The sequence below is a fragment of the Phascolarctos cinereus genome, unplaced genomic scaffold (genome assembly GCF_003287225.1).
Source record: "Phascolarctos cinereus isolate Bilbo 61053 unplaced genomic scaffold, phaCin_HiC Scaffold_7;HRSCAF=346, whole genome shotgun sequence".
Classification (NCBI taxonomy): domain Eukaryota; kingdom Metazoa; phylum Chordata; class Mammalia; order Diprotodontia; family Phascolarctidae; genus Phascolarctos; species Phascolarctos cinereus.
Genome location: NW_027556180.1, coordinates 130,605,770 through 130,677,858, shown reverse-complemented (window position 1 = coordinate 130,677,858; position 72,089 = coordinate 130,605,770).

The window sequence follows — 72,089 nt, the reverse complement described above, 5'->3', positions numbered from 1 at the left end:
TTTTTTTTTTTTGCTTTCTTCAGCTCCTTTCAGATGGATATTGCAGGATGTTTCTCCACCTGGGACCCCCTGGAGTGCTTCCTAGAGTTTTGCTGAGGAACTAGGAGACTTGGTTACAGTAGAATGCCAAGGCATGTGGTAGTTTTTTTAGCTGGTTTCCAATGATTCCCTTGCCCTTACTGAGGCATTTGGGGGTCCTGGTGCTTGTGTTTGCCTGCTGTACTGCCTGGGTTTCAGAAACTCCTCCTCATATGCTGGGGTGGGGCTTTCCATTATCTTACTTGGATGCCTTCCATTGTGTACTGTTCCCCTTCCACCAGGTCAAAAGGGGCATTTCCTGTTAATCCGTAAACCTACCTGGGCTCCCAGATTTCTTCTTGTTCAGCTATTCCAGGGTTTTTCCTGGGGTGAAATTGTCTGGGCTTTCAAAGGTTAATAAAGGACAGTAATAACAACTTACTTTTTTAAAATATTTTTCAAATTTGTTTTTAGTTTTCAACATTCACTTCCACAATATTTTGAGCTCCAAATTTTCTCCCCATCTCATACCTGTCCCCACCCCAAGAAGGCACGTGTTCTGTATACCCCTTCCCTTAATCTGCCCTCCCTTCTATCTCACCTCCCCCCATCTCTTATTCCCTTTCCCCTTTAATTTTCTTGTAAGGCAGGATAGATTTCTATACCCCATTTCCTATATACCTTATTTCCCAGTTGCATGTGAAAACAATTTTTTTAACATGTGTTTTTAAAATTTTGGGTTCCAAATGTTCTCCCTTCCTCCCTCCCCATTCACCCTTATTAAAAAAGCAATGAACTCGATACAGGTGATACATGTGTAGTCATGCAAAACACTTCAATAGTAGTCATATTGTGAAAAACTAAGTATTTTTCCCTCTATCCTACCCTGCCCCCCTATTTATTCTATTCTCTCTTGACCCTGTCCCTCCTCAAAAGTGTTTGCTTCTGATAACCCCCTACCCCAAACTTCCCCCTCCTCTATCACTGCTCTGCTCTCTTTTCCCCTTTCTGCTTATTTTCCTGTACGTTAAGATAGATTTCCATACCCAACTGAGTGTATATGTTATTCCCTCCTTAAGCCAAATCCTATGACAATAAGATTCACTCATTCCCTCTTATCTTCTCTGATTTTTCCTCCCCTGTAAGAGCCCTTTCTTGTCTGTTCTATGTGAGATAATTTACCCCATTCTACCTCTCCCTTTTTTCCTCTCCAAGCATAATCCCCTCTCACACTTTAATTTTATTCTCCGGATATCACCCCTTCATCTAAAATTCACCCTGTGCCCTCTCTCTCTCTCTATGTATATGCATACATATAATTTTTACCCTCCAACTACCCAAATACTGACAAAGGTGTCATGAGTTACAAATATCATCTTTCCATGCAGGAAGGTAAACAGTTCAACCTTAATAAGTCTGTTATGATTTCTCTTTCCTGTTTACCTCTTCATGTTTCACTTCAGTCTTATATTTGAAAGTCAAATTTTCTATTCAGCTCTAGTCTTTTCATCAAGAATGGTTGAAAGTGTCCTATTTCACTGAATGAGAATTTTTTTTCCCCCTGAGGGATTATACTCAGTTTCACTGGGTAGGTGATTCTTTTTTTTCCCAATTATAATATATATTCATTTATTTTTAGTTTTCAACATTCACTTCCACAAGTTTTTGAGTTCCAAACTTTACACCCATATCCTCCCTCCCCCCACCCCAAGATGGCATGCATTCTGAATATCCCTTCCCCTAGTCTGTTCTCTCTTCTATCTCTCTCCCCTTCTCTTATCCCCTTCCCCTTCTATTTTCCTGTAGGGTAGGATACACTTCTGTACCCCATTTCCTGTATTTCTTATTTCCCAGTAGCATGTGAAAACATTTTTTTTAAACACATGTTTTTAAAACTTTAGGTTTCAAATTTCCTCTCTTCCTCCCTCCCCATCCACACTCATTGAAAAGGCAAGCAACTCAATATAGGTTATACATGTGCAGTTATGCAAAACACTTCCATAGTACACATGTTGTAAAAAACTAACTCTATTTCCCTTAATCCTATCCTGCCCTCCCATTTATTCTATTCTTTCTTTTGACCCTGTCCCTCCTCAGAAGTATTTACTTCTGATTACCCCTTTCCCAATCTGCCCTCCTCTCTATCATCCCCCTTCTCTTGTCCCCTTCTCCCCCTATTTTCCTGTAGGGTAAGACAGATTTCCATACCCAATTGAATGTGTATGTTATTCCCTCCTTAAGCCAAATCCTATGAGAATAAGATTCACTCATTCCCTCTCACCTTCCCCTTTCCCCTCCACTGTAAGAGACTTTTCTTTTCTGTTTTTTTTTTGTGAGATAATTTACCCCATTCTACCTCTCCCTTTCTTCTTCTCCTAGTATAATCCTCTCTCATCCCTTAATTTTATTCTCCAGATATGACCCCTTAATCTTCAACTCACCCTGTGCCCTCTATCTATCTATCTACATATACATACATATAATTTTTTTCCTCCAACTACCCTAATACTGACAAAGGTCTCATGAGTTATAAATATCATCTTTCCATGCAGGAATGTAAACAGTTCAATCTTAATAAGTCTCTTATGATTGCTTTTCCTGTTTACCTCTTCATGTTCCACTTGAGTCCTGTATTTGAAAGTCAAATTTTCTATTCAGCTCTGGTCTTTTCATCAAGAATGCTTGAAAGTCCTCTATTTCACTGAATGACCATTTTTTCCCTGAAGGATTATACTCAGTTTTTGGGTAGGTGATTCTTGGTTGTAATCCTATCTCCTTTGCCCTCTGGAATATTATATTCCATGCCCTGTGGTCCTTTAATGTAGAAGCTGCTAAATCTTGTGTTATCCTGATTGTGTTTCCACAGTACTTGAATGTTTCCTTCTGGCAGCTTGTAATATTTTCTCCTTGACCTGGGAACTCTGGAATTTGGCTACAATATTCCTAGGAGTTTTCCTTTGGGGATCTCTTTCAGGAGGAGATCTGTGGATTCTTTCAATTTCTATTTTGCCCTCTGGTTCTAATATTCAGGGCAGTTTTCCTTGATAATTTCTTGAAAGATGATGTCTAGGCTCTTTTTTTGATCATGGCTTTCAGATAGTCCAATAATTTTTAAATTCTCTCCTGGATCTATTTTCCAGGTCAGTTGTTTTTCCAATGAGATATTTCACATTGTTTTCTAATTTTTCATTCTTTTGGATTTGTTTACTGTGTCTTGATTTCTCATAAAGTCACTATCTTCCAATTGCTCTATTCTAATTTTTAAGGAAGTATTTTCTTCAGTAATCTTTTGGACTTCCTTTTCCATTTGGCCAATTTTTCTTTTTGGGCATTTTCTCCTCATTGGCTTTTTGGACCTCTTTTGCCATTTGGGTTAGGCTATTTTTTAAGGTGTTATTTTCTTCAGTATTTTTTTGGGTCTCCTTTAGCAAGCTGTTGACTTGTTTTTCATGATTTTCTTGCATCACTCTCATTTCTCTTCCCAGTTTTTCCTCTACTTCCTTTTACTTGCTTCTCAAAATCCCTTTTGAGCTCTTCCAAGGCCTGGGACTGATTCATATTTTTCTTGGAGGCTTTGGATGTAGGAGCTTTGACTTTGTTGTCTTCTTCTGGTTGTATATTTTGATCTTCTTTTTCACCAAAGTAAGATAATATAGTCTGACTCTTTTTGCGCTGCTTGCTCATGATCCCAGCCAACTACTTGATTTTTAAACTCTTTGTTAAGGTAAGAGTCTGCTTCCAATGTGGAGAATGTACTGTCCCAAGCTTCAGGGGTTTGTACAGCTGTTTTCAGAGATACTTGTAGGGACCTGTAAATTTTCAGTTCTTCCAAGGTGGTATGATAAGGGGTGAGGTGTTTACTCCTTTCCTGGCCTGTGACTACAAGTACTCCTTTCTGTCCTGTAACTGTGAGGAGGGATTCCTTTTCACACACCCCTGCAACCTCCACCACGCCAGCATTCCTCCTCACCTCAGCACTGCCACCCAGAACTGTGACCCAGATCCAAACACCGACAAAGCAGGAGATTCCTGCCTCAGCACTGGCAAAGAGATCCCTGCAATCTCTCTCTCATCAGCCACTGGATTCCCCCTCAGTCTGTGGGCTGGAAGCTCAGGAAACATCTCCCCCCCCCCCGCCATGCTCTTGGGGAATGGAGCTGAGACCCCGCCGTTCTTTCTCAGCACCGATAGAAACAGACTTTTCCCACTGACCTTCTAAGTTGTCTTTGGCATTGGTGGACTGAGGAGTCTGGAAACCTCCACAGTTGCCCAAGATTCAGTCCTCTGAGGCCTGCTCCAGGTTCACTGTGTCCTGGGCGCCCACGCTGCACTGTGCTCCACTCCCAGCCCAGTGTGATATACCTTTCTTATCAATCATCCAGGTTGTCTGGGGCTGGAAATTTGTTTCACTCTGTCTTTTTGTGGGTTCTGCTGCTTCAGAATTTGTTTAGAGCCATTTTTTTATGAGTATTTGGAGGGGTTTGGAGGAGAGCTCAAGCTGCTTTCCCTCCACCATCTTGGCTCTGCCCCTGGGAAGGTGATTCTTGGTTGTAATCCTATCTCCTTTGCCCTCTAGAATATTATATATATTGTTCCTTTCAGTTGCATCTATAGATTAATGCATTAATGTTTGTTCCTATTGGTAAGATAATGATATTCAATGGGCCAAAATATAATATAAACTGAAAAGTGTACTGGCAAACACAAAAATCACAATAATTTCATGAGATGCTTAATAAACATGTATTTTAATCACATGTGGCATATACAAATTTGACTAGCTTATATACAATACCATATTGATATCAGTTTTTACATAATAACAACCTATATCCTTATATTCTCTTCCCTGGTAACAATGCATAACAATGTCATGAAGCAATAGTGGATACTAAAAAGAAAATAACAGTTTAAAAGTAGATCCTATGGGGGCAGCTAGGTAGCATAGTGGATAGAGGACTATCCCTGAAGTCAGGAGGACCTGAGTTCAAATCCAGCCTCAGACCAACATGTGACACTTACTACCTGTGTGACCCTGGGCAAGTCACTTAACTCCAATTGCCTAACCAAAAAAACAAAAAGTAGGTCCTATGAATTAATCTGAATTTCTTTCTTTAAAAACCTCTACTCTTAACAATAGATGAAATATGTTGAAATGAACAGAAAATATGTACACTCTTTTCAAGTTCCATATCTACAATTCAGAAAAAAAAAGTGTTATGAACCATTTTAAAATTAATTTAAAGTAAAACTATACATGTGATTCTCTATTGAATGAAAAGATTTCTAAATCTCATCTAAAAGCAAAGAGTAAATGGCATTCCCTGTAGGCTTTATTAGCTGAATTCATTCATGTATCTCCTTCATTGCTGTATATCTCTCTGTATAGCTTCACAGAGTATAGTGTTGCCATTCACATAATCAAAGAATTATATAGTAATTTTCCTTATTCATAGAAGCTCTATGGGGATTTTGGGGGGAAAGTACAGAGTAGATTAACACAGAATTTCCTAAAAAGTGAAAAAAGTAAAAACTTATTTTGAAATTCCTGTAAAAAACATGAATTAGAAAAGAAAATAAATACAGAAGTAATTAGATACCTCCCACTGTCCTCACACCTCTTTGTCCCTTGCTTTTTGCAGCCTGTGGAAAATCTTTACTTACCTGCAGTGGATATAGGCTAATTGGTGGCAACTTTCCACAACAACTCATTTGCCTTCCATCAATTAGCTTAAGCATATTTCTTCAAACTACCTTTCCCTACACAGAGTGAAAGGTTTCTGCTTAACAAAGATGAAAATATCCTAATTTGTACTCAATTTCACAAATCTGGAAGAAAGGATTTTCTGCTTTTCATTAACTTTTGCTTGTCAGATATCATAGATGTGTAATGATAGATAATGTTATAATACTTCAATATGTACTGCCTTTTTACTTTAGAGTTGAAAGTAGGCCATATTCTGTAAGGAAATTTTAAAACTTCTTGCAATAATGGATCATTTATGTAACTCTTTCCCTGAAATGAGATGGTCTGAGGGATTTCTCTTATCATCCTACAGACACAGCTGCTATGGAAACAACTGCACTGCCCAATGCTAAAGTATGGAACCCTTAAAGGAGGCTGAAAAACGAATAGTATCAAAAAGAAAAAAAAATAACAGCCATGAAACCAATGTTCATGCTACAACTTGCTGATCACAAATCCTAAAATTAGTGTATCAACCCTCAATTTTAAGATTATATACCCTTACTTATTTGTATACAGTTTGTCTCCCTTTTAAAAGGTTTTGTCCTTGAAGGCATTGACTTTCTTATTTTTTTGTCTTTTATTATATCCTTAGCACAGCACAATGTGTGGCACATAGCAAAAACTAATGAATTCTTATTGATATGTTTATTATTTGATGTGTGTATTTATATGAAGAAAAAAATATGACAAAGGGAAAATATTATAACTAGGGTTATTAATAGATGGCACCATTCTTGTATCATTGGAAAGTGTGACTTTTTAAATATTATTTTTATATATCATGTCCTAGTAGAATAAATTATCAAATATTAGAGAATATACATCAGTCAGTAAGTATTTATTAAGACCATATTCTGGGTGCAGCTAGGTGGTGCAGTGGAGTGGCAGCTAGGCGGCACAGTGGATAAAGCACTGGCTCTGAAGTCAGGACTGGCCTCAGACCAAACACTTGGCACTTACTAGCTGTGTGACCCTGGGCAAGTCACTTAATCCTAATTGCCTAAAAAAAAAATAATAAATTCAAAAATTTAAGAGCGTATTCTGTACTGGGACTACGTTAAGTGTTGGAGACGAAAAGAAAGGCGAAAAGAGACCCTGCCTTCAAGGACATTATGATGTAGTGGGAAAAACCATATGCAAACAGCTTTGTAAAAACAATATGCATGTATATACATAAACACATTTTTGTGGGTATGGATATAATTATGTATATGTATGCAGGATAAATCAAAGTTTATTTCAGAAAGAAGTTCCAAGTATTAAGGCTTCATACAGAAGGTGAGATTTTAGCTAAGCCTTAAATGAAGCCAAGGAAGAATTAGGACACAGAATGAGTGTATTATGCAAGGAAGACTAAGAAATAGTATGGAACTGACATTTATTAAGTGCTTACTCTGGGGTGTATGGGAAGTTTAGGAGTGACTAGCACCTCCACTTTTGGTGACCACCTTTCACCCAACTCTCCCTTGTGTCTTGAAGAAGTTATAGTATGCACAGCAGCCACACCCTGGTAAAACTATCTGCAGATGGGTTAAACCAGATTGATGGTAACCAACTGAACTCAAACCTGTTGGTAAGTTATGGAGGTATCTATCAAAGATGTGAAGACTTTATCTGGCATAATGGAATGATGAGAATAATTTGCTCCAATGACCACTGGCTTAAACAGGTGCTGTGGAGCTCTTAGAGCTTGGTCAGACATGAAAGACACCAATATCATTCATTGCATCCCAGCACTCTGATTAATTCCAGTTCACAATGGCTCTCCTGTAAGAGGCTGCACACCAGAAATTCAGATTTCTAATGTTTAGCAAACACACAGCAGAAGTCAGAGACAGAGACTACCTATGTCTGACCCTTTTTAAGTTCCCATTAAAATACAACTTCAGACAACTTTGTTCTTTTTAACATTTGCACTTTCACAGCTTGCACTTCCATTACTCTTTTTAAAAGATTCATTAATTTATTTGTTTTTAGTTTTCAACATTCACTCCCACAAGATTTTGAGTTCCAAATTTTCTCCCTATCTGCTCTCTCCCCCAAACTCAAGACAGCATACATTCTGAATAACCTTTCCTTTAATCTGCCCTCCCTTCTATCTCACCTCATTCTCTTATCCCCTTATTCTTCTATTTTCCTACAGGGCAGGATAGATTTCTATACCCCATTTCCTGTATTTCTTATTACCCAGTTGCATGTGAAAACAATATTTTACATTTGTTTTTAAAACTTTGGGTTCCTGATTTTCTCCCTTCCTCCCTCTCTACCCACCCTCATTGAGAAGGCAAGCAACTCGATACAGGTTATACTTATACAGTCATGCAAAACACTTCCATCATAGTCATGCTGTGGAAAACTAACTATATTTCCTTTCATCGCATCTCACCCTCCCGTTTATTCTATTCTCTCTTTTGACCCTGTCCCTCCTCAGAAGTGTTTGCTAATCTGCCCTAATCTGCCTTCCCCTCTATCATCCACCGCCCCCCCTTATCCCCTTCCCTTCTATTTTCCTGCGGGGTAAGATAGCTTTCCATACCCAATTGAGTGTGTATGTTCTTCCCTCCTTAAGCCAAATCTGATGAGCCTAAGAGACACTCATTCACTCTCACCTTCCCCCACTTCCCCTCCACTGTAAAAGCCTTTTCTTGTCTGTTTTAGGTGAGATAATTTACCCCATTTTACCTCTCCCTTTCTCCTTCTCACAGTATAATCCTTTTTCACCCCTTAATTTTATTCTCCAGACATCACCCATTCTTCTTCAACTCATTCTGTGTCTTCTATCTATCATTTTATCTATACATACAATTTTTTTCCCTCCAACTACCCTAATACTGACAAAGGACTCATGAGTTATAAATATCATCTTTTCATGCAGGAATGTAAACATTTTCAACCTTAATAAGTCTCTTATGATTTCTCTTTCCTATTTACCTCTTCATGTTCCACTTGAGTCTGTATTTGAAAGTCAAATTTTCTATTTAGCTCTGGTCTTTTCCTCAAGAATGCTTGAAAGTTCTCTATTTCACTGAATGACCATTTTTTTCCCCTGAAGGATTATACTCAGTTTTTCTGGGTAGGTGATTTTGGGTTGTAATCCTATCTCCTTTACCCTCTGGGATATTATATTCCATTCCCTTTGGTCCCTTAATGTAGAAGCTGCTAAATCTTGTGTTATCCTGTTTGTGTTTCCACAATACTTGAATTATTTCTTTCTGGCTGCTTGCAATATTTTGTCCTTGACCTGGGAACTCTGGAATTTGGCTATAATATTCCTAAGAGTTTTCCTTTGGGGATCTCTTTCAGGAGGAGATTAGTGGATTCTTTCAATTTCTATTTTGTGCTCTGGTTCTAAAATATCAGGGCAGTTTTCCTTGATAATTTCTTGAAAGATGATATCTAGGCTCTTTTTTTGATCGTGGCTTTCAGATAGTCCAATAACTTTTAAATTCTCTCTCCTGGATCTATTGTCCAGTTCAGCTGTTTTTCCAATGAGATATTTCACATTGTTTTCTAATTTTTCATTCTTTTGGATTTGTTTTGCAGTGTTTTGATTTTTCATAAAGTCACTAGCTTCCAATTGCTCTATTCTAATATTTAAGGACATATTTTCTTTAGTAAGCTTTTGAATTTCCTTTTCCATTTGGCCAATTTTTCTTTTGGGGGCATTCTTCTCCTCATTGGCCTTTTGGACCTCTTTTGCCATTTGGGTTAGGCTATTTTTTAAGGTGTTATTTTCTTCAGCATTTTTGTGGATCTCCTTTAGCAAGCTGTTGACTTGTTTTTCATGATTTTCTTGCATCACTCTCATTTCTCTTCCCAGTTTTTCCTCTACTTCTCTAACTTCTCAAAATCCCTTTTCAGCTCTTCCAAGACCTGAGACTGATTCCTATTTTTCTTGGAGGCTTTGGATGTAGGAGCTTTGACTTTGTTTTCTTCTTCTGGTATATGTTTTGATCTTCTTTGTCACCAAAGTAAGATAACATAGTCTGACTCTTTTTGTGAGGTTTGCTCATTATCCCAGCCAATTACTTGAGTTTTAAACTCTCTGTTAAGGTGAGAGTCTGCTTCCAATGTGGAGAGTGTACTGTCCCAAGCTTTTGGGGTTTGTGCAGCTGTTTTCATAGATACTTTTAGGGACCTGTAAATTTTCAGTTCTTCCAAGGTGGTATGATAAAAGGTGAGGTGTTTACTCATTTTCTGGCCTGTACTCTAGTCTATGAGTGACCACAAGCAGTCTTTTCTGTCTTTTAACTGTGAAAAAGCTTTCACTTCCACCGCCACTACAAGCTCCACCATGACACAGCACTCCTCCTTGCTAGAGGACTGCCCCTCAGAACTGTGATCCAGATCCAAGCAAGGGCAAAGCAAGAGATTCCTGCCTCAGCACTGGCAAAGAGATCCTTGCAATCCTCCTCTGATCAGCCACATGATTCCCCAGATGTCTGTGGGATGGAAGCTCAGGAGGCAAGCTCCACTTGGGAACTGGGGCTGAGACCTAACTTCTTTCTCACCTTAGAAAGAAACTTTTCCCACTGACCTTACCTTCTAAGTTGTGTTTGGTGTTTGTGGGTTGAGGATTCAGGAAACTGCCACAGCTACCTAGGATTCAGTCATCTGAGGCCTCCTCCAGGTTCACTGAGGCCTGCACGTCCATACAGAACTGCGCTTCTCTCCCAGCCTCGTGCAATATACATTTCTTATCAACCATCCATGTTTCCTTGTGCTGGAAATTTGTTTCACCCTGCCTTTTTGTGGGTTCTGCTGCTTTAGAATTTGTTTAGAGCCATTTTTAATAGGTATTTGGAGGGGTTTGGGGGAGAGCTCAAGCAAGTCACTGCTTTCACTCTTACATCTTGGCTCTGCTTCCAGGTCAGTTATTTTTCCAATAACATATTTCACATTGTCTTCTATTCTTTCATTGTTTTAGTTTTGTCTTACAACATCTTGTTTTCTCATGAAGTCACTAGTTTCAAATTGCTCCATTTTAATTTTTAAAGAAGTATTTTCTTCAGTGAACTTTTGGACTTCCTTTTCCATTTGGCCAATTCTGCTTTTTAAGGCATTCTTCTCCTCATTGGCTTTTTGGACCTCTTTTGCCATTTGGGTCAGGCTATTTTTTTAAGGTATTATTTTCTTCAGTATTTTTGTGGATCTCCTTCAGCAAGCTGTTGACTTGATTTTCATGATTTTCTTGCACCACTCTCATTTCTCTTCCCAATTTTTCCTCTATTAATCTTACTTCCTTCTCAAAATCCTATTTGAGCTGTTACATGATGTGAGACTGATTCCTATTTTTCTCAGAGGCTTTGGATGTAGGAGCTTTGACTTTGTTGTCTTCTTCTCATCATATGTTTTGATCTTCTTTGTCACCAAAGAAAGATTCTATAGTCTGATTTTTTTTTCACTCAGTTTACTAATAATGATCCCAACCAATTACTTGAGTTATGAACTCTTTGTTAAGGTAGGAGTCTGTTTCCACTGTGGAGAATATACTGTCCCATGCTTCAGGAGTTTTGTTGAGTTGTTTTCAGAGACACTTCCAGGGACTTGTTTGTTTTCAGTACTTCTAAGGTGGTATGATCAAAAGTGAGGTATTTACTACTTTCCTGGCCTGTGCTCTTGTTTATGAGTGATCACAAACACTCTTTTCTGCCTTGGAACTGTGAGGAGTATTTTCACTTCACCATGACTACAAGCTCTACCATGCCAGGGCTCCTCCTCACCCCAGGACTGCCACCCAGATCCCCATCTGATCAGCCACTCAATTCCCTCCCAGTCTGTGGGCTGGAAGCTCTGGAAGCAGCTGCCATGGCAGGGTGCACTGACACTGGGGCTAGGACCCACCTCCTCTCTCACTGTGATCACAGACTTTTCCTGATGGCCTTTTAAATTGTCTTTGGCATTTGTGGATTTAGAAGTGTGGAAACCCCCATGCCTGTCTGTGATTCAGTCCTCTGGGGCCTGCTCCAGGTTTGCTAAGGCCTGGTTTTTGCCTTCATGCCCACACTGAACTTCATTTCTCTTCCAGCCTGGTGAGATAGTCCTTTCTAATCAACCATCCAGGTAGTCTTGGGCTGGAAATTTGTTTCACTTTGTCTTCATGTAGGTTCTGCTGCTCTAGAATTTTTTTAGAGCCATTTTTCACAAGAATTTGAAGGGGTTTAGAGGAGAGCTCAAGTAAGTCACTACTTTTACTCAGCCATCTTGGCTCTGCCCACTTCCTTACTCTTAAGCACCTATCAATCACAGATAAGCAAGGGTCTAGACAGGTTAACACTGTATATATAATGTTTCATCAGGGTTGATAAAGTAATAATATGCATCCAGTCACTAAGATATAAAGAATGAACTTCAAGTTCTCTCCATATGAACTAATTCTTCCATGTAACTTCCATGTAAGCAGTTTTTTTTCTTAATTTTATATCAGCAACTATCAATATACTGAAAGATTGTGTTCTTTATATGATGATTATGTCAGTCAAAAGATGTGTTTCTGTTAAGTTCCCTGAATTGTAATTTTGAAAATGGAACCAATTTCTCCATTAAGACTACTGTAAAAGATTGAAAGATTTGCTGAATAACCAGAAAAAATCCAGTTACCTCAAAAATACCATTAATTTTGTTTTCGGCTACCCTCTTTTTTTATTTCAGGCATATACTATTTCAAGCGCAGGATGGCTGAATGTACTTTTGTGAGGTAACCTTAGAATCTAAACTATGTGTGTGTGTGTGTGTGTGTGTGTGTGTGTGTGTGTGTTTGAATAGTGGACTCAATTAAAAACATAAGTTCTATTTTCTAGCAACTGATGTACAAATCAGCTTTTCAAAACCCAACTCATTAAAACTGAGAAATTATAAAAATAAATAATAATTAAGGTGAAAATACATTCTGACAAAAATGTTTTTTTAATAACATAGCTATGAGTATTTATTATTTGAATGTGTAGTAAATATTTATTCACCTCACCCTTCACTTTAGCAGTTATTTTCTAAAATATATCAGAATCTCTCTATGTTTGATGTCAAAAGCATGTTCTGGATCATTCTGAGGAGATAGCACATTACAGGGACACAGTTCCGGTCCTCTCAGGCTGTGTTTCATAGGACCAATAATTTAATCATGTCCCTACAGAGTATGTGTAACATTAGGAACTAAACTGGGGGCATAAATATAGTGAAAACAAATAGGAATCTGGGCTTTGCATCAGGTTCCCCATCTCCTCATAGACTCGAGAACCCTAGACCAAGTCCTTCCCCATCGTTCATCTTCTCATTTGCCACAGCTTCCTACTAACACAAGAGGCATTCTGAAACAGTACAATAGCTGTGGGATTTAGAGTCAAAACACTGGTCTCAGTCACTTTCTATTGGTGTGACTTTGGCAAATTCACTTAACTTCTTAGTATCTCAGTTTCCTCATTCAAAAAAAGGAGGGAAACGTATTAGAAGACCTCTAAGTTCCTTTCCCATTCTACATCTATGACCCTATAAACGACATGTGAGAAGTTCAGAAGTGGTCCTATTTCTCTATTAAAATATACTTACAGGAAATAGTAATGTTGTACTCTATTTTGAATCATGGCAATTTGAATAAATGAAAGTGGATTCTTGTTTTGCTCGATTCCAATACACTGAATGCACACAAAGTTTTATCCTGTGCATGTTATGTTAAAAGTACTATTCTAGGTACTGAGAATACAGAGTCAAAAATGATAGTACTTGTTTTCAAGGCTCTTAAATTCTAATGAATATGGCATGTGAACAAATAACTGCAAAGTATAAACCAAGTACTACAAAGTAATTTCAAGGAGAGCCCACTAGTGGGTATATCTTGTGGCCTAGAATTTAGGAGGGGTGATGCTATTCAGCAGAGATCCACATAGGCAGTGGCAAATGAACGGTGCTTTGAATATAGCTAGGGATTAGAAGTAAGATAAAGGTGAAGAAGGGACACATTCCACACATTCAAAATCATTTCATATGAAGTATAGAAGACAAACAAACAAAGAATGGCACCTGTTAGAATATGATAAAAGCAAGTATGTTCCTGTTCTCAACCTTTTCAGTAGCAAAAGAAAAAAATGATAGAAGGGAGAAGGCAATTAGCTTTAATCTATTGCAAACTTTACTTATGAATATGCTTCCTTATCTCAAAGGGTATTTATATGGGGATATTGAATCCTGGATTCAGAGCACCATAAAATGGACTTGTTGCCACTGCTGGGGTACTGAATGTTCAATGGATGATAGCAAGGCTTTCGTTGTTTTTATAGTTGTTTCTGGTGACTTAATGCAAACCTAGTGGTAGAAGAGAAAGAAATTGTCTTATTGTAAGGTAGTGCTAAAATGGTTTTCTTCATCTTTTAGAGCTATTTATAAAATGTAGCCCTCTGTATATTTCTTACATTGAAATCTTTTAGTCCAGGTTCTATGATGAACATCATTTCTTCAATTATAGATAGGACTTTTCCTGGAAGCTGAGAAATAACATATATCAAAAGAATCTATAGTACTAAGGTTCTGCCATTCTGCCAGCTTCTTCCTCTATATTTTTCAAAGCTGATTTTGAACCTTTTCTAAACTTCGCTTCTATGAACAAAATTAGAGCATATCAAGACAACAGCGACATTTAACAAACTAACAGCCAGGTACTCTGAGTTAAGAAGTGCATTAATTTCACTAATAAATATGACTGAAATTTACATGTATACTACAATTAAAGAAGCTTTTTTTGGATTTGTTTTTAATTTGTATGCTATTTTATTTGAAATACAGAAGAAGCTAAGATTAAGATCTGACATGACACTGCATGTATATTTAGTACTAGAACCTGGGCAATTGATAATGAATATTTTTAAGTCTTCCTAACATCTCCAAAAAGCAGCAATACAATTTTCAAAAGAAATCAGAATCAGAAATTTCATGGAGTAAAAAAGGAGAGAATATTTATTATAAAGAATTTCTATATTAATGGAAAAAACAAAACTGTTATATAATTGGCCAGTTTTTGTCTTTTACATAAACAGTAATGCTTAGTATACTGCTCATATAAAACAACAAGTCCAAAATAGGGATATCATCTTTTCCCCTCTCAACATGTTCATTACAATGAGACTTCACATTTTTTTATCTTTTATATCTCTCTGATTCTAGAAGGAACACCACATGGACTTTTTACAGTAGAGGTCAGGTTAATTGCTAAGAAAAATAGTTGTATAAATTGTTTAATAATCACATATAATGCCCACCAAAGAAACCTTTCTGGACAAGAAACTATCAACATGATTGACTTCTGTAATTAGCCAGAATTATTTTTGGTTTTATGGAGTATTTTTCATTTTCTTATGCTTTTATAGATCATATTTCCTTTAATTAAATCTCCTGCGACTTTCAAGGGACTTTTAATAAGTAATGTATAGTTCTCAAATTAAATGAATACATGTATGATCTTCAAAATGAAAAAAAAAAATCCATCATAAAAGCTTAACTTCTGTGCCTCAATGCTTTAGACTGATGAAGTAATTAAGGGCAACTTATAGTTTATTACTTTAGGTAGCAGGGGCAGTTACTTAATAGACATCTTAGCTACATCTCCAAAGATAGTATATCAGATAAGAGCACATCAGTACTGCATTTTCAAAGTCTTAAGCAAACCAGATAGATTGCATGTATGGAGGTTTTCTTTAGAATCAGGCTTCTTACCAAAGATATTTGTCATTTCAATGCTTGCTTCATTTATATTTTGCCAGCAATTTATTTGATGGATGCTATCAAAAGCGGATAAAATATATGAATATCCTAAGCTGAATCTCTATTATATTTAATTTTTTCTCTTAAGAAAGAGACAAAGTATCATAATTTAAAAATAGAAAACACCACAACTAATAACAACAATATTGGACTGAAACTCTGGGGTCGTGAGTTTTGATCCTGATTGTACCACTAAGGATCTATGTGTCCTTGGCCGAGACAATTTTAAATCTGTAAGTATTAGTTTATTCTTTTCTGTAAAATGAGGAAATGGGGCTAGATGGTATCTAAGGTCTTTTCCAACTCCAAATGTCTTTGATTCTATGAATTGGCATCCAAGTGCTTGGTGGAAGAATGGCATAGTAGTTACAATGATGGGCTTAAATTGAGGAAGGCCTGTGTTCAAATACTACTTTAGGTAATTACACTGTGTAACACTGGAAAAGTGACAACACATTTCTGTAATTCAGTTTCATCATATGTAAAATAGACTCAATTAGCCCCTTCATGGGCCTACTAGCTCCAGATATGAGATCTTATGATATTTATGCTAGAATGGTTATATGACATCCCTGATTCTGTGAATATTCCACATGGACATTTTTTCCTTTTATCTCCTTAAAATATAAATTTGAAGGCACTTAAATGCCCATAAGTAAAGTGAATGAAAATGCAGAGAATCACAAGGAAAAGGGCACAAGAAGTACAAAAAGAGTAGATTATATTTGTGGTTCTATGATCAGTTTCCACTGATCTTACAAAAAATGTAAGGGTACAGAAGGGTACAGAAAATTTCTTTCCACTGTATAAAATGCCAACACTGTGGAGATTTAAGTTGAAAAAGAAACCCAGGAAAGCAAATAAATTCTAAGGAAGAATATCTTGAATGTTGTTTAGAAAGCTCCTCATGCCCCTTGTTCATCTCAGCACCTACATTTACTACCAATTTTTAATGTGGCCATTATACCAAAACAAATTACTATTCACAAATCGAGGTAGTTAACAAAAATTTCACTACATTGAGGAAATAAAATATTCTTCTTTTAAGCAAAAGCTTAAAGAGAAACTTTTTTTAAAAAAAGGCTAATTTACAGCAGTGTCCTGGTAATGTTGGAAATGAAAAAAATATATATTGAGTTATTAAACTAATAATAACAAAAATATTTGATTCTGTGGATGACTTTCTCTCTCTCTCTCTCTCTCTCTCTCTCTCTCTCTCTCTCTCTCTCTCTCTCTCTCTCTCTCTCTCCCTCTCTCTCTCTCTGTCACTCTTTCAATATCCCTCCTACACACACTTACCAGTCCTGGTTATCTGATGCAGCTGTTACTATGTACACTCTGGTTGAATACAGATGGCAACAGCACCTCCAGCTCTTTCTGGACCACTGGTGCAGAATCTGTTTGTCTGGCATCATCAATTTGCTTTCATACTAGTATAGAAACTATTCTATAATTAGAGTGATCAAATTATTCCATTTATGCACAGATCTTTTTTCACAAGTTATTCTGTAGTGTTGTTTTCCCCCTCACGTCACTCATAAAGGAAATGGGAAAAAGTCCTTCAAATGATACTACCTAAAACTTCTCTCCTTCAATGGCACATTCAGTAAGTTAGGAATTCTTAATTTCTCTACATAGTTCAGAATTTTCAGTAAAGTAAGCTTCCAAAACCACAAAAAAAAAATAACCAATGCAAATTATAAAATAATAGCATTTATGTAGCATTTTAAGTTTGCAAAGCACTTAACATATGTTATCTCATTATAGCCTCACAACATATCTGTTTGGTAGGTTTTAACATTACCTGTATTTTATAGATGAGAAAACTGAGTCTGGAAAATGATATTAAATTAATATTTGTAGCTAGTAGAGGTCAGCTAGGGAGGATGTAATATAAGTTGTCTATCATTTGTCTCACACTTTCTTCTCTTGACTATGATATTTATAATAAAAATAGATAGCATTTACACAATGCTTAAAGATTTTCAAAATGTATTATTCCAGGTTATCCTTGAAACAATATTGGAATTAGATACTATTTATTATCCCTAATTTACAGAAAAGGAAATTGAAGCACATGATCCAGGGTCAATCACACAGCTAGTAAATACCTAAGGTGGGGTTTGAATTAAGATCATTCTGACTTTATATTCAGCACTCCATCCCTCATTGTATCATTCAGCTGCCTATAACTTTTATGGAAATGGCATACTAACCAAACTCCTTATGTCTTATTTGTATGTAGGTGTTCCTACCCATTTGGCTTCTGAAGAACATAGCAGTTTAATTCTTAACTTCTTGTTCAGGCACATGCCAAACACTGTGACAAGTTTTCCCCATTGGCAGAAAGAAGACCAGGGACTCTAGTCCAAGGCAATTAAAACTATCAGTGAGCTAATATTCATGATGGTCCTACTAAAATTTTATTATCTCACCTTATGAGTTGGTGTATGTCTTACTCTGTTCCAGAATTTCTGAGTTATTGGGTTCCTTCTTTCCCCCCGACCTCTTCTAGTTATTTGTCTTTTGTATATCCCAGACTAAGTACTTCCATGACTTATCTATAGAATATATTTTGACACAATGAATTTTTAGATGACATTTATATAAACTTTTACTTTATATTTACTTTACATGTACTTTATATCGCATTATCTTATTTGATTCTCATAACCAATCTTTAAGTTAGAGAATACAGGTAGAGTATCATCATCATTTTATAAATGAAGAAATTAAGGCACCAAAAGTTTAAATGTACCTTAGTTCACATAACTAGGAAGAAGAAAAGGGGGCATTTTACTTGTGATATACCAGGCACTGCTGGAGGGACCAAGGCAACGGTAATAACTGATCCTTGTTCTCAAAGAACTTACATTCTATAGGGCATGCAACATGCAAACCAATCAATAAGCACAAGTTAATTGGATGATGCAGAAAACATTAATCATTAAGGGGGCCAGGAAAAATATTTCTGCATGAAGTAGAATATTCTTTGAGCCTTGAAGGAAGCCAAGAATTCTAGTGAGTAGAGGTAATGAAAGAATGAATTCTGGGCATCGGGTTTGGGAGATGGGCTGCTGAGTTTAGGGAATAGTAAATAGGCTGTCTTGGTTGCAATATAAGTACCAGAAGAGACAGTGTGACATAATTCTGGAAAAGTATATTGCAACCTTGTTGAGAAAGGTATTAATATCTTCTGACTCCAAATTAGATGATCCTTCTACTTCATCACAGCTTCAATTCCATCTTGTTGAACAGAAACTTTTTTTCAGTGATTTATGCTTGATATCAGGAGCTGTTTATTATACTACATTCATATCATTTATAGTATTTTTTACATTGTGAGGTAAAATGTAAGTGTCCAAAAATACTTATTGATTGAATGAAAGAAAAATTAATTTAGTACTGCGTGCATATGCAGAAACATACACACATATATCACTTTAAATTCACTATAATGTACATTCTTGTCCTCGTATCAGTATAACAATGATAATAAATTAATAAATTTAATGAAAAGAACATTAAAAGGTATTCTTCTGTACCAGTGTTTGCCCTGCATCTTCTCTCTCTTCACTAGCCACCTCTCTTGGGGGAAGAAGAGGAAACAGCTGAATGAAAGTATACTTAGTTGGTTGACACAATATGATTTAAAAGTCATGTTGGTTTTTTAGAGCAAAGAATATATATAAATAGAAAATCACAAGAACTACTAGTGTAAGTATCAAGACAGAATAGCATGATTATAGGCAATAAATGTTATTAATATAGTTACAATAATTGGAAATGAAAAAATCTTTATTTAGGCATGTTGTTACACTGCAAAGATTCCAGTTCAATAGCATTTTTACCTAATGTTTTTTGTTGGAGTTAAGGAAAATATTTTCTACCATGTTAAATAGAAAGAGTTGTTAAAACTATACAATTATTTATTTATTTATTTTTGGTGGTATTACTTGTTTGCTCCTCTTTTTGACCTCAATTTTCACAAAAGGAACTAGTCAGAAAATTTTCCTGCTGAAGAATATCTCTGGAGTGAAAATCAGAAGACCCAAGTTTTAGTTCTAGCTGAGGTTCTACTTAGGTATAGTATTTGGCTAATACTTTCTGGGTCTCAGTTTCTTTATTAGTAAATTATAGAATTAAAATGTAAGCTCCCTTAGAGCAGAGATTGATTTGTTTTTGCCTTTCTATCCACAGTTAGCCAAGTGAAAAGCTTGGATTCTAAATGAAATAAGGATATATTGATCTAGTTTTACATAATAATTTATTTTAATCTCCAGGGAAAAAAATGGACTATTTCATTACACATGAGCCACCTAACTATTATCCTATATGGGATTATCTTTTTAAAAAGTGGAAACAAATCACTGTATTTTCATGTGTGTATGTCTATGTGTATGATTTATACACACAAAATGTGGATACATACTTTTTTTAAAATTTGAAAGCATTCAGGTGGTAATTTTCAATGTAAGAATATTGTTTGCATTATTATATGGATAGATGACAAAATAGTATTATTTACAAGAACATAACTACATATGTGCTCTAGACCAATGGAAGAAAAACTCAATTTTACTTTCTCAAACATTGTTTGTACAGAGGTTTATTTAATTTTGGAAACCTCAAAGGATTTGAATCTTATCTTGTCTTTTCTTCCCCTGTATCCTATAGGTACCTACTTTCTCTATATGATTTGTAAACTGTTCAATTTACTTCCACTTCAAAGTTGAGTATATTACACTGCAAAAATGAAAGGAAGCCCAAGGGGGTGAAAGATTCAAATATTTTTAACAGTAGGACATTACTTAGAGGATAATATAATTTTAAGTATAATGTATTAAATAGAATTAAGAATATATCATTAATTTAAATGTATTGGTCAAGCTCCTACCACTAGGAAAAAAGGGTTAGAAGATAAAAATGAATTCCTACTTTTTGCACTTACTAACTCTCTGATTTACTTTTCAGAATGTTTTCTTTGTTCTTTTATTTTAGCCCATCTGTAGAGTGCAGATAAAATTATTTGAAAAGTTTTTTGGCCTCTTTAGCAGAAAAACACTCTAGAAATATAAAGTGTTAGATGAGCTTTTTCTTCTTCATGAAATACAAATAGCATTAACATCTTTGGGAGTCTTAATATAATAAAGTCCTGCTTCTCTATTAAGAAGATTTTCATTAACATTAGACATTTACCTGAAAATAAATTGGGAGGGGGTTGGAGGGAATAACTCTTTGAGATTCAATGTAATAGATTAAAAATCAATTATTCAAATCAACAAATATTTACTGAGTGCCTACAATGTGCAATGACTTGTGTTATGTCCTATGGAATATACCCTGTCATCTGTCCCTAAGGAATTTATAATTTAGAAATGGAACATGCAAGTTAAAAAAAATGTGCCAAATGAATGGGTGGAGATAGTGAGTTCAATATAAGATTTCAACGGATAGAGTAATCATTAGATGTTTGGATAATCAGGGATGGCGTACTGAAGAAAGTATAACATTTTCAGCAACTTAATGTTGAATAAAATTCAAAAGAGGAAAGGAGAGAGTGGATAGTGTAGAAGAGAATAAAGACAAATGTGAAGGATGCAAATTCAATTATTTTGTGGACAGTGAATGGCATGATTTAGAAATGGCACAGATCCCATTAAATAGGATACATACAATATTGGGAGGGTAGATCAGGACTATGTAATTAGAAGGTCTTGAAATCTAGGTTTATTGCATCTTAATATTCTTTTGATTTGCCAGGTTGGTCATAATGTCAAAAAAGAGAGAGAGATTAGTATGGCACATCCCAATGTTGATGGTTCCATGCTATATCTAGAAGTAACCACTGCTTCCCTTTCAAAGTGCTTAAAAATTGTATGTCTCATTAATGGAACTTGGCGTTTGGCAATAAGCACATAAAAACTCAAGAAGTGATCATTTAAGAACTGTAACTTCTCTTTTTTTGAAATTGTGACAAATCTCTTCCCTCTCAAACATATCCAGATATATGAAAATACATGGAAATATACATGTTCAGTTACATATTCCCCTTCATTAAGATTCCTCTTTTCTTCCTTATAAATGTCTCTTATGTATATGTCTTTAGAATTTAATTCAAGAGTGTATCTCAAACTTCTGGGGGAGAAGCAAATATGTCAGAGTAGAGAAAGCACTCAGCCAGGCTCTTCCCACATTTCTATTCAAATATCTTTTAAAATAATGCCTCAAATTCCCTTCCTTCTATCTCAAATTGAATCCTGGATTGTTAAAAGCAACAAAAGGTCAGACAAAGTCATATATACAGCCCAATAAAACTTAAGAGAGTAGAAAGAGAGATTTATGACATTGGGGTAGAAACAGACCTGGAAAATCATGTGGATGAAACACCAGTGGGGAGACTAGATCATGGTGATAGAAGCAGAAGCAGCTTCAGGAGATCTTAATCCAGAAACATTAAAGATATCTGGCAACTGGCTAGAATGAGATTAGAGGAGAGTCTTGTGCTAGCATTGCTGCAGGACAAGATGATCTTTGCCAATTCCATTGCTTATACTAGGGGTGGGAACCTTTGGTCTTGAGGCCATACATTGCCTTCTAAGAAAGGTCCTTGAGTGTGGCCTTTTGACTGAGTCCAAGTGTTACAGAACAAATCCTTTTTTTAAGGGGATTTGTTCTGTGAAGTTTGGATTCAGCCACAGGGCCACATTTGAGTCTTCTGGGTCATAATGCAAGGGTGGAGAGAAGCACTCTTGGTCAAAGTGAGCCAGAACATGAAGGAGTAGCATCACTTCCAATCCCAGGGAAGCAGGCCTTCTGAGGACCATCATCAATTCTAGTCTCAAGGGATTAGGGACCTGGAGGAACAACATCCTTTCCAGTACCAAGGGAGCAATAACCTGGAGAAGTGGTATCTATTGTAATCCCAAGGGAGCAGAGCTCAACTTTAACATACAGTTCACAAAAAAAAAATGCATGGAAAAATGAGCAAAAAAAAATGAACTTGATCATAATAACTGTTATGGTGATATGGAAGATCAAGACAAAAACTCAAAAGAAAACAATAAAGTAAAAATAAGTAGAAGTCAAGCCTCAAAGAAAAAAAAATAAATTGGAAGAAGGCCCAATATGATTTCTTGGAAGAGCTAAAATGGTTTTCAATATCAAATAAGAGTGATGGAGGAAAAAAATTGGTAAAGAAATAAAAGAAAAGGAAGAAAATTATGAAATGACAATTAACAGCTTGGTGAAAGAGGCACAGCAATACTGAAGAAAATAACTCTTGAAAAAGAAAGATTAGAGAAACCAGAAGGTAAAAAAGAAATTGAAAGTATCCACCAAATGACACCTGAAATAGATCTTAAAATGAAAACTCCAAGAAAAATAACTATATTCCATACATATCAGGTTGATGAGAAAATACTTCAAGCACCCAAAATGAAATTATTAAAATATCATTGAGCCAAAATAGAGATCACACAAGATTTAGCAGCTACCATATTCAAGGAGCAGAGGGCCTGGAATATAATACTCCAGAAGGCTGAGATTACAACCAAGAATAACCTACCAAGCAAAACTAAGTGTAGTCCTTTAAGAGAAAAATTGATATATAATGCAATGGAGGATTATGTATCTATATATCTATATCATCTATATCTATATCTATATCTATATCTATATCTATATCTATATCTATATCTATATCTATATCTATATCTATATCTATATCTATATCTATATCTATATCTATATCTATATCTATACATATGGAATGGTGGGTACCAAAGAGAGAGCTGATAAAAGAAGGCAGAAGACAGAAGCAAAATAGACTTTTCAGGAGGTACAGGAAAAAAAAAAGATGGAAAGATAAGAGGAAAACTAAGATGGAGGGAAATATATAGCTAATGATCATAGCTATGAATGTGAATGGGGTAAACTCCCCAAAAAATTGAAATGGAAAGCAGAATGTATTAATCAGAATCCCAAAATATGTTGTTTTTAAGAAATGAACTTGAAAGAGGGAGACACATAGAGAGTTAAAATAAGAGGCTAGAGCAGAACCTATTACACTTCAGCTGATATAAAAAAGGTAGTGGTAGCAATCATGATTTCAGACAAAGCAAAACCTAACTAAAAAGGATAAGCAGGGAGCCTACATCTTGCTAAAAAGCACCATAAACACTGCAGTGACATGAACATATAAAAATATATGTACCAAATGACATAGTAGCCAAATTCTTAAAGGAAAAGTCAAATGAATCCCAAGAGGAAATAATAAAACTGTACTAGAGAAGGACCTCAACTTTTTTCTTTCAAAAAAAGGTAAATTGAACCATAAAATAAATAAAAAAAGAAGTTAAGGTGATGAATAGGATCTTTAAAAAAATTAGATATTATGATAGACTTCTGCAGAAAACTGAAGGGGATTTGAATAGAAATAAGTATAACATTTCTTACAGCTGTACATAGCATTTTCACTAAAATTAAACATGTATAAGCACAGCAAAAAGTTCACCTCCAAATGAAGAAAAGCAGAGGTATTGAATATACCCTTTGAGTCCATAATTCAATAAAATTACATTGAATAAAGGGCAATGAGAACATAGATTAAAGTAATTGTAAACTAAATAATCTAATTCTAAAGAATGAGCGAGTCAAAAAACAAATCATACAGTCAATGAATTCATTAAAGAGAATGACAACAATGTGACAAAATTCCAAAATTTGTGGGATACAGAAAAAAAAAACAGTACATAGTAGAACATTTGTATCTCTTTTTTTAAAAAAAATAATTTCTTTATTTTTAGTTTTCAACTTTCACTTCCACAAGATTTTGAGTTCCAAATTTTCTCCCCATCTCAGCCCTCCCCCCATCCCAAGACAGCATGCATTCTGAATACCACTTGTCATAATCTTCCCTTCCTTCTATCTCTCCCCTGTCCCTTCTCTTATCCCCTTCCTCTTTTATTTTCCTGTAGGGAAGGATAGACCTCCATACCCCTGACTGTATATCTTATTTCCCAGTTGCAAGTGAAAACAATTTTTTTAAACTTTTGTTTTTAAAATTTTGGGTTCCAAATTTTCTCCCTTCCTCCCTCCACACCCATCCTCATTGAAAAGGCAAGCAACTCAATACAGGTTATAAATGTGTAGTGATGCAAAACACTTCCATAATAGTCATGTAGTGGCAAACTACATATATTTTCCTTCATCCTGTCCTGCCTCACATTTGTTCTATTCTCTCTTTTGACCCTATTCCTCCTTAGAAGTATTTGCTTCTGATTACCCCCTCCCCCAATATGCCCTCCCCTGTATGATTCTCCTGCTCTCTTCTCCCCTTCCCCACTATTTTCCTGTAGGATAAGATAGTTTTCCATGACCAATTGAAGTGTATGTTATTCTCTCTTTAAGCCAAATCTGATGAGAATAAGATTAACTCATTTGCTCTTATCTTCTCCCCTTTCCCCTTCACTATAAAAGCCTTTTCTTGTCTGCTTCATGTGAGATAATTTACCCCATTCTACCTCTCCCTTTCTCCTCCTCTCCATATGATCCCCTCTCATCCTTTAATTTAATTCTCCAGATATCACCTCTGCATCTTCAACTCACCCTGTGCCCTCTATTTATTTGCCTGTCTGTCTGTCTATCTATCTATCTATCTATCTATCTATCTGTCTATCTATCCATTCATATAATTTTCCCCTCCAACTACTTTAATGCTGACAAAGGACTCATAAGTTACAAATATCAGCTTTCCATGCAGAATGTAAACAGTTCAGCCTTAATAAGCCTCTTACGATTTCTCTTTCCTGTTTACCTCTTCATGTTTCTCTTGAGTCTTGTATCTGAGAGTCAAATTTTATATTCAGCTCTGGTGTTTTCATCAAGAATGTTTGAAAGTCCTCTATTTCACTGAATGTCTGTTTTTTCCCCTGAAGGATTATGCTCAGATTTCTGGGTAGGTAATTTTGGGTTGTAATCCTATCTCCTTTCACCTATGGAATACTATATTCCATGCCCTGCAGTCCCTTAATGTAGAAGCTGCTAAATCTTGTGTTATCCTGATTGTGTTTCCACAATATTTGAATTATTACTTTGTGGCTGTTTGCAATATTTTCTTCTTGACCTGGGAACTTTGGAATTTGGCTACAATAATCCTAGGAGTTTTCCTTTGGGGATAGGTGATCAGTGGATTCTTTCAATTTCTATTTTGCCCTCTGCTTATAAAATATCAGGGTAGTGTTCCTGGATAATTTTTTTTTTTTTTCAGCCACAGACAAGGTTTATTAGATTAGACAGACTCCTAAGGAGTCTGATCATTAGTAAGCTATTGGCTAGATTTTAAGAATCTGAGCTGTGGCTAGAATTTAAGAATTTGAGCAGTGACTAGATTGTAAGAATCCCAGCAATGGCTAGATTGTAAGAATCTAAGCAGTGGTTAGATTACAAGAATCTAAGCATCTTAATGGAGATGAGATGGACCTTATATACAGAAAGACTGGGAGGGACCTAGGAGTGGTCAAGTAGTCTGTGAGGTAATAGAACTCCAGGGGTGGCCAAGGGAGAATGGAGCTTATATAGGATTAAGGGTGGCAAGTGGCAGGGGTGGGGGCCACAGGGAGGTAAGACAATGGAGGGCCAGGCTAGGTTAAAGGTAACAGAGATTGGGCATAGCCACAATGAAAGGCCAGTTAATGGTATTATAGCCTCAGGGGAAAACCAAAGATTTGGCCATATGGGGAACTCCAGGGTTTTTTCCTTTCTGGGGTCTAGATCCCAACCCCATCATTTCCCCCTCAAAAAAAAAAATGGGACCCAAATTCTTTTGGAGTAAGGGGGGAAGGTCTCAGCTTCTGAAACTGCTTCCTGTGGCAGCTAGGTGGCAAAGTGGATAGAGCACTGTCCCTGGAGTCAGGAGGACTTGAGTTCAAATCTGGTCTCAGACCAGACACTTGTCACTTACTAGCTGTGTCACCCTGGGCAAGTCACCCAACCCCAATTGCCTCACCAAAAAAAACAATGAAAAAGAAAAAGAAAAAGAAAGAATGAAACTGCTTTCTGCTGGCAAGGGGCATAGAGCTGTCCTTGCCTCGAGGGGGTCCCAAAGAGGAGGTTGACTGGAACTGAGCACAGGCTGCATCCAGGGAACAACATGGGGACATTGGCTGGTACTCGCTGTTTGCTACTAACTGTAGGTGAGTGGTCCATAGTCTGGAAGACATAAATCTGACAGAAGAAACTGCAGGGCCCAGATATAAAGCAGGGACGTGATTTAGGGCCCAACTTTGAGAGGATAAAACATCCTTAGCTCTGTTTGGATTCAGATAATTCAGTTTTCCAACCATGCAGTATCAAATTTGCCTCATAGCCAGACTCAGGAATAGCCAGGTGGGGTACATTCCCTTTCAAAGGGACATAATGGAGAAACTGACCCAGGAGGATACCATCTTTACACTGAGACTAAAATTGTCCTCTCAGCTTTTCTCATTGCTGACTTCCCACCAGTATCACCTTCTCTGAGTAGCTTGTAACATTTCTCTAAGATGGTGGATTATTGATTATCGATAGATTATGACCCATCAGATAACTCAGGATAAAATCCTATGAGCTTTTACCTGAAACAGCAAGTTTTGCTAATCGTAGCTCAGGAAAAACTTTTCCAGGATTTACATCTCAAACTTAAATTTGTCCTGGTGCCAAAAGTCAATCATTAGAGATTTCTATATACTTGAAAATTCTCAGCAAGCCATATATAACTCAAACAAGCTTTTTGGCTCATTTACACATTAAAACAGTAACAAACAATAGCTAAATTATTTTAGTGACAACCAAATTATGAAAAGTTGCTTGACATACTTTACAGAGACAATCAACATCTCATCATTAAGTTTAAACTACAAATTTAAAAGAGTGTGCTTATCCAAGTTTGGAGGTTAGCTTCATTACCTTGAGCAGGAGGTGCTGAACCTGGGTGATGCTTCCAGGCAAAGGTTGCCCTAAGGCCCAAGGCCATTGCCAGGGGGACCCATGCCATATCTTATGCCCCTCCCCCCTCCTTCCTTTCTCAGGTGGGGGAGGCAAATATCAAAGGTGAGGGGTAAAGGGTGAAACTCTCTTCTCCTATGAGAGGGGTTAACAGATACCCTCTTGACTCAAGGGAAAGGAGTGACCAGGTTGTACAGGTGTTTCAAAACTCCTTAATAATCAATCACAAAACCTCCAGAATATGCCAAGATACTTTTAGCTGTTCTAACTTTCCCTGTAACCTCCATGAATGATAATTCAGAGGTGCAGGGGGAAGGGAATAAGTAAGCCTCAGGTAACCAAAAAGCAACTGCAGTTTTCCCCAATTCCCTAGCACCAAGGGAATTAACAGAATTGAACATACACTTCTGGATAAGCCTTCTATCCTTGTCCTCTGTGCTATGGAAGGTGTACCCAGATCCATGGCCTTGAACCGACCCAGTGAACCTAGGGCCTGAGAGCATCAGGCTGAGTGCAAAACAGCCTCATAACTGTCTGCCAGAAAAGCACCTGCAAGCCTTAGTACTTGGAGAGTGACCCCAACTGCAGAGCAAGAAAGGAGTGAAGAGGGAAGCTTACATACTTTCTATTCTTAGCTGGAGAAGAACTTGGGGTTAGGCAGTTTCCCTGTATAGGCCACCAAAATGATGTGGTTCATGGGTGCAGGGGTCTTGGGACCCCAAAATCAAAACACATGGATCCTGTCTGAAAGAATTTGACCCAAGCCTTCTTTCAGCCAAATACAAGATTTATTAGATCGGACAGACTGTTAAGGAGTCTGAACATTAGTAAACTACTGACTAGATTATAAAAATCTAAGCAGTGGCTAGATTGTAACAATCTAAGCCCAGATAATTTCTTGAATGATGATGTCTAGGCTCTTTTTTTGATTGTGGCTTTCAGATAATCCAGTAAATTTTAAATTCTCTCTCTTGGACCTATTTTCCAGGTCAGTTGCTTTTCCAATGAGATATTTCAAATTGTTTTCTATTTTTTTTTTCATTCTTTTGGATTTGTTTTACAGTGGCTTGTTTTCTCATAAAGTTACGAGCTTCCAATTGCTCCATTCTAATTTTTAAGGAAATATTTTATTCAGTAAGTTTTTGGACTTCCTTTTCCATTTGGCCAATCTTGCTTTTTGAGTCATTCTCCTCATTGGCTTTTTGGAGATTTTTTGTCATTTGGCTTAAGCTATTTTTTAAGGTGTTATTTTCTTCAGTATTTTTTTGGGTCTCCTTTAGCAAGCTGTTGACTTGTTTTTTTTGAAGATTTTCTTGCATCACTCTCAGTTTTTGCTCTACTTCTCTTATTTTCTTCTCGAAATCCTTTTTGAGCTCTTCCACGGCTTGTTACCTATTAATATTTTTCTTGGAGGCTTTGGATGTAGGAGCTTTGACTTTGTTGTCTTCTTCTGGTTGTATATTTTGATCTTCTTTGTCATCACAGTAAAATTCTATGGTCTGACTCTTTTTGTGCTGTTTGTTCATGATCTTAGCCAATTACTTGAGTTATAAACTCTTTGTTAAGGCAGGGGTCTGCTTCTAGCGTGGAGAATGTACTGTCCCAAGCTTCTGGGGTTTTGTGCAGCTGTTTTCAGAGATACTTCTAGGGACGTGTCGATTTTCAGTTCTTCCAAGGTGGTATGATCAAGGGTGAGGTGTTTACTCCTTTCCTGGCCTGTGCTCTGGTCTATGAGTGACCACAAGCAGTCTTTTCTGCCTTGGAACTGTGAAGTGGATTTCTTCTTCACCACCACTACAAGCTCCACCATGCCAGCACTCCTCCTTCCCCAGGATGGCCACCCATAACTGTGACCCAGATCCAAATGCGGGCAAAGTAAGAGATTCCTGCTTCAGCACTGGCAAAGAAATCTTTGCAATACCCCTTTGATCAGCTGCTCATTTCACCCTCAATTTGTGGAACAGAAGCTCTGACAGTAGCTGCCACCCCAGGGCTAAGCTGAAGGACTGGAGCTGGGACCACATTTCCCTCTCTCACCAAAGACACAGCCTTTTCCACTGGCCTTCTAAGTTGTCTTTGGCTTTTGTGGGTTCTGGAACCACCACAGCTGCCCACAATTCAGTCCTCTGAGGCCTGCTCAAAGTTCACTGAGGCCTACCTTGCCTGCCTGCCCACGCAAAACTTCACTCCTCTCCCTGCTGGGTGCGATATACTTTTCTGATCAACCATCTAGACTGTCTTGGGCTTATATAAATTTGTTTCACTCTGTCTTTTTGTGGGTTATGCTGTTTTATAATTTTAGAACCATTTTTTTATAGGTATTTGGAGGGGTTTGGGTGAGAGCTCAAGGAAGTCACTGCTTTTTTTCTTCCATCTTGGCTACACTTCTCATTTGTATCTCTGAACATGTGCATTAATCAAAGAAAAAGTAAAGATCAATGAATTGAGCATACAATTAAAAAAACTAGAAAAAAGGGGATTTAAAATCCCCAATTAAACAATAAATTGGAAATTGAGGAAATTAAAGGCAAGATTTTTAAAAAATGAAAGTTAGAGGAGAGGATTCTGGGAAGATGAAGAGTATGTTAGAAAATTTCAAGCTATCAAGATTTTTCTCCACAAAAGAGACAAAATAGAGCCTCTGGGCCCACATAAAGCCCTAAAAACAAGTAAGAGTAAAGGTAGAAGTGGTGCCCTCCTGGGATAATTGAAGAAGATTGAAGAAAAATCCTGGATGAAATTTCCTCCCTGTGAAGAGTAAACACTTCCAGGCTAGAGTCCACTTTAACAACAAGAGGCAAGCCTTAGGGTTAGCTAGTTTGGGAGGCTGCCTTCATAACAGCTACAAGAATTTTTACCCCAGGGAGAGTGAGAGGAGATGAGTGTCTGACCTGGGGAAGATCAAGGAAACCTATGCTGCCAAAGAACACCAGACCCAGTGGTTCTGCACAGATGTGGTAAGGGTGAGAAAGAACCAGCATGCACCCAGTGAGTGCAGAAGGATGCCTCTGCTGTGGACATGTACAGGGGACTGGAGGTCTTGGTTTAAGTTCAAGGTCAGAAGAGAAAACTGAAAAGGATTAGAAGCACTCCCCCTCCCCCATACCCCATGACTAGAGATGATTAAATGCACCAAATTATTACCAAAAAAAATGCACATAAAAATGAGAAAGAAACCAACCATAGAGTGCTACTATGAGAATAGATAAGATTGGGATTTGTCTTCAGAGGAGGATACTGAAACAAAAAAGCTCTCTTCTTTCTCAAAGAGTAATAATGTCAAATGGTTACCTGCAAAAAATAATTCATTGAGGAACTTAAAAAAGACTTTAAAAAATCAAATGAGAGATATTGAAGAAAAACTAAAAAGAAAAATAAAAAGAATGCAAAACAAAAGAAGATTATGAAAAAAGGTCAACCAATTAGAAAAGGAGATCAAGAATCTTGAGGAAGAACATGATTCCTTGAAAATCAGAATTGGACAAGGGGAAGCCGGAAAAGTTATGAGATGAATATATATATATATATATATATATATATATATATATATATATATATATATGTATACACACACACATACACATATACATGCATATACATATACATATATAAAATTTAAAAAGTACAAGAGAATGTGAAACATCTTAAGAAAAACAATGGATCTAGAGAATAGATCAAAAATTTAAAAAACATGATAATAATTGGACTACCTGAAAGTTCTGATTGATATCCCTTCAATTTCCAATTCTTTGTTACCACTAAAAGAGCTGCTATAAATATTTTATTTTACATATAGGTCCTTTCTTTTTTTTTTCCTTATCTCTTTGGGATATAGAACTAGTAGTTATATTGCTTGGTCAAAGAGTGTTGTCATAGTTACAAATTGCTCTCCAAAAAGGTTGAAAACAGTATATACCTTCATCAATTGTACATTAGTGTTTTAATTTTCCCACATACTCCAGAATTTGTCGTGTGAGGTAGTAACTCAGAGTTGTTTAAATTTGCATTTCTTTCATCAAAAGCAATTGAGTATTTTTATATGACTATAATGGCTTTGATTACTTTGTCTTAAAGCTGTTCATATCCTTTGACCATTAATCAATTGAGGAATAGCTTTTATTTCTATAAATTTGACTCAGTTTTCTAAATGTTTGAGAAATGAATTCTTTATAAGAGAATCTTTTTTTCACAGCAATGATTGCCAACTACGTATTTCCCTGTATCCTATTTTTCCTTGTTTATCCTACTCTCTCTCTTTTTTCCCTGTCCATTTTCAAAAGTGTTTTGCATCTTATTTTAACCTCCTCCAAACTGCCCTCCCATTTTTCAGATCCCATCCATCTTATATCTTCTTCCCTGATTACTTTCCTTTATGGTAAGATAGAAATCTATACCCGATTTACTATGTATATTATACCTTCTTTGAGCAAAAAAAATGAGAGTAAGATTCATGTGGTCCCCTCCCCACTTTCCCCATGTCCTCCTTTACCCTAAAATCTCAAATTTTATTTCAGATACTTTTTTTCCTATTCTACCTCTCCCTTTCCCCTTCTCCCAATGCATCTTCTTTCTCATCCATTGACATTATTTCATTAGATAATTATACCACCACATTCAACTCACACTTCTGCATTCTGTCTATGTATACTTCTCCTAACTATCCTAGTAATGAGAAAGGTTTTAGGAGTTATAAATATCATTTTATGGTATAGGAATATAAACAGTTTAATATTATTGAATCTTTTATGATTTCTCTTTCCTGTTTACCTTTTTATGCTTCTTTTGCAATTTTTTTAAAGTCAAATTTTCTATTCAGCTTTGATCTTTTCATCAGGAATACTTGAAAGGCCTCTATTACATTGAATATCAATTATTTACGCTGAAGGATTATACCCAGTTTTGCTGGGTGGTCAATTCTTGTTTGTAATCGTGACTCATTTGCCCTCCAGAATATCATATTCGAAGTGCTTCAATCCTTTAATGTAGAAACTCCTAAATCTTGTATTATTCTGACTGTGGCTCCACAATATTTGAATCATTGTTTTTTTTTGGCTGCTTACAATATTTTCTCCCTGATCTGGACGATCTGGCATTTTACTATAGTTTTCCTGGGAATTTTTACTTCGGGATCTCTTTCAGGAGGTGATTGGCGGATTCTTTCAATTTATATTTTACCCTCCAGTTCTAGAATATCAGGGCAGTTTTCCTTGATAATTTCTTTTTTTAACTTTTATTTAGCATTTTATTTTTCCCCAGTTATATGTAAAAACAATTTTTAAAAATTTATTTATTTACTTAATTTTAGTTTTTAGCATTCACTTCCACGGGATTTTGAGTTCTAAATTTTCTCCCCCTCTCTCCCTTTCAAAAAGGCTTGTTGGGTTTGAGACCATATCATATTCCTCTTTGAGATTTCTGATGTAGGTATATTGACCCTTTTGATATCTCATGAATTTGTGTTTTGATCTTCCCTGTCCCCATAGAAAGAATCTAGGGTCAGTATATGTTTCTGCTTTTTGCTCATAGTATTTGCCTCAAGTGATGGCAGCTGTAGGCTGTAGGGGTCTGGCAGCTTGCCTGGTGCTGATCTGAGGTCCTAGTGGTGGTGTCTTGCTTGTGCTGAGGCCATGTGAGGTTTTTCTACTTTCCTCCAGGGCTATGCTGAAACTCGCAGGGGAGGGGGTGGTGATCTGGCCACTGGAGGATGCCTGCTCACTTGGAGCTGCACTAAAGCATGGAAAGCTTTGGCCACTTGAGGACACCTGCCCACCTGGATCTATGCTGAAGCATGGTGGAATCAGCCACTGGAGGATGCTTGCCTGGCTAGGTCTATGCTAAAGCATGGAGAAGTCAGCTGCTGGAGGACACCTACTCACTAATGCGTTTGGTGGTTCTCTGATCTGAAGTCTGCCAGTTCCCCTGGCTGTGGCAAGGCATATTTTGGGTCCTGGTGGTGGCACTTCCCTGCTCAACCACTCTATGGCTCAGGATCTCCCTCTGATTTGCTGAGGTAGGCTTGCTGCTGGCTTACTGGGAGGCCTCTGATCCTGGAATGTGCTCCTTTTCCTCCACAGGAAGAGGGACATTTCCTGTTGATCTCGCAAGCCTCATGGGCTGATAGAAAGCTTCTCCCTCTTTTTCTACTAACTCTCAGGATTTTTCCTGGAGTGATGTTTTCTGGGGTTTTAGAGGCCAATAAGGGAGAGTGAGAGCTACTTACTGCTTGGCTCCTGCAAATTCCTTTCCATAAAATCAATTTTTAACATTTGTTTTTAAAACTTTGAGTTGCAAATTCTCTCCCTTCCTCCTTCCTCAACCCCCCTCATTAAGAATGCAAGTAATTCAATATAAATTATACATGTATAGGCATACAAAACATATCTGTAATAGTCATTTGTGGGGGGGAAAAATAGACCAAAAAAATAAAGTTAAAAAAGTATGCTTCAATCTGTATTCAGACACCATAAGTTCTTTCTCTGGGATTGGATAGCATTTTTCATCCTAAGTCTTTCAGAATTGTGTTGGATTGCTTTATTTCTGAGAATAGCTAAGTCCTTCACAACTAATCATTTTACAATATTGTTGTCACTTTGTACATAGTAAATTTCATTTTGCATCAGCTCATGCAAGTCTTTCCAGGTTTTGCTGAGAGCATCTTACTCATCATTTCTTATATTTCAATAGTATTCAATAATATTCACATTACACAACTTGTTCAGCCATTCCTCAATTGATGGGCTTCCCCTCAACTTCTAATTCTTCACTCCCAGAAAAGAGCTGATATAAATAGTTTTGTACATATGGGTCCTTTTCTTATTTTTTTTTTGTCTCTTTGGGATGCAAACCTAGTAATGGTATTGCTAGGTCAAAGGGTGTGCATGCATTTATTATCATTTGGGCACATTTCAAAATTGCTTTGCAGAATATTTGAATTAGTTCATACCTTCACCAACAGTAAATTAATGTCTCATTTTCCCCACATCCCCTCCAACATTTGTTGTTTATTTCTGCTATATTATTGATCAATTTAATAGGTATGCAATGATTCCTTAGAATTGTTTCAATTTGCATTTCTCTAATCAATAGTGAGTTAGAGTAATTTTTTTAATATAGCTATATATAATTTTGATTACTTCATCTGAAAACTTTGTATCTTTTGATCATTTATGAATTGGGGAATGGTTTTTATTTTTATAAATTTGACTCAATATATATGTTAGAAAAATGAAGCTTTTATCAGAGAAACATACTCCAATTTTTTTTCACAGTTACTATTGTTAACTGACTTTCTGTCAATCCTATTCAACCCCCTTCTGTATTCTATTCTTTTTTCTCCTTTCACCATCCCTCCTCAAAAGTGTTTTGCTTCTGACTACCTCCTCCCCCAATCTATTCTCCCTTCTATCACCCCACTCCTTCTCTTATTCCCTTTCCTTCCTTCTTTCCTGTATAGTAAGGTATTTCTATACACAATTGAGTCTGTATGTTATTCCTTCTTTGAGCCAGTTCTGATGAGTGTAAGGTTCATTCACTCCCCCTTATCTCTTCTCTCTTCTCCTCCACTGTAAAAGCATTTTCTTGCCTCTTTATATGAGATGATTTACCCCATTCTACATCTCCCCTTCCTTTCATCCCTATACATTCCTCTCTTCCCCCTTAATTTTATTTTTTAGATATCATCCCTTCCTATTCAACTCACACCTATGCCCTCTTTCTATATATATTCTAACTATTTTAATAATGAAAAAGATCTTATGGGCTACAAATGTCACCTTCTCACATAGCAATGTAAACAGTTTAAGCTTATTGAATCCCTTAGGATTTCCCTTTCATGTTTACTGTTTAATATTTCTCTTAAGTATTGTATTTGAAAGTCAAATTTTCTATTCAGCTCTGATCTTTTTTTCATCAAGAATGTTTGAAAGCCCACTATCTCACTGAATATGCATTTTTTTCCTGAAAGATTATACTCAGATTTGCTGGGTAGGTGATTCTTGATTGTAATTCTGGCTCCTTTGCCTACCAGAATATCATACACCAAGATCACTAATGCTTTAATGTAGAAGCTGGTAACTCTTGAGTAATCCTGTCTGTGGCTCCATGATACTTGAATTGTTTCTTTCTAGTTGCTTGCAATATTTTATCCTTGACCTGGGACCTCTGGAATTTGGCTATAATATTCCTGGAAGCTTTTATTTTGGGATCTCTTTCAGGAGGTGATTGGTGGAGTCTTTCAATTTTTATTTTACCCTCTGCTTCTAGAATATCAGGGCAGTTTTTCCTTGATAATTTTTGAAAGATTAGGGTTAGGCTGTTTTTTTGATCCTGGCTTTCAGGAAGTGCAATATTTTAAAAATTATTTCTCTTGGACTTATTTTCAAGGTCAGTTGTTTTTCCAATGTGATATTTCACATTGTCTTCTACTTTTTTCATTCTTTTGGTTTTGTTTTATTGTTTCTTTATTTCTCATGAAGTCATTAACTTCTATTTGTTCCATTCTAATTTTTAAGTAATTATTTTCTTCAGTGAGATTTTGAACCTCCTTTTCCATTTGTCCAATTGTACTTTTTAAGGTATTCTTCTCCTCATTGCCTTTGTGGAACTCTTTTACCATTTGTCATGGTTTTTTTTTAAGGTGTTATTTTCTTCAGTATTTTTTGTGTCTCCTTTACCAAGCTGTTCACACTTTTCCCATGATTTTCTTGTAGCACTTTTATTTATCTTCCCTCTATCTCTACCTCTCTTACTTGATTTTCAAAATACTTTTTGAGCTCTTCCATGACCTGAGACCAATTCACATTTTTCTTGGAGGTTTTGGATACAGGAACTTTGACTTTGTTGTCTTCTCAGTGTGTGTTTTGATCTTCCTTGTGACTATAGCATCTTTCAATAGTCAGTGTTTATTTTTTTTTGTTATTATTTCCCCAGACTTTTAGTTAACTTTTAACTCTTTGTTCAGGTAGGGCTCTGCTTCAAGGATGGAGGGTGCACTGTGTCAAGCTTCAAGAGTTTTGGGCAGGTGATTCATTCTCCCCTGAGGCCTGCTCTGGGTTTGCTGGAGCCTGGTCTGTGCTGCCCCAACCTGCACTGGATCCTGCTCTTCTCTCATCCTGGTGTAACAGATTTTTCCAGCCAGCCTTCTAAGATGTCTTGGGCTGAAATTTTTTTTTCACTCCATATTTTTAAGAGTTCTGCTGCTCTAGAATGTGTTTAGAGTCATTTTTTTAAGTATTTGGAGGAGTTTGGGGGAGAGTTCAGGCAAATCCCTGACTTTACTCCACCATCTTGACTCCTGCTTGATAATTTTTTGAAAGATAATGTCTAGGCTTTTTTTTTTCTTCATTATGACTTTCAGGTCATCCAATAATTCTAAAATTATATCTCCTGAATCTATTTTCCAGGTCAGTTGTTTTTCTAAAGAGATATTTAACATTTTATTCTGTTCTTTCATTCTTTTGATATTGTTTAATTTTTGTTTGATGTCTCATAAAGTCATTAGCTTCCACTGGCTCCAGTCTAAAGTTGAAGGAATTATTTTCTTCAGTGAAGTTTTGTACTTCCTTTTCCATTTGACCAATTCTTTTTTTTAAGGATGTCTCTCTTAAGTCAATTCTTTTACCTCTTTTTCCACTTGGCCAATTCCATTTTTCAAGGCATTCTTCTCTTCATTGGATTTTTGTTCCTCTTTTACCATTTGACTTATTCTCTTTATTTAAGATGTTATTTTCTTCAATGTTTTTTATTCCTCCTTTACCCAGTTCTTGACTCTGTTTTCATGATTTTTTTTACCACTCATTTTTTTCTTCCCAATTTTCCCTCTCTCTTTTTTACTTGATTTTAAAAATCCTTTTTGAGCTTTTTTTGTGGATTCATACTAATTCATGTATTTCTTTGAGGTTTTGGATGCAGGAATTTTTACTTCGTTTTCTTCTGAGTGTTTTTTTTTAATCTTCTTTATCACCATAGTAATTTTCTATGGCCAGATTTTGTTTTTGGTTGTTTGTTCATTTTCCCTTATTTCTTGACTTTTAACTGTATGCTGAACTCTATGCTCTGCCTCCTAAGTGGAGGGACACTCCCAAACTTCAGGTTTTTATTTTTATATTTTTGTACAGTTGTTTTAAAGGTAGTTCTGGCAATCTGTTAGTTTTTGGCTTCTCCAGTGTGGTAAGATGTAGGGAGAGGTATGTTTACTATTCTCCTGGCCTGTACACTGGTCTGTGAGCAAACACAAGCACTTTTTTCAACTCTGAAATTCTCCTGGGCCTGCCAGATCTACTATGCCAGATGTAGTGTTCCTCCTTGCTCTGGGACTAAGACCCTGTACGTTGACCTAGATCCAAGTATGGGCCATGCAACAACATCTTGCCCCCTTGTGCCAGCAAAGGACCCCCTATCAATTTCATTTTAACCCGTTTTCTGATCTCCTTACTTGTCTTCAGGCTGAGAGCTCTGAAAACTGTCACTGCTGCCACTGATTCAGTTTCCCTGAGGCCTGTTCCTGCTTTGCAGGGGCCTGGTTTGTGCTTGCCCAGTCTGCACTGGCCCAATATGTTCTGACATAGCCTGTGCCAGACTATACTCCTCTCTCATTTGGATTCAACAGACCTTTCCTACCAACCTTCTAAGTTGTCTTGGTCTGGAAAATTGTTTCACTTCATCTTTTTGTGGGTTCTGCCATTCCAAAATTTGTTTAGGATAATTATTTAAAGGTATTTGGAGAAGTTTGGAAGAGAGCTCTGGTGAGTCCTTGCCTTACTCCACCATCTTGGCTCCACCTTCACCTGTAGAATTTTTTTCCATGGAAACCATTCTTTCTATTTAGGTTATTATTCATTAAACTATTTGAAATCAACTCTTCTTAAATCCATGGAACATGAAAGCCTATACATTTTCTTTCCTTTCATGAGATTTGATGACATGGCTACTTCTTCTCAAAAATCTTATGATAACAACTTTAATATCTACTTCTTCCATATTATTCAGACCTAGGGATAGAATATTTATTTCCTCTTTCCTCCATATTCCAGTAAATGATATTATCATCACAACATGTCAATAATATTTCAGCTATTTGATTTTGGGTATTGATAGACCTCTTGTAGATTTTCAAAAAATGGAAGTCTCTAATCATTATTATATCTTGGCACTATGTTATTTTGGCATATACTTCTGAAACAACACACATTTTCTCTTTTCTGACTGGGTGGTTTATATTATAGTTTTGTAATAATATCACATTTTTCAATCTGTTCTTCTTTAGCCAAATCTTATACACTGTATTCCTTTTCTCTAGTTCATGTATTTCTATCTAAAAGTTTATTACAGAGCTCTTCTCCCACTCCTTAAATTTAATACATTCTTTCTGAATGAGATTTACTATCCCAATACTATATTTTAGTAATTACTCACATTCCACAATACCTCATTTATTCATTTGATATAGAATAATCTTATTGAGCAAACATCTATAGGTTACTTTATTATTTAGATTTTTATTCATTTCCATAGAAACTTTTGCAATTTTTTTGTTACTATTACTGCTTTTGGGCACTGTGTTTAGTAAAAGAGCTTTCCAATTATATATTTTTTTTCCATCTCTCATCCACTATTCTATGCCTTTGCTAAAATAGATAAGTAGATAGACAAACAGGTAAAATAGGTAAGTAAGTAGACAGACAGGCAGAAAGACAGACAGGCTGATAGACAGACAGATAGATAGATAGACAGATAGATAATCAATGTTCTCAACTAATTTTCATTTTCTTTGAACCCTACTTTATCAGATGTTCAAGTCTAAAGACAAATATGATTTACCTCAACTTGTGCTAGACTATTTCTATTCCTTATAAAAAATTCATCATACCTCAATCTGAGGCCTTGGGTTAGAGGTCCAGTATTATTCAGTTGTTCCTTCATATGAAAAGGTGTGCATATGTGTATACATATGTATGTATGTTAAACAATAAAAAAAATACTTGAAGCTCAGAATGAAGCTTGGTTCCACAATGGGAAACAATATTTAAAATTTAAATATGCTTATAATTATCAAAATAATTTTAATCAAATATAATCACATTCATAGATAGATTTATTCTAGCCTAGACAGTAAATGAGTAGGACAACTTTTAAAACTACATAGGGCCCCTTTTTTTATGTCATAATTTTGTTATATTTCACGGGAAGGAGAATAGAATTAAGAATAAAAATTTCTATGTCCTAGTACTATCACTGCCAACTAGATATAAAAGATTTGATAAATTACTTACACTGTCTCAGGTTTTATTTTCCCATTCCTAAAATGGGGATGGTAATAATCTTCTACATATGATGATGTGCAGTCCTGAAGATAAAATTAAATGATATCCACAAAGCTCCTTCAACTCAATTCAATTATATGAAAAATATTAAGCATTAGTATAATATATATAACATGCTTTGCTAGGTCAGTTGTAAAATTATGAATATGAACTTGATGATTTCTAAACTCTTTTAAATAACAGTTACAATTGTACAATTTGTTGGGTAGAAGGCATGTGTTCTGCTATTTTCGTAAAAAAGTTTCCAAATATTTTATCAGAAGGTAGAGATTATATAAGAAACAATGACAATATCATTTGAAATTTTTGACTTTCTCAGAAAAGCTGAGAAATTTTATTTATATATTACATTTAAATTCATACACATACATAAATATTGTAATGCATGTAAAGAAAATAACATGTTATCAATTATCATATACATCTATGTATTTTATATGTAGTCATGCATACACATTATCATACCAGTCTCTAATTAAAAACAAACAAACAAACAAACTTCTTTTCTGTTGCAGGAGATATAGTCTTTTTAACTGAGGTATTTGGGGAAAGAATCTTATTCCCAAGGGTGGGGAGAATCAATGTAGCAGTATGCAATTCCTGAATAAATACTGAATGTAAGGTCATACTATCTACTACTCTCTTCTAGAAACTAAATTAAAGAGAAAGAGGATTTCATTCTTATTCTGCTAGATGGTAGTAAGACAAAGAAGCCCATCAGCATTACCATCAATCTAGGCTTAAGGTTCTTGCTTTGCCTTCTTTGTATTTTTCTTGTTTAGAACAAGAATGCAAGGGAATTTAGAATAAGGAGCTACAGACAAAGACTTGGGTCTTAGGTAAAACAGTCTAATAAAGAAATAAACTCAACAAATGAACATCCAGCAAACCCTTTCTTTTTGATTGGCCTTATAATAGTCTTTCAGGACTTCTACTAGAGAGCTTAAAATTATCAGCAGTTCAGATAAACTCAATCTAGAGGAGTTTTGCTGCTAAGCAAACATAAAGCTTGATTAGATAAAGGCAAAAGTATGAGCTGACCTGAAATAATTTATTTTTTTAAAATGGTTGAATCATAAAGGTTGAAAGGAGTCTATCTTTGTGATCAGGATTGTAATAAATTTTGATGAGCTTGTGAAGAAAATTATCAAAGATAACAATGGAATTTTATTATTCATTTACTTCAGAAATTTGCTATTAATGTACCAGATTTAATGGTAGTTCAAATTCTGCTCAATGTTTTTAATGGACTCTTTTTTTTTTGTATAAATGAGTTATAAAAATCCATGGTTGAATCTGCACTTCATTACATGGAGACTTATCATCTTACTTTTCAGACTGAGATTATGTAGTTTTGATAAATTTGCACTGCAGCCTACACAAATAACAGAGCAAAACATTTCAGAGTGTGAACCACTCTGAGAGCTGACTGAGCAAAACAAAAGTCATGAATTGGCTGGCTTGTTAGAGCCCACTAAGAGTTATTTTGTTGGGTCTGTGCATATGTTATGCTTTATTTAACATTTGGAAGAAGCGTTTAGAGGAAGAGACCATCACTATTCAAAATGAAATGGTAGTTACCAAAAAATAATAAAAAATAGAAGAAGAACGTATGGTGGAAATGGTAATATAAGGTTGTGAGAAATGGGGGAGAGAGATAGAGAAATCATTTTTATGACCTCTTGGGCTACAGCACTACCTAGCAAAGGCGAATTTGTCTTTTGAAGTATAAGGAGGAACAAAATTCCAGTGCTATCTCTGCAGTTCAAAATGAGAAGCATATTCATCTCTCAATTTCATTAGTTTAACATGCAGCAACTGACTAAAAAAGTTGAAAAACCTAGGAATAAACAAGACAACAGCATTTTAATAGTCTTGAGCTTTGAGAACATAAATTAAACTGCTACATAATCATCAATGCCAAATTTAAAAAAAATAACCTTCACATTATGCTTGTGCCAGAAATTATTGCATTTAATTTAATTTAATTTCTTTTTTTAAAACAATTAAGCCTGAATCAGAGAAGCATAATAATTAGGGACAATAAAAAACCATTTGGCAAAATCTAATGTTCTATTCTAAGACAAAAGACTTATTCAGGCTTATGTAAGTCTAGACTCTACATTAAAGAAAATGGTAGTCACTTACCTATGAAGGCTGCACGTACTTTGTTTCATATCTTCATTTAAAGCTTTGGACTTGTAAAAAGTACAGGGCCTGCAACTTGATCATGCTATTCCCCCCTTTACAACTCAATGTTCTCAGTGTTTATTGTCTTGTAAACTCCTTCTCTCTTCCAATCCAAAATCTCTCCACAGCACTTGAAACAGAATCATAATATCTAAGTATGAGAAGGTTCTGCAGAAATCATGTAGCCTACACCTGATAACTAGTCCCCTATGTGGTACCCTAATGAGTGCTCATCCAATTACGCTTGAGGAACTCCTATGCCTGCTGGTAAACTAAGTAAACAATACACACACACACACACACACAGTTTTACACATATGTGCATGTATACACAATGTACATATATGCAAACACATATACACATGCATATACATATATACACACATTCCTACATTTTATGTGCATACATGTATATGTGTAAATATAAATATATATATATACATATATATATGTCATTTATCTGTCAATGATACTTTTTATGCTTAATATGCATTACTATCATTATCTCTAATATATTCCTAAGTGTAAACCATGGGTATGGAAATTATTATCTAAGGGATGAATCCAGACTATTATCTGCTTTTACACAATTGCAGAAATAATATTTTTTTTCCTTTCAAAATTAAATAACATTTTACTTAAAATATTTAAAAAAAAACCCATTCCTACCTTGCAGGGTATACAGAAAATGAAGAAGACCAGATTTGGCCCTTAAGCTATTATTTTCCAATCCCTAGCAGACAATTAAAAATAAATAAGCCCTGATATGTAGTGTTTGCCAATTTTTGAGGTGTAAATGTTTGCTCCCAAAGTTTATCAATTGGTACTACCTGAGCTGGTTGCAGCTTGCTCCAGGATAACTGTCCTCCTATCTAAATATACTTTTCTTCATCTTCTGCCCATTGCTCCTAATTCTGCAATCTACATCCATGTGGGGCAATCTAATTCTTCTTTTACATGACATTCTTAAAGTACTTAAAAGCAATGAGAAAGCATAATGAATAGGTTATAGAATCTGGAAGGCTTCATTTCAAATCCTCTCACACATAATTTCTTGCTTTGTGAACCTGGATGAGTCATTTGAATTCTTGCACACTCAGTTTCCTCTTCTTTAAAATGAGAATAGTGAGATAATATGTAAACTGCTTTATAAACCTCAAAGTGTTATGTAAATGTTAACTATTGTTATTATATTTATTTTATGCTTTCTCCTCTCCAGGCTACACATTCCTAATTCCTTCCACCAATTTTAGTTTGGCATGTTTTCCTGATTGAACTATACTGAATTTGCATCTGCTTACCTGTATTTCCTTCCAGAAGTGTGTTGAATAAAAAGGATTGCAGTATTCCAGCTTCGGTTTCATTAAAGAACATAACAGAACTTCTACTTTCCTCATTTTGGACAGATTACCTATTATAATGCAGCCTGGGAGAGCTTTAGCTTTTTTTTTTTAACGTTATGTCAATGTAAATGCTAACTAATATTGAGTTTACAGTGCAATAAAGTACATGTATCTTCCTCTCCCACTTCCACCCTATAGGAATTGCAAACTCATTCCTTACCATCTTGAATTTAGAAAGTCTATTTTTAAATTTAAATATAAACTTTACATTGATTGCTTCCTCTTAAATTTCATTGGATTCAACCCAGTATGCACTTCCATCCTATTGAAACTTAGAATATCAAAACTCTCTTATCTATTTGTTAACTATTTTCACAAGTTTCACATCACCTGAAAATTTAATGAACTTTCCGTCTATGTCTTCATGAAAGTGTTTGATAAAAATATTACACAAAAGAGAGTTAAGCATAAATTTCTGTCACATTCCTTATAGACTCCTCTATTGATTGACATAATTAATTTTAAGGTCTACACATCATAGGAAAATGTATTGATTTTTCCATATATGCTTTTATCAAAGTTATTGATAAAAACATTACACAGAAGACTTTCAAATGCTTTGCTAAAATCCAGTTATAATGTGTTTACATAATTGCCCTAATATTCCTATTTCATTACAGTAGCAGAAATGGAAAAATTGTTACTCTGACGTAGTCTATTCTTCATGAAGCTAGGTTTGTACTTTGTTGCCATCGCTTTCTAAATTTACAATTTTGCCAGGACTTCAACTTAAGATCACTGAACCATTGTTTAAAGATTTTTCTCTCTTCCCTTTCGTTAGATAGCATTTTTCTTTTTCTTTTTTTTGTTCTAATGTACAATTCCTATTTTCCAAGCTTTCAAAGACCACTGACTTTACTCTGAATATCACCAGAGGTATTTTTTGATAAGGTCAAATAACAATTGTAATCATGATTCCTTTCCACATATCAGTCTATAGAATTCCTTCCATTTCCATATTTCCTTAAAAACTGAAGTTCAACATTATGGAATTAAACACACATATTGGTAAGGATTGCTCGTTATTGTTTTTTATATGCCTAATCTCACAATTGAACTGAAACCCTCATGAAGGCAAGGTCTAGAATTATTTTTTTTCCTCCTACTCCCAGCACCTGTCAAAGAATGATAATTGACTTTAAGCTTTATGAACCATTTTCTCATTATAAGCTTGAAATTTGGGCAGCACAAATTATTATTTTCTTCATTTTAAAAGATGAGGAAATAGGGGAGATTAAGGTACTTTACTAAAGTAACATAGCCTGTAAGTAAAAGATCTCAAGGACTAAAATAAAATAGGTTTACTCAAATACCAGTAGTTTTTTTTCTTGCTGTTTCTCATGTGGTTTTCCCATGATTACCTTTTAGAAAATTGTCTGATCAAACAAACTCAGTAAGGGAATATTTGGGGCAAGTAATATAGCTAGACAATATTTCTTTTTCTGCCTTTAGGCATTCTCGGGGGGAAATACTGCAAAACTAGAAAGAAGAAAATTAATTCCTATAAATTGCATCATGTAAGTGTGGTTGGTAATTTGTATTTAGTAGTGGTAGAAAGATTCATGTTCTTGGAGTCAGATGATCTGGGCACAGGTGCTAGCTCTGTTACTCCAGCCTTATAAACTTGGACAATTAACCTATCATCTCTGATCTTACAATTTCTCATCTAAAAATGCATGCCAAAATTATTTTATTATTTGACTAACAGGGTTGTTGACAGTAAAGTGCTTATATAAACATGAAATATTATAATTATGCTTTAGTGAAGATTGATGCCCTATCTTTTATGGTCTTATCACCAGATGCTTCTTTAAAAACTCACTAGTTAAGTTAACAAATGTTTATTGAACATCTACCTCATCTCATTGTCCACTTTACTCAATGAAAAGACAAAATTACAATCAGCTAAACTTTTATAGCTGACACAATTGAATGTGGGAAATATTTCTGCCACACCTGCTAATATCCTTTTTCCTTCTACAGTCTTGGAGTTCACAATAATTCCATCATTTCCAGCTATGTATGATAGTTGATGTGATTATAATGTAAAGAAATAATTCTCCTATGGAAAAGCCACATTTTTTTCTGCTACAAAGGTATATTGATCCACATTGCTCAACGTTTTCCATGTTTTCATCGATACTGAGATGAAAGACTCATGTTATTTATGACTATTGATTTGAAAGTAACACATAGTGGACAGATAGATTATCTAGAGTTCTCATAATTGACCTATCCAACAACTCATATCATTGTTTTTTCTCCACAAATAGATTGTAATGTCATAAGTGCATATTATTTTTCTTTTATAAATAGAAAAATATTGTCACAGTACCTAGAGAAGTATAGGTCATGATTTTGACTCAATGTTCATGAATCTTTAGTGGCTCACTGTTGCTTCTAAAATAAAATACAAATTGTTCAGCTTGGAATTTAAAGCTTTCAAATTTTGTGCTGCAGTCACATAGTACTTTCAGCCTACCTTTTCAGACTTATATCATGTCATCCCATTTCTCTTCACAGATTTAATATTCCAGCCAAACAGGATTCTGCTATTTCCTAAAACTGGTTTCCGACTCCTTGCATGTCTTTGCCCAGCCTATTTCTTATGTCTTTAATATGCTTCATCTTTACCTCTACCTCTCAAAATCCTAAAATTTTTTCAAGGTTCAAATGAGTTGATCCCTTTTACAGGAATCCTTCCCTATTTTTTTCATTGTTAATCCTTTCTGCCTCCTCACATATCTTGTATTTATGTATGTATGTATTTACTTGGATCACCTCTTTCTAGCAACATATAAGTTGCTTGGGGGTTGGGACTCTTTTCCATGTCACCTTTTTATCTCTACTTTCTAGCACAATGATTTGAGAACAGGCACTGAATGAATACGTGCTGAGTTAAGTTGAGTGGTATAGGCTAATTCTAAGAATTGTAGGAGGAATGTATGAATCAATCTGTAATGAGTTTTCATGGATTGACTCTTTAAATAGGAAGGGAGAAAATGGATCTTTTACAGAAGCCGTTTTTAAGATGCTTAGTCTTAAACTTGAACTTTTTAGTAGTCTATAAAAGATGCCATGGTATAAGCACACATTGTAAATGAAACACTTTGATCTTAAAAGGTCTTCCCTTTCTGGCCTCTCTAGTCAATTCTGAATTGGAAAAAATAATTGTCTACTTTTAGTGTTAAATATCTAATTGTTTCAAAAATCTTTCATTTGTATCTGGAAAAGAAAATGTTACATAACTATCAATTGCAGGAGTAATTATTTTTTAGTGGAAAAAGTGCTAGAGAGTGTGTTAGAAGACCTGGGTTTTAGTTTTCACTCCAATATTTAGAAACTACACCTCTATGGACATATTACTGTATGCCTCAATTTTCTCATCTGTAAGATGAAAGGATTTGAAATAGATGTTCTTTAAAGTCCCTTCCAGCTCTGAACTTCTGACTCATTCTCTGATTCATCTCCATCTGCTCTAAAAACAACATAAGGATTGGTATAACTGAAATAGACCTTTAAAGAAAATGATTGTTACTGTATTTGCTAAGGAAACATCTGCAAATCTGTAGGTAGGTTTAAAAAAAAGAAACAGATTTGTTGGTCACCTACTTTGCACAAGTCATTCTGCCACGTAACTGTTTATTGTTATTACAAAATACCTGTAGATTGATAGAGATAGAACAGTAAGTCGGGGCCAATGCACTCAACAAAAGGAGTGAAGTAGCCAACATATTGCATGGTGTTTAGTTAAAGGGGGTGCAGAAGTTCCTAGAAAGGCAGCGTTCATCTCTGCAGATTAGCTAAAATTCAATCAGTCACAAGACATGTACAAGAGCAACTAAATAGATTAACTTTTTTTTTTGGCAATTGGGGTTAAGTGACTTGATCAGGGTCACACAGGTAGTAAGTGTCAAGTATTTGGTCTGAGGCCAGATTTGAACTCAGGTCCTCCTGACTTCAAGGCCGGTGCTCTATCCACTGAGCCACCTAGCTGCCCCCAATAGGTTAACTTTTTAAGCAGAACTATTTAATGTGTTTGGATGTAAATTGCAGTTCAGTGCAGCCTATCTGTCTCATGCCAATAACAGGTTGAATTTTAACTGTGAGCAAGGAGAAAAGTATAAATACTAAGATGTTTCAATATTAACAAATTGATGATATTTTGCTTCTCCAACCATTTATTTCCCATTAAGCAGATGTGACCAATACTGAGCTCAGATCACAACATTTAAATGTAGAGGTTGAAGAATTATAACATTTAGTATTAAATTTAACATTAAGAAGAAACAAAGTTAGAAATTTTGGACTAGATTTTATTCATATAAAGTCAGTTTTCAAAAATCCTAACATAAAAATAGAAGAAAACAAATCACATGCAGCAAACTCAAATTAAACCCAGATTAGTGATTCTAATGAACGATTACAAGAACTGATACTCATTTTTTCTTAATGCTTATGGAATTCTGAAAGTCTTAGGTTCTGGAAAAGGTAAATACATGACATCTATATAATTAAGAGAAGAACCTTATCTAGAGAATGAGCCAATAAAATAAATATTAGGAGTAACAGTAGAATCTCTGAATCAGTAATACACTAACTTATTACAATTTATGGTGTCATTACTTCTACCCTTTAGCTAAATCATAATACTAAGATTAAGTGCTGGACTTGATCATTCAGAAGTAATACAGAAACTAGCTATGGTACTTTTCCTTTTGCAATATATTATATAATATATATTGTGATTATGTATATGTATGTATGTGTACATACATATGTGTATTTGCATATGTTTATATACATATGCGTATATATGTACACACAGACATTCAGTGTGAGCATAAGTATCCCAAAATTCTGTCTTTCTGTCTTGGACTCTATTTTCTCTACATGCTTTCTCTCATAGCTACCAAATTGCTCCAGTGAGTTTAATTATCTTCTCTAAGTAAATGACTGCCAGATCAATATATCTATATAAGAATTCCTCTCTCTCTCTCTCTCTCTCTCTCTCTCTCTCTCTCTCCTCTCCTGAGTTCTACTCTTGCATCACCAATCCCCTACTGGATATTTCAAACAAGATTACTTATAGGCATGTTGTTTAATTCAGCAGTAACACAGAACATCATTTTTCCCCAAATCCATCCACTTCTTAACAGCACAATTAGTTTAGCTATTCCCTCAATTGATGAGAAGGTAAATTGTTTCCAATGCTTTATTATCACAAAAATTACTATTATGAATATGCTGGTCACTTATGTGATGCATTTCTTTTAGGCACAAAACTCCTAGATGTATTTACTTAGCAGCATAGCTACTTATTACACATATATTAGTCTTGGAGGAATTTTTTTTTAACAGCAAATTTCTTTGATAATGACTTCATTTCCCCAATATGTAAGGAACTTAGTCAAATAAAAGAAAAAATATGAGCCATTCCTCAGTTGAAAAATGGTCAAAGGATACGAGCAGGCAGTTTTCAGGGGGGAAAAAAATCAAAGCTAACAACCACATGAAAAATGTTACAAATCACTGCTGATTAGAGAAGTGCAAGTTAAAATGACTGTGAGATAGCATGTCATACCTTCAAGATTGGTTAACATGACAGAAAAGTAAGATAACAATTGCTGAAGGGGATGTAGAAAAATTGGGACACTAATACAAGACTGGTGAAGTTGTGAACTGGTCCACCCATTCTGGAGAACAATTTGGAGCTATGACCAAAGGGCTATAAAACTACACATAACCTTTGAACCAGCAAAACCATTGCTAGGTCTGTACCCCAAAGAAATAAAAGAAAATAGAAAAGGACCTATGCATACAAAATTATTTATTTTTATGGTGGTATATGATTGTAATGGAATATTATAGTCCTACAAGAAATGATAACCAGCATGGTTTCAGAAAAAATGTGGAAAGACTGATATGAACTCATTCCAAGTGTAGTTAGCAGAACCAGGAGAACATTGTACACAGAAATAGCAATATTATAAGGATTATAAGTGGAAAAGACTGAGCTGCTCTGTCAAGACAATAATCCAAGAAAAAACCAAAGGGCTCATGAAAAAAATACTATTCCTCTTCACAGAGAAAACCAAAGGAGTCTGAATGCAGAAGGAAGCATATTTTTTAATTTACTGTTATTATTTTATTTTATTAGTATTTTCTTTTGAAACATGGCTAATATGGAAATATGTTTTGCATAACTTCACATGTATAATCCATATTACATTTCTTGTTTTCTTGAGGAGGAGTGAATGGTGGAAGGAAGAAAGAGGATTTGGAATTCACAATTTTAAAAAAATGTGTTTTTTTTACATATAACTAGGAAATATGTAATGAAATAAAAAGAATTTTATAAGAATGTAAGTTTAAACAAGTTTTATGTCAAAAAATGCTATAGTCTTTTGCAAAAGTAACAACTGTATTATGGTGTGTTACATAATACAGCTATTATATATAGCACAGTTATCGAAGTCTATTTCCTGTTTGTCCTTTAAAAGTTGGGATTTGTCCCCAGTTGATGAAAGATAAAAGGATATGAATAGGCAATTTCCCAATGAAGGAATCAGAACAATATATAGTTTTATAAATATCTCTAAATCATTATTGATTAGAGAAATGAAAATTAAAATAACATTGAGATATAATCTCACATTTTCCAAATTGGCTAAAATGATTGAAGGGGAAAGCAACAAATGTTGTAGGGGATGGGGGGAAATTGGTACACATAAATTGTTGGTAGAATTGTGAGTTGCTTCAACCACTTTGGAAAGCAATCTGGAATTATGCCAAAAAAGTTATTAAACTGCCTATATACTTTGACTCAAACATAACACTACTAGGTCTAATTCCAAAGATGATTACAAAAAAGAAAAGAACTAATATGTTCTAAAATGTTTAAGCAACTTTCTCTATAGTTGGAAAGACATGGAAATTACAAGGATGCCCATCAATTGGGTAATGGCTGAACAGGTTGTGATAAATGATTGTAATGGAATGCTACTGTGCTATAAAAAAGATGATCTCAATGATTTTAGAAAAACATGGAAAGATGCACAAAATAATGAAAGTGAAATGAGAACAAAAACAATGCATACAGTATTAGCAACATTCTTTTAAGAATGTCTTCCAATGAATAAATCATTTTGACTATTATAAATACACAAATTACTTATAAAACATATGAAGAAAGATGCTATCTGCATCCAAAAAAATAACTGATAGAAATAGGCATAGAATAATTATATATATATATATATATATATATATATATATATATATATATATATAGTATGTATTTATATTCATATACATATATACACAAATACACACATGAGTGTGTCAAATGCTAGCCATCTCTATGGAAGAAGGAGGGAAGAAAAATATAAATTTTCATGATAACTTTATATATGTTTAAAAGGAATAGCATGCTGTACATAATAGATTTGCAGTTTCATGTACGATCATGTTTAGATTATACTATTTTATTGAAATGCTTGTTTTGTTACATAAATTAAAAATAATATACCAAATGTGAAAAAGATGGGGTTTTTTGTGGTCCAGAAGAAATAGTAAAAGACCTTTCTTCTTGAGATCTGGGTCATTAACTGTATAACTATAGAAAAGCCACTTGCTATAAGCCTTGTTTCATGAATTATACTTCTTGAGCCACTTAACTAAGCATTTTTTGTGTGAGGAAAATTGATTAGTACAGTATGAAGACCCCAAAGATGGCTAGAAATCACTTCCAATCTCCATTTTGTTGCTACTGTGAACTTGGACAAATCACTTCTCTGTGCCTTGTTTTTTTATTGTAAAAGTAGAAGACTGAACTAAATTATTTCAAGATCTTTTCAGCTTTGGAATTCTAGATGCTTTTGAAAGCCATTACAAAGAGATGTTTCTAAAGCATCTTTACTCCAAAAAATATTTGAATCAAAAATAATATTTATTGGCCTAAAATATTTAACACTTACTAGCTGTGTAACCCTGGGCAAGTCTTTCAACCCTGGTAATAATAATAGTAATAATAATACTTTGATGTTTGTCAAGGCTTCACATGTGTAGCCGTGGAACTACCAAATGACAGCCCAGTCCTTGGAGCATGTGCCCTTTCTGTTATTAATTCACATTGTTGTTTGATGAGCCTACTTCCAAAAATGTGTGAAATAGTGGCTGGGCTTAGGCCTTTTCCATCCCTAATTCAGAAATGCTTAGTTATTGTTTGCTGTCAGAGTACTAAGTCATGAAAAGACTTTATAGGGATCCCTCAGAGATACTGTGGGTTTGGTTCCCCACCACCACAAGTGTTCAAGAATAGTATAGGTCTAAAAAATAGTAAGCATACCTTAGTTAAAAATACTTTAACACTAAAAAATATGCTAACCATCATTTGAGTCTTCAGGGAGTCATAATCTTTTTTTTTTCTGGAGAAAGCTTCTCACCTCAACATTGTTTGCTTCTGACTCATCAGAGTAGTATTTGCTGGTAGTTATGGTGGCTGCAGCAATTTCATAAAATGAGAATAAAAAATTAAGTTTGCCACATAGATTGAGTCTTCCTTTCACTTAAAAGCCTATTAAATGGCCTAATTTCAATACTATTGTGACTCAAGGAATAGGGAGACCTGAGGAGAGGGTGGGATAATCAGTCAGAACACCCAACAATTATGAATTAAGTTTGCTAACTTATATGGGTACCGTTCATGGTGTCCCAAAACTGTTACAATAGGAACATCATAAGTCACTGATCACAAATGATTATAACTGATATAATGGTAATGAAAAAGTTTGAAATATTACAAGAATTACCAAAATGTGACACAGAGATATGATGTGAGCACATACTGTTGGGAAAATGGTGCTGCTAGACTTGCTTAATGTCAGGTTGCCACAAACATTCAACTTGTGAAAAAAATGCATCTGCAAAAGGCAATAAAGTGAAGTGTAGTAAAATGAGATATGCTTGTATAATGCCTTAGCTGGAATTGAGCATGGATTTAAAGGGCTAAACTAGTAGAAGAACACTCTTTCCCTGATAGCTTGCAAGTATGGAGGAGATGATACCATAGGCCCCCAGTTTGTGATAGGAGATTTGTCAGTAGCAGTAGCAGACCCTACTATGGCTACTTTATCTCCTTACCTTGGTCATTATATCTATAAAGGCAAATATGGTTTTTTTTTCTGTTATTTTTGTATCTATTCTGATCTTGGGTGAATGAGTATTGGAGATAGACAAGGTTATGACCTTGTGAGCTTAGAAAGTTTAGAACTGGGTTAAAAAAAAGTTTGGAAAAATTGCCAGAGGTCCATTCACTAGAGTTCATATTAAAGTCTTCCATTAGCTTCAACAGTCAAGACCACTGAGAAACCAGCCTGAAGGCATGACCTACTTGAATTAACCCATAAATTGATCAGCTTCTAGGCAAAATATCCTGTTCTCAAAGCAATGGAGCAACTTGTCCATTGGCTACACCACATACTGTAGTAAACTTGGTGAGGAGAATGGTGGAAATTACCACTTTATGTTTATATTCATTCTCCCTAAGGACATAAATGGTAGAAATGAGTGGACTTCTAGTGTGCAAGGATTTTTGTACTCTGAACCAAATCTAATTTTCTCAGTAAATATCCATTTGGAAAAGATAAGTTGTTTCAGTTAATTAATATAAAGGAAAAATCCATAAGTCAAAAATATATTGGGACATTAATTATTATTTAGATGATACTGGGGTAATATTAATTTATTAGTCAGTTTTGAGATGATAGACTGGATAGATGATTATGAAAAAATAGGACTAGAGAAACTCTCCAATTCTGCAAGCTTATCCCTACAATTCCAAGGGGAGCATTAGCTTTACTCTGTGGACCCATCCTTTTACTTAGAGTATGGGATGAAAGAGTGACCATAGTAGTTATATGTGTTAATCACATATTATCTCAATTGATTATTACAACTGTACTGTGGAGAAAGTACTATAGCTATAAATCAATCATTTTCAGATGAGGAAATTGATGCATAAAAATTTTAAGTGATCACGTAGTCAATCAATGTCTGAGGAAGCGTTCAAACTCAGGTCTCTCCTGACTCAATGTCCAGCATTTTTCCCACTATACCATTATGTCTTTCAAAATTGTGTCAAAGTAACTTTTGAAATGAATCTAAGATTCTAAGGAAAGCATGTATTTAGATGCACAACAATGTACATGATTGCTGCTGATTAACAGCCAATGATAAAGAATATAAAAAAACAAAACAAGTTTTTAATTTCCTGTATTTCTCTTTTTTCCCATTTTTAGTAAGGTTCATGGTGACTGACAAAAACATATGAGAAATAACTTTCTTTTTAGCTGCAGTGAGATCACATCTTTTTAAAAGCATTTGGGAATAAGCCTTTTGTTTTCCAAATTAATAAGGCCTCATTGTTCAAAAAAATATTATCCTATTCATCTAGGTCTGTCAGAGGTGGGTCTGAAGCCACCTGTAGCCGTGGGTATGGCTTTTTGACTGAGTCCAAATTTTACAGAGCAAATCCTTTTATTAAGAGGATTTATTCTGTGAAGTTTGGATTCAGTGAAAGGGCTACACTTGAGGACCTAGAGGACCACGTATCACCTCAAGGACACAGGTTCCCTACCTCTGAAGGACAACCAAGATCTTGTCCTCATCCAGACTCACTACAATACTTGCCAACTGTTTTAAAGGTTCCATGTATCTGCAATTCAGCCTTCTGTTCCATCCCAGTATTTAAGTTCTTTTCTCATTTACCTTAGCTTTTGATTAGTGAGCATTCAATTTATCTTGCCTACATGGAACAGCAAATAAAAAAAAATGGTGGCAGAGGGTGCTATGAATAACATAACTTTGGGATCTTCTAAAACAATAAGTTGTTCTCTAAACATAAGCTCTCTGTCCAATGACGAATGAGGTGGCATTATTGGAAGGAGTAAATCACACTAAACGAAACCAGAAAAGCAAAAATAAATTGTAGAAATGAGGAATAATGACTCAAAATGTAATTCAACAATTGAAAAAGTGTTGGTAGAGTTGGGTTTTGTCATGCATTCAAAGATATTAGGAAACTATATTTTCTGGGATATTTGAGCATTTCAGCTTGAATACTTAATCATTATTTCCAAAAGCCGTACAGTCACCAGAGGATGAAAAGGTATAGAAATTTTATGAATAACTTAATATGATCTCCAAGCCAAATCAATATATCCTTTCATATCTGTAACTTTAATTTGAAGATTAACAAAATTTAAGGTGGCTCATGTTGTATGGAAACATATCATTCAGGTGTAAAAATTAAAAGACAACAAATCTCTGTAGATTTCTTTTGTGTGTGTGTGTGGAGGACCCATGCTTATTTTTTTAAGAATAAATTATTTAATACTGTTGTTGCTGATAAGAACTATAGAGAAAATAAATGTGACTATATTTTAACAGAGAGGACATATCTAGTTACTGAGGTGGAATTCATATTATGATCAGTTTTAAGAGTCAGACTCTCAACTATTTAATGATAATGTCAAAATCAATATCAAAGCAGGGAGAAGGGAGACAGGTAAAAACATATTCTGTATAATTACAAGTTTTAACCTAAACTTAGCAAGCAATTTATAAATGCAACTTCATTGACCTTTATTACCACCATTTTCTGGAAAAGTTTGATAGATATATAATACTTTCCATAATGGAGAGGCCAAAAAGAGGCTATAATAGGCCTTAGTCAGGAACCACTTGATATCTTCACCAAATTGAGAGGGATAGCAGCCAACTTTGGTTCAGAATACATACTCTATTCAATACCAGAGAAGCAGATGGTGGAAGATTACAAGTGTTTGATAAAAAACTTCCATATATGCTAAAACTTAGACTCTCAGTTCGCTGTCATTTGTGTGACTAACTCACAAGCCAAACTATCATGGCAACATGCCTGTACATTTTGTCTAATCACTGCATTAAGTTCTATCACTAGGGGTTTGGGAGTAAGATTTTATCTACGCTAGATTTAATGTCTTTCTGTGGATTTCCATGACTTTTATCATTGCATTCAGCACTACTTGCCCAGGTGCCTGTTTAATCTTTAATTTTCAATGTCTTGCCAAATTCTCTAATGCAAATAGTACCTGCCAGCTGTTGTCTATCCTCAGCTGTTATCTCCATGAATATCCTATGTAGAAATCTAACTTCTAGCTCTTCTTGCCATTTTCCTCCCTTTCTCACCTGTCATTTTTGGTAACACTTCAGACACCATGTACTTGTATCATCCTTCTTCATTCTTCCAATATTTTTTAATCCCTCTGAATTCTCAAAAAGAATTCCTTTGTAGATGATTTTCCTTAATTTTTTTCTGAAAAAATTTTTGAAACCTTTAGTGTTACTTGTTCAAGTTCACAGATAAAATAAAATTAATCAAATAAAATAATGAACAAAATACTGTGTAATCCTTCAAGCAATATGTAACTATGAACCGTTAAATGTTAAACTAGATATTTCCTACTAATGCTGTAATGCAGAGTGTAAGTTAAAGAGAAAGTTGCTTACCTTCTTTGGTAGTAGAAGTTTCCATATATGATAGTTCTCTATATTAATTAAATTATAATTCCATCTTTATCCCTAAGTAGCCCATTACTACTTATATCCAACTTTTGTTGAATTAGATTTTTTTTTTTCAATTCAGGCAATGATTACATCCTGCATGACTACTTAAGACCACCAAAATATCTTTGACCCTTGGGATAACTCATAGCTTTTATTTTTCTATAATCTGAATATTTTATAATCTTTAAGCACACAAAATAACTAGAAGAATGTAGGCATATACAAAGGTGAAATTTTTGTGTTTGTATTAAGGAGTAGACTGGGATCAATGAAAACAATACATCATCTCCCATTTGAGATCCAATCCTATCTGCATTTCTTGTATTCTATTCAAAACCATCTCACTGAGCCTCTGCAGTGCATGTCCAAGAAATAGGTAATAATGAACTAATTGTATTAAATGTTAGGGATACATATAAAAGGCCAGTAGTTGTTAAGAAAAAACTCATGATCTAGTTAGAGAGATAACATATAGGACAGCTCTCCCAGAATATGAGATGGAATAGCCACATGGTCCTTAAGGCACAAAAGTACATGTTAATATCTGTTCTTTATTGTCATTTCTACTGCAAAAATCTTGTTAGTTTTTTTTTAATGTGTCTTTTATTTCCAGTTCCGAAAGTTTTCTTCCTTTTTGATCACCATGGGGTATAGTGCTAATAGAGGTATTTCTGAGTCAAAAGATACACATAGTTTTACAGCTTTCTGAAGTGATTTCTAAAATGTTTGCTCTAGTTTTGCTTCCCCATTGCCTGTGCTTATTCCTTCAAAGCTACTTCTTGTCTTATAGGAATAACTAGCGTTTCAACTACAATATTTAATAATAATGATAATAATGGAAAACTTACTTTAACTCTCATCTTATTGGCAAGTTTTCTAGTATATCTCCATTACAAATAATGTTGGCTCTTGGTTTTAGATATATACCAGTTATCATTATAAGAAAAGCTCCATTTTTTCCTATACTTTCTAGAGTTTTTAATAGGAACTGATATTGTATTTTGTCAAAAGTTTTTTTTTCTGCATCTACTGATATATTATTGATATGGTAATTGCTGCTTATAGTTTTCTTAATGTTGAAATGGCTGCACAATCCTGGTATAAATTCAGCCAGGTCATAGGGTATGACATTTGTGATATATTGCTGCAATCAGCTTTGACAAATTTTATTTTTTTAAAAAAATCATCACTCTTCAGTAGGAAAATTGGTCTGCAGTTTTGTTTCCATGTTTTTTTCTCTCTCCTTAGTTTAAATATCAAAACAATATTATAAGAAAGAAGGAATTTGTTAGGATGCCCTTTTTAACTACTTTAAAAATAATTTAATTAATTTATTTTTTTTGTTTTCAATGTTCATTTCAATAAGCTTGTAAGTTTTAAATTTTCTCTGCCTCCCTCCCATCACCCCTACTCCAGATGGCATGCAATCTGACACAGACTCTACATATACATTCCATTAAATATATTTTCACATTAGTCATGTTGTAAAGAATTAGAAGCAAAGGCAAAAACCACAAGGAAGAAGAAGCAAAGAGGAGAGAGAGAGAGAGAGAGAGAGAGAGAGCACAAATAGTTTGTTCATCATTCCTTATAACACAATAGTATTCCATTATATTTATCTACTACAATTTGTTCAGCCATCCCCCAACTGATGGGCATCTCCTCAATTTCCAATTCTCTGCCACCACAAAAAGAGCTGCTATAAATATTTTTGTACACATAAATCTTTCTTTTCTCCATTTTTAAGATCTCTTTGGGATACAACCTTAGAAGTGGTATTGCTGGGTCAAAGGGTATGCACATTTTTATAGCTCCATGGACATAGTTCCAAATTCCTCTCCAGAATCATTAGATCACTTCACAACTTCACCAACAATGCATTAGTGCTCCAAGCTCCTCTGATCTTCTCCAGAATTTACCATTTTCTTGTTTTGTTGTGTTAGTCAATCTGATAGGTCTGATGTGGTACCTAAGAGTTGTTTTGATTTGCATTTCTCTAAGCAATCAGTGATTTAGAGCTTTTTTTTAAATATATGTTTACAGATAGCTTTAATTTCTTCATCTGAAAACTGCCTATTTACATATTTTGATCATTTATCAGTTGGGGAAGGACTTGTATTCTCAAAAATTTGATTCAATTCTCTCTATATACTTACATATGAGGCCTTTATCAGAGACACAGGAGGCAAAACTTCCCGATTTTCTGCTTCACTACTAATCTGGGTTGCATTGGCTTTGTTTGTGCAAAAAACTTTTTCAATTAAATCTAATCAAAATTATCTATTTTGCATTTCATATTGCTCTCTATCTTTTGTTTGGTCATAAATTCTTCCATTCTCCATAATTATGACAGGTAAATTATTCCTCGCTTTCCTGGTGTGTTTATGGTATCAGCCTTTACATGTAAATCTTGTACCTACATTGACTTTATTTTGATATATGGTGTAAGATGTTGGTCTATCCTCAGTTTCTGCCATATTTTTTCCAGTTTTCCTAGCAGTTTTTGTCAAATAGTGAATTCTTATCCCAGAAGCTGAGTCTTTGGGTTTATCAAACAGTAGATTACTATAGTAATTGACTACTGTATCTTCTATACCTAACTTATTCTACTGATCCACAACTCTATTACTTAACCATTATCAAAAGCTTAGGTAATTGCTACCTTTAATACTATTTAAGATCTGATATGGCTAAGCTACCATCTCTAGCATTTCTTTTCATTAATTCCCTTAATATTCTGGACCTTTCATTCTTCCAGAAGAATTTTGTTCTTATTTTTTCTAGCTCTATAAAATAATTTTTGGTAGCATGATTGGTATGGGATTGAACAAGTAAATTAATTTAGGTAGAATTATCATTTTTATTATATTAGCTTGACCTACCCATGAGCAACTGATGTTTTTCCAATTATTTATATCTGACTTTAATTGTGTGAAAAATGTTTTGTAATTGTGTTCATATCATTTCTTGGCTTGTCTTGGCAAGTAGACTACCGAATATTTTATAATGTCTACAGTAACTTTAAATGGAATTTACCTTTCTGTCTCTTGCTGTTAGGCTTTGTTACTAACACATAGAAATGCTAATGATTTATGTGGGTTTATTTTATATCCTCCATCTTTGATAAAGTTGTTTATTATTTCAAGTACTTTTTTACTTGATTCTCTAGGATTCTGTAAATATATCATTGGCAAAGAGTGATAGCTTAGTTTATTCTTTGCCTATTCTAATTATTTCAAAGTCTTTTTCTTCTCATTGCTGAAGGTAACATTTCTAGTACTATCCTGAATAACAGTGGTGATAATGCACATCTTTGTTTCACCACTGATCTTATTGGAAATGCTTCTAGTTTATCCCCACCACATATAACGCTTGCTGATGGTTTTAGTAGATGCTACTTATCATTTTAAGGAAGGCTTCATTTATTCTTATGCCCTCTAGTGTTTTTAAGAGGAACGGGTATTATATTTTCTCAAAAGTTTTTTTTCTGCATCTATTTTGATAATCATGTGGTTTCTGTTAGTTTTGGTGTTGATATGACAAATCATGCTGATAGTTTTCCTAATATTGAATCAGCCCTGCATTCCTGAAATAAATCTTACCTGGTCATAGTGTACCATGTGCCACTGAGAAAAAAAAAAAAGGATATTCCTTTCTATCCCCATTCAATTTTCTCCCGAGGTCTTTCATTATAACTTTTCTAAAATTCTATTCATATCCTTAACTTCTTTCTTGTTTATTTTGTGGTGAGATTTATGTAGCTCACAGGGTAGCTAGGTGAGGCAGTGGACAGAGCACCAGCCCTGGAGTAAGGAGGACTATATATATATATATATATATATATATATATATATATAGAGAGAGAGAGAGAGAGAGAGAGAGAGAGAGAGTTCTTTGAGGGTAAGGTTGAGGTTCCCCCACTAGTACAGTTTTGCTCTCTATTTCTTCCTTTAACTCCCTTGACTTCTCCACCAAGAATTTAGATGCTATACCACTTGGTGCATATATGTTTAGTAATAGTATTACTTCATTATTTATGCTGCCTTTTAGCAGAATATAGTTTCCTTCTTCATCTCTTTTAATTACATCATTTTTTTTAACTTTTGCTTTGTGTGAGATCAGAATTGCTACCCGTGCTTTTTTTTTTTTTTGCTTCTGCTGGAGCATAACATATTCTGCTCTTGCCTTTTACCTTTACCCTGAGTGTTTCCCTCTCTTTCAAATGTTCAAATGTGTTTCTTTTAAACATTTGTAAACAACAAATTGTAGGATTTGATTTTTAATCCATTCTGCTCTCTGCTTCTGTTTTATGAGAGAATTCCTCCCATCCAAATTCATGGTTATGATTACTATTTGTGTCTTTCTCTCCATCTTATTTAACCCCTGTTTATCCATTTTTTTAATACTTTGTCTCCTTTCCTTCTCAAAAGAGTTTGGCTTTTGACCTCCACCTCCCTCAATCTTCCCTCCCTTCTAACCACCTCCTCACTTTCTTTTCCCTTTCCCCTCCTACTTACTAAAGGGCAGGTTAGATTTCTATAACTAACTGAGTATGTATTCCCTCCTTGAGCCAAATCTGATAAGAGTAATGTTAAATAATGTTATCTCCCTCCCTTCTTTGCCTCTATTGTAATATTTTTCTGCCTCTTCATGTGATTTAATTTACCCTTTTCAGCCTCCTCTTTCACTCTTCTCCTATTACAATCCCATTTCACATCTTAATTGATTTTTTTTATCATCACATCAAAGTCAATTGTTCTTCCAAATGTCATAATAAAGATACAGTTCTCAGGAGTTACAAGTATCATCTTCCCATGTAGAGGTGCAAACAGTTTGCCCTTATTGAATGACATGTTGTTGTTTTTATTTTTTTCCTTACTATGTACCTTTTTATGCCTTTCTTGAGTTTTGTATTTGAAGATCAAATTTTCCATTGAGCTCTGTTCTTTTCATTAGGAAAGTCTGGATGTCCCCCATTTCATTGAATGTCCATCTCTTTGCCTGAAAGATTATGTTCAGCTTTGCTGGGCAGTAGATCCTTGGTTGTAAAAAGCTCCTTTGCCTTACAGAATATCATATTCCAAGTCCTACAATCTTTTAATTTAGAAGTTGCAAGGTCCTTCATAATCCTGACTGTGTCATCTCCCCTTGTAGGGATGTAAACAGTCTGCCCTTATTTACAACATTGTGTATCTTTCTGTACCATTTACCTTTTTATGTCTTCCTTGAATCTTGTACTTGAAGATCAAATTTTTTGTTGAGCTCTGCTCTTTTTATCAGGAAGGTTTGGAAGTCCCCTCTTTTGTTGAATATCTGTTTCCTCCCTTGAAAAAAATTGTGCTCATTTTTGCAGGGTAGTTGATCCTTGGTTGCAATCCAAGCTCCTTGGCCTTACAGAATATCATGTTCCATGCCCTGCAGTCTTTTAATGGAGAAGCTGCAAGGTCCTGTGTAATCCTGACTGTGGTTCCATGATACTTAAATTACTTCTTTCTGGATGCTTGCAGTATTTTCTCTTTGACCTGGGGTTTTTGGAATTTGGCCACTATATTTCTTGGCATTTTCAGGAGATAATGTCTTTTGCTGCTAACAGCAAAGAGCCTAGTGTAAGAATGTATTTCGGGGCAGCCAGGTGGTGTAGTGGACAGAACAATGGCCCTAGAGTCAGGACAACCTAAGTTCAAATCTAGCCTCAGAAACATAACATTCACTAGCTGTGTGACTCTGGGTAAGTCACTTAACTGCAATTGCCCCACCAAGAAAAAAAAGAATGTATTTAACTATGTCATAGTATCCAAGCCTTGGTTTCTCTTTTTCTTTCTTTCCTTCATCAAATTTATTTTGTTTCAGAAAAAAAAAAAGAGCTTAGAAATGTTCATAATGGACCAAGGAGAAAGTGTGGATATCAATAGAGAATACAAAAGTAAATTTACTTTTTAACTACTAAATATGAGTGCAAATGATTCTGAATTATGCATGGGATTGATATAATCAGAGGACCCCATAATTCAGTGGGCATTCAATATGACCAGATGGAATACTTTACTGTAGACAGTGTTTCAAAAATCTCAGATTAATTTTAAATGATTCAAAATAAACAGATGGCAAACTATCTGCAATGCTATTGCTGAATGCTAGGAAAATCTTTGGGGGTTCAAAAGAATATAAGATGGTATGTTTTTTTTTTCTTCTGGAAATATAAAACATATGGGCTTGTAGAATAATTCATGTATTGGAGAAGTTACATGTTCATCTCTCATTTCCCCTCAGGGTATGTGACCTCAACCCCATTCCCAACTGAATATAGATTTGGAGTGCTAAAAGGAAAAGAGTTCAGAACAAATCTTAAAGTTCTAAGGAGTACCAAAGAAGTCAAGTTTTCATAGGCTTTTTTCCCCCTTATTTGGACTCTGAATCTTTATAGTCAGAGGTGATTTAAAATTAAATTAGTCTTCTTATCTTCAGTCCATATCATACATTTTATAGTTCAATAAGATTATAAGTAATGTTTTACATGTTGATTATAATAACATACCAATATATCATAATACACATATAACAATGCATATAATATATAACTTATAACACATACATAAATATACATACAATATGCATATATTATAGTTCATTTACATTACATATAGTATGATGAGCATATAAACACATATGTGTAGATTAATACATTATAATACTATATTAGAGTGTGTGGTATATATGTAAATGCATATATTATAATATATATCATACATATATGTATATTTATGATCATTTCTGTATGATTGAAGGTTCAAAATTTTACATTTCATCTATCTCTTAATAATTTTAATTACTGTTTCTCCTGTACTTTGCAGTTTCTAATGATTAGATAATTTAATTACTGTTGAGTGCCTAAGAAAAACTAGTTCAGAGGCCCCTTTTAACTCTAAGTTTTATGGTTTTATGATTCAGCAAAAATATGACTAAAATAACTGACTTAAGTATAATCCAATCAATCATTAATAATAACAATATGCACTTACCAATTTTTCAAGACATTTAATATTTAGACTGTTCATTCATCTGCATCATATAACTGTGAAATAAAAAGGTACTTGGTGACCATTATTGCTTCCTTCTACATAAACAGGAATATAAACATTTTTAAGATTTTTGAGATGATCATTTGTGTACTTGATATAGTATGGGACAACATAGAAAGTTTCCAACTCTTTAAGTGATAACAATTTCATTTTCACAAAACATTCCAACCTTTGTATCACAGAATGTTGAATTAGAAGATTCTCAGAGATCGTCTATTCTAAATCTCCTAAAGTTATAGTTTAAAAAAACAATATTGGGCCAGCTAGGTGGCACAGTGGATAGACTTTTGGCCTTGAAGTCAGGAGGACCTGAGTTCAAAGTGAGCCTCAGACACTCGACACTTAACAACTGTATGACCCTGGGGAAGTCACAACCCCAATTGCCTTACCAAAAAGCAAAAACAACAACAACCCTGCCTTAGAGAATTTTAGTGAATTGTCAAAGGTCCCCAAATGAATTAATGGAATGGCTCAGTTTGGAATATTGGTACTGTAGGTCCTGATTCTTTGGACTCACTACTCAATGACCCCATGTTATTTATAGAGGATGTTAAATGTCAAAGAAACATTCAGTTATATACTCCTCCTCTGAATCCTGAGTTTAATGAAATATAATAATTATCTAGTAATAATAATAGCTCACATTTTTCTAGTGCTTGCTATGTACTTGGCACTATTATATAAGAGTTACAAGATTGAAAAATAAAACACATAGAACATTCAGTTTAGCTAACTTCTGTACTAATAGGTCACATATTCCATTTGGTTTCATTGAATTGTTAAATATAAATCAATACATTTTTTTTTCCTCAAAAGCACAGATAATACATGTTGGTCATATGTGTGTAGTTAAATACCTTACCTAGTTATCAAACTATGGAATTACCCTAGGTAGAAAACACATGAAGAACTTTAGAGAAATCTAATGATAGTCATGGGAAAAGTTTTTGAAAATTGTCATTAGGGTTTAATATAATTCTTATTAATTAAAAACATATTATAAATAGAGAATAAAATATCATGATGAAAATTAATCCTCATATTAAAGTAAAACAAAAAAAAAATTCTTCATGTCAAATCAGTACACAGAGTTTTAATGACATTTCAGAGAGAATTGAGTTAAATTAACAGACCCCTTGCTCTCTCTTCTGGATAATGATTCATTGTCGGATCTACTCAAGTCTTTGACATTCATTTTAAAGTCTCTAAATGAGATAGAAAATGGGTACCTTAGGCACCAGTTTCAATAGTACTTGTAGTCTCATGATCTTTATTCTGTTGACAGCAGTAGAGTAGCTGACTATTTTAAGAAGAAATGATAAAACAGAAGGCACAGCTTTGTTGATTGATTAAGGCTCCAGATCTAGGAAATGTATTAATATTAAGTAGAGCTTTGGAACCATGGGTTCTCAGAACTGTTGGAAAACTAAAGGCCTATTTATTCAACTTTTTTTTGACATCACAGATTTTTTTTTTTTGAGACAGAAATGTAGTCGCATCATTCTTCATTTTATAAGTAAAGGAATTGAAACCCACGTTTATTACAGCAAGGAAGACAATTAGGCTGTGAAGACAAGAAAGAAATCAAGATTTGTAACCAATAACCATGAGGAGTACAATCTCCTCTCCCAATTTAGTCTGCCTAAAGATGTGACATTAGAAGTAATTGTAATGCATAGACTATAGATTAAGTGTGTTGGTATGCACTGCATATAAGTCCATGCTGTCTGTGGAGATTATTATATTGCTTAAAGAATAGAAAAGTTCTGTCACAGGACAGCAGTTTAATAAAATAAATAAATAATAAAATAAAATTATATAAGTACAGACTTTTATATCCCTTAAAGCTTTGCAAAGTGCTCTGCATTGATCCACACACTGATTCCTTAATGTAGCTACAAATACTATTCCCATCATACAGATCAGGAAACTGAGGCTGAGAGACTAAGTAATTTCCCCATCACTACAAAGTTGTTTAGTATGTCATATTTTGATACAGTAAGCATACTCAGGTCTGTTCTGACTGCGTGTTTGTTACTCTATCAACCACAACACCTAGCAGACTTCAGATATTGGAGAGGGAGTGGTGTTTCTGTGTCTGTTTTCCTTTCTGTGCTTGGGTTTTATTTTTTTCTCCATTCTCTTAGGGTATGATCAGAAGTCATGCTTCCTGGATGCATTAGGTCTCACAGAAAGCACCACAGTAACTTGCCTTGATGATCTGTGCCTCAAGGTCAGCAGAAACAGTCCATGTCAACACCTTTTAAAGCATTCCTTCTCTCTTACGAATGTGTCAGAGGCCAGACTACTTTTACTATCTGAAGTCATTGAGGCTGAGTGGCTTTCCTATGTTCGTAAAACTACCTAATTTATCCATACTTCCTAATTTCTAATTCAGTTATTATGACATCTTACCTCCCCAAATTGCACATACTATTATAGCGTCAGCATCCCATTTGTACTCTTGTTTCACCATTCAATAGTAAAATTGTATAACTGAGTCAAAAGTGGAAGGATTGATAGTGCACATCCCAAGGCTTGAAAATGTCATCAAAACCTTTGTCTACATAATGATATTTATGATACTTTTCATAAAACATTAATTAATAGAAATCAGCATTAAATTTGTAATTTTACCACACAAATTGCATGCATTCTTTGAAAGTACCACTTGCTATATCATTATTTCATGAAAGTGGTACTGGATTCTCATAGATGCTCTTTTTATAGTGCAAATTGTGGAATGTCTTACTAAAACAGAAAAGCTGAAAGAATAGTCCCAGTAATGGGTTGTACTTCTGTCATATAAACCAAATGTAGCCAAGTTGGAGCATCAAAGCTGGATCCTACTGAAGAAAGTCTTTTGCACGTCTCATATACATTGTCTGTTAAGTCATAGAGTGTGGTAATGGGTAGTACATTGTGTTTATTGAGGAAGTACCGGCCATGATGAAACTTTAATCTCTTGAAATATTGAATAATCTTCTAAATGTATTAGCTCTCTCTGAAATTTACTTTTCTGTATGTAAAAGTCCCATCTTCTAAATGAAGACATACCTGATTAATTAAGCACATGGTGATTTCTCTTATGCACTCCTATAGCATTTAATTTAATATTTCTGCATTTTTTGTGATTATTGTCATGTCTAATTAATGTCTTATATGGTCATAGATTTCTTTATACAAATAATTTATCATTTCAGCTTTTTCAAAAATCTATTTACAATTTTTTAAAAGAATGGGTTAAATACTCATTAATATAATTTTGGAATTCAATTCAAGCTTCAGTTTTAGGGTTCTGTTTTAAATACTGCTTAATAATTTTAGACTAAGTCAAGCATGATAATATAAAATATTTTTCTTAAGTGAGTCATAACTGTCATAGTTTTTGTTATTGTTTTTGCATAAGTTTATTTCCACATGTGAATTAAACCAGTTTCAATGAATTAGAGCTAAATGATGGTATTTTAGAGTATTTTTTTATTGATTTAATTACTTTTAGTTTTCAACATTCACTTCCACAAGATTTTGAGTTCCAAATTTTCTTCCCATCTCCTCCCTTCCCCCACCCCAAGATGGCATACATTCTGAATACACTTTCACCTAATCTCCCCTTCCTACTATCTCTTCCCCCTTCTCTTCTTCCCATTCCCCTTTAATTTTCTTGTAAGGCAGGATAGATTTCTATACCCCATTTCCTATATACCTTATTTCCCAGTTGCATGTGAAAACAATTTTTTTAACATTAGTTTGTAAAACTTTGGGTTCTAAATTTTCTCCCTTCCTCCCTCCCTATCCACCCTCATTGAGAAGGCAAGCAACTCAACATAGGTTATGCATGTGTAGTCATGCAAAACACTTCCATAGTAGTCATGTTATGAAAAACTAAGTATATTTCCCTTCATCCTATCCTAACCCCCCATTTGTTCTATTCTTTCTTTTGATTCTGTCACTCCTTAGAAGTATTTGCTTCTGATTACCTCCTCCCCCAGTCTGCCCTCCCCTCTATCATCCTACCATTCTCTTATCCCCTTCTCCCCTATTTTCCTGTAGGGTAAAATTGCTCTCCATTCCCAAATGAGTGTGTATGTTATTCCTTCCTTAAGTCAAATCCAATGCGAATAAGATTCATTCATTCCTTCTCACATTCCCCAACTTCCCTCCTGTAAAAGCCTTTTGTTTGTTTTATGTGAGATAATTTATCCCATTCTACCTCTCCATTTCTCCTTCTCCAAGTATAATCCTCTCTCACCCCTTAATTTTATTTTCCAGATATCACCCCATTATCTTCAACTCACCCTGTGCCCTCTATCTATCTATATATACATACATACATACATATAATTTTTTCCCTCCCACTACTCTAATACTGACGAAGGACTCATGAGTTACAAATATCATCTTTCCATGCAGGAATGTAAAGAGTCCAACCTTAATAAGTCTCTTATGATTTCTCTTTCCTTTTTACCTCTTCATGTTCCACTTGAGTCTTGTATTTGAAAGTCAAATTTTCTATTCAGCTCTGGTCTTTTCCTTAAAAATGCTTGAAAGTCCCCTATTTCACTGAATGAGCATTTTTTTTTCCTGAAGGATTATACTCAATTTTTCTGGGCAGGTGATTCTTGTTTGTAGTCCTATCTCCTTTGCCCTCCAGAATATCATACTCCAAGCCAGTACAGTCCCTTAATGTAGAAGCTGCTAAATCTTGTGCTATCCTGATTGTGTTTCCACAATACTTGAATTGTTTCTTTCTGGTTGCCTGCAATATTTTCTCCTTTACCTGGGAATTTTGGCATTTGGCTATAATATTCCTAGGAGTTTTCCTTTGGGGATCTCTTTCAGGAGGTGATCAGTGGATTCTTTCAATTTCTATTTTGTCTTCTGGTTCTAAAATATCAGGGTAGTTTTCCTTGATGATTTCTTGAAAGATGATGTCTAGGCTCTTTTTTTGATTATGGCTTTCAGATAGTCCAATAATTTTTAAATTCTCTCTCCTGGATCTATTTTTCAGGTTAGTTGTTTTTCCAATGAGATATTTCACATTGTTTTCTATTTTTTCATTCCTTTGGATTAGTTTTACAATGCCTTGATTTCTCATAAAGTCACGAGCTTCCAATTGCTGCATTCCAATTTTTAAGGAAGCATTTTCTTCAGTAAGCTTTTGGACTTCCTTTTGCATTTGGCCAATTTTGCTTTTTACGGCATTCTTCTCCTCATTGGCTTTTTGGACTTATTTTGCCAATTAGGTTACGCTATTTTTTAAAGTGTTATTTTCTTCAGTATTTTTTTGAGTCTCCTTTAGCATCACTCTCAGTTTTTCCTCTACTTCTCTTCCTTGCTTCTCAAAATCCTTTTTGAGCTTTTTGATAGCCTGGGACCAATTCATATTTTTCTTGGAGGCTTTGGATGTAGGAGCTTTGGCTTTGTTGTCTTCTTCTGGTTGTACGTTTTGATCTTCTTTGTTACCAAAGTAAGATAATATAATCTGACTCTTTTTGTGCTGCTTGCTTATGATCCCAGCCAATTACTTGAGCTATAAACTCTTCTTTATGTTAGGGGTCTGTTTCCAGTGTGGAGAATGTACTGTCCCACCTCCTAACCTCAGGAACACCACCCAGAACTGTGACCCAGATCCAAGCACAGGCAAAGCAAGAGAATCCTGCACCAGGAAAGGGATCCCTTCAATTCCCCTCTGATCAGCCACTTCATTCCTCCTTAGTATGTGGGCTGGAAGCTCAGGAGGCAGTGACTGCCTAGGGCTAAACTCAGGGACTGGAGCTAAGACTACCTTTCTTCTCTTTTTCACTGCAGAAACAGACTTTTCTCACTGACCTTCTAAGTTGTCTTTGGTGTTCCTGGGATGACAGTTCTGGGAATTGCCACAGCTGCTCATAATTCAGTCCTCTGAGGCATTCTACAGGTTCACTGTGGCCTGCGTGTCTATGCCAAACTGTGCTCTTCTACCAGTATGGTGAGATATACCTTTGTTATCAACCATCTAGGTTGACTTTGGCTGGAAATTTGTTTCAATTTGTCTTTTTGTGGGTTCTGCTACTTTTAGAATTTGCTTAGAGCCATTTTTTATAGGTATTTGGAGGGGTTTAGGGGAGAGCTCAAGCAAATCACTGTTTTACTCTGCCATCTTGGGCTCTGTCCCCCAGGTCAGTTGTTTTTCCAATGAGATATTTCATATTGTTTTCTATTTTTTCATTCTTTTGGATTTGTTTCACAGTGACTTGATTTCTCATAAAGTCACTAGGTTCCACTTGCTCCATTCTAATTTTTAAGGAAGTATTTTCTTCAGTATGCTTTTGGACTTCCTTTTCTATTTGGCCAATTTTGCTTTTTCGCATTCTTCTCTTCATTGCCTTTTTGGACCTCTTTTGCCATTTGGCTTAGGCTATTTTTTAAGGTGTTATTTTCTTCAGTATTTTTGTGTATCTCCTTTAGCAAGCTGTTGACTTGTTTTTCATGATTTTCTTGCCTCACTCTGAGTTTTTCTTCTAGTTCTCTTATTTGTTTCTCAAAATCCTTTTTGAATTCTTCCATGGCCTGGGACCTTGGAGGCTTTGGATGTAGAAGCTTTAATTTTGTTGTCTTCTTCTGGTTGCATGTTTTGATATTCTTTGTCACCACAGTAAGATTCTATGGTCTGACTCTTTTTGCACTGCTTGCTCATGATCCCAGTCAGTTACTTGAGTTACAAACTCTTTGTTAAGGTAAGAGTCTGTTTCCAGTATGGAGAATGTACTGTCCCAACTTCAGGGGTTTTGTGCAGCTGTTTTCAGAGATACTTCTAGGGACCTGTTAATTTTCAGTTCTTCCAAGTTGGTATGATCAAGGGTGAGGTATTTACTCCTTTCCTGGCCTGTGCTCTGTTCTATGAGTGACCATAAGCATTCTTTTCTGTCTTAGAACTGTGAGGAGGATTTCCTCTTTACCATCTCTAACAGCTCCATCATGCTAGCACTCCTCCTCACTCCCGGACCACCACCCAGAACCAAGCACAGGCAAAATAAGAGAATCCTGCAGCAAAGAGATCCCTGTGATCCCCCTCTGATCAGCCACTTGATTTCCCCTCAGTGTGTGGGCCAGAAGCTCAGGAAGCAGCTGCCGTCCCAGGGCCCCGCTCAGGGATTGGGGCTGGGACACAGCTTTTCTCTCACCTTGGTCAAAGACTTTTCCTACTAACCTTCTAAATTTTCTTTGGCTTTCATGGGTTGAGAATTCTGGAAACCACTTGCTGCTCCCCTTGAGGACTGCTCCAGGTTAGCTGAGGCCTGTTTTCCCTGTGTGCCCATGCCAAACGGCTTTCCTGTCCCCGCCTGGTGTGATATACCTTTCCTGTCAACCATCCTGGTTGTCTTGGGGTGGAAATTTGTTTCACTCTGGCTTTTTGTGGGTTCTTCTGCTCTAGAATTTGTTTAGAGTCATTTTTATAAATATTTAGAGAGGTTTGGGGGAGATCTCAAGCAAGTCACTGATTTTACTCTGCCATCTTGGTTCTGCCTCAAATATTTTTTATTTAAAAAATAAATTAAAAATAAAATTTAAATTTTGTGGTGAGATCGTTTGTATTAGGTAAAGATGACATTTCAGTGAAAATATAAAAAAAGTATTTCTCACTGTTTTCAATAAATCATTATCTTTCTATGGTTACTTAACATTCAAGATCCTGCTTATTTCAAATTGTGAGATGGCTTAGAGAAAGTATCATCTTCTAGCACATAGTATGGAACTGCAGGAACAGGTATCTGATGAATGCATATTGAATACTATTAGGACATATGCTGTAATCCCCCATTTATTTTCAAGGCAATATTTTAATTTTCAGCATGTTTAATATTTTCTAGAGAGAGTTATCCATCATGCCAGAGTTTAATAGAAAAATAGAGTTTATTATATGGGACAAAGATAGTGGGAGGCCACTTTATAAGCTTGGGAGTGTTCTAATTAAACTGATTAATTTGAAAATTCATTACATATCTGAGACTTCATGTCACTTAAGTAAGAAGTACTTGTTGATTACTTTCTTATTTTACGGAACCAGCAATGTGGAAAGAAAACATTGAGGCTCATGACAGCATGTTCTTTTAAATAATCTTTTGTCACCAGTTACTCAAATGTATGTCATATTCTCTCAGTGTTTTTCCATCTTAGAAATATGCTATTTAAATTGTTTGTGTTAATAATATCCATTAGCATGGTTCTATGGTTTCATGTGCTTGAATTACCCATACACATTACTGATGATGTTTATTTGTGTAATATGCAAATTCACAATACTATACGGGAAATAAAGTTTCTTAAAAGCAACCCAAATTGCTAACCCTAACACAGCTGGAGATGTGGGTTCTGCTAATTGTGTCTTTCAAAGAATGGTATTGATTTGCCACTTTTGGATTTATCAGCTCAAGTTCATAAATCCTTGCCTTAACAAAACTATCATTTCTACACTGAATGTTGCCTTTTTCCATTGTTATCTTTCTTCTATAGTACATTCATATGCTGGGTGTCAACTCTAGCTAGTACAAAACTGAACTATGGAAAATCTGAATAAGTTTGATATTTTGGAAGTAAATGAAAACACAGATGTATTAATGTAGTTTTGTTAGGCTGATTCTATTCTAGATCAAAATACATTCTATAGTTTTTTGAAATCTTTCTTTCATGAAGAATTATTTTAAAAGAAGGATTCTCATGTTTTAAATTTAATATTAGTTACCACTTGGATTCTCTTTGTTTCAGGAAAATAGAAAATAAATCTGCTTCATGCTACCATTTAAAATATGACATCTCTACTTAAAACACAATACATCTAATATTTTTTTTAAAGACCTGTAATCTCACTGGGTCATGGAACTCTCATTGAGGAACATTTTTCCATCAAAACAGAATGGAACATTGTCTGAAAATTATCATCTTAGAGAACTATATCAGACACTATAAAATTTTTGTGAATTGCCGCAAGGTCGCATAGCTATTA